General features: G+C 47.9%; 5 non-coding genes across 5 annotated transcripts; all 5 read left to right on the forward strand.

Moving 5' to 3' along the window:
- The first annotated feature begins 51790 nt into the window (after positions 1–51790).
- Positions 51791–51863, forward strand: Trnar-ucg (transfer RNA arginine (anticodon UCG)). Its single transcript has one exon. It is a non-coding gene; the product is annotated as a tRNA-Arg (tRNA).
- A 1451-nt stretch (positions 51864–53314) lies between these two features.
- Positions 53315–53387, forward strand: Trnar-ucg (transfer RNA arginine (anticodon UCG)). Its single transcript has one exon. It is a non-coding gene; the product is annotated as a tRNA-Arg (tRNA).
- Positions 53388–56365: 2978 nt separating this feature from the next.
- Positions 56366–56438, forward strand: Trnar-ucg (transfer RNA arginine (anticodon UCG)). Its single transcript has one exon. It is a non-coding gene; the product is annotated as a tRNA-Arg (tRNA).
- Positions 56439–66440: 10002 nt separating this feature from the next.
- Positions 66441–66513, forward strand: Trnar-ucg (transfer RNA arginine (anticodon UCG)). The gene has a single exon. It is a non-coding gene; the product is annotated as a tRNA-Arg (tRNA).
- Positions 66514–69493: 2980 nt separating this feature from the next.
- Positions 69494–69566, forward strand: Trnar-ucg (transfer RNA arginine (anticodon UCG)). The gene has a single exon. It is a non-coding gene; the product is annotated as a tRNA-Arg (tRNA).
- The last annotated feature ends 2181 nt before the right edge of the window (positions 69567–71747 follow it).

A 71747-nucleotide genomic window follows, 5' to 3' on the forward strand; every position in this document is an offset into this window, starting at 1 on the left:
TTGGAGAGCACATCGGTTACGTGTCAGATGTGTAGCCAAACAGTAATGGGTCGTCATAGCTGCAAATATTAGCTGGTAATATGAAGTGTTGTCAGCTGAAGTCGGATGATGCAGACGACCGTAAGGACGAAGTACTCAAGAGTACCGCTAGGCCGTGCCTCTTTAGCTCAGCGGTAGAGCAGTGTTCTAATACACCAGGAGTCGTAAGTTCCATCCTAACAGGAGAAAGATGAATTTTGGAAATCAGTTGCGCGTCGTGGCCGTATAGCAAACAGTATCTGTGATGACGAACAATTAGCGACAGGCGTTTTTTTAAGAATTACTTTCAGATGCGATTAAGGCGAATGGCGCAGATAAAGCATTTGCCAAAGCGGTACAGCATAAGGTGGGACGAGGCAGTCTGAATTACATTTTATAGATGTATTTCTCACATATCTCAGAGCCTCTCGCGATATTCGTCGTCGTCGTCGTCGTCGTCGTCGTCGCCGCCGCCGCCGCTTCTGCAGAAGTAGCAAATGGCAATCGTAGCAAATGCGGCGAGGGACGCCCTGCCTTCGATTCCGAATGCACAAAGTGTGTGGTCTTGTTTCTCAGTCTATATTTGGTCGGTCACGTCAGAGGTTGAATGTAACGAATGGGTGGGAAAGAGCAAGGGGCAGCGGCTGTGTAGAACGAAAACACAAATCCTCAGGGGTGTGAGCGTTTCGAGATGAGTCGTATACATGTAAATGTTGGTCGTCAGTGACCGTGTGGCCTAATGGATAAGGCGTCGGACTTCGGATCTGAAGATTACAGGTTCGAATGCTGTCACGCTTGTGGTTTTCCAGTTCTGAAAAATAAACATAACGTTTTAATGTAGCAATTGAGCAGTACGAAACCGTCTGAATGTTGCTGTTGACCATTTTTTGCTTGGAGATGCTCTTGAGCTTGAAACACACACAACAAGACCGGTGTTAACTAGCGAAATGGTCGGCAGAGTGCCGACACAGCGAGTTTTGACTATCACTTGCACATCTAAAACAACGTCGGAAAGTAACTCGTTCGGCTTTTGAGTCACATAAAGTATGTGCGTTAATTTTGACGCCACTAGCTCTGCATGTTGTCATGCAATTTCTTTACCTCTCAGAAATGATTATGACATAAAAGTGAAGTACGTGACGAGTGTGACGTTAGGAAAACATTAGGCATCATGGAGAGATTCTGTATGGGACCACCCAACCCAAACGAGTACTGTGTGACGTGCTACCCGGCAGGTATTCACCGAGGTAGCCGGCTAGCTCAGTCGGTAGAGCGTCAGACTCTTAATCCCAGTGTCGTGGGTTCGAGCCAGACGCTGGGCGGAACGGAATTTTGTTCCGCTGCAAGTGTAAATTACCGTTTTTCTGATTAACGAGATTTAATGGAAATAGCAACTTTAAACTTTGCCTACGTCTCTGTCAGTCGCAAGGAAGCTGTATTTGAAGGTGAAGGTGATTTTGTAGACATGTGTGAAAGACATGTTCTGAAATGCAAGTGTTGTTGTTTGGAGAGCACATCGGTTACGTGTCAGATGTGTAGCCAAGCAGTAATGGGTCGTCATAGCTGCAAATATTAGCTGGTAAAATGAAGTGTTGTCAGCTGAAGTCGGATGATGCAGACGACCGTAAGGACGAAGTACCCAAGAGTACCGCTAGGCCGCGCCTCTTTAGCTCAGCGGTAGAGCAGTGTTCTAATAAACCAGGAGTCGTAAGTTCCATCCTAACAGGAGAAAGATTAATTTTGGAAATCAGTTGCGCGTCGTGGCCGTATAGCAAACAGTACCTGTGATGACGAACAATTAGCGACAGGCGTTTTTTTAAGAATTACTTTCAGATGCGATTAAGGCGAATGGCGAAGATAAAGCATTTGCCAAAGCGGTACAGCATAAGGTGGGACGAGGCAGTCTGAATTACATTTTATAGATGTATTTCTCACATATCTCAGAGCCTCTCGCGATATTCGTCGTCGTCGTCGTCGTCGCCGTCGTCGCCGCCGCCGCCGCTTCTGCAGAAGTAGCAAATGGCAATCGTAGCAAATGCGGCGAGGGACGCCCTGCCTTCGATTCCGAATGCACAAAGTGTGTGGTCTTGTTTCTCAGTCTATATTTGGTCGGTCTCGTCAGAGGTTGAATGTAACGAATGGGTGAGAAAGAGCAAGGGGCAGCGGCTGTGTAGAACGAAAACACAAATCCTCAGGGGTGTGAGCGTTTCGAGATGAGTCGTATACATGTAAATGTTGGTCGTCAGTGACCGTGTGGCCTAATGGATAAGGCGTCGGACTTCGGATCTGAAGATTACAGGTTCGAATGCTGTCACGCTTGTGTTTTTCCAGTTCTGAAAAAGAAACATAACGTTTTAATGTAGCAATTGAGCAGTACGAAACCGTCTGAATGTTGCTGTTGACCATTTTTTGCTTGGAGATGCTCTTGAGCTTGAAACACACACAACAAGACCGGTGTTAACTAGCGAAATGGTCGGCAGAGTGCCGACACAGCGAGTTTTGACTATCACTTGCACATCTAAAACAACGTCGGAAAGTAACTCGTTCGGCTTTTGAGTCACATAAAGTATGTGCGTTAATTTTGACGCCACTAGCTCTGCATGTTGTCATGCAATTTCTTTACCTCTCAGAAATGATTATGACATAAAAGTGAAGTACGTGACGAGTGTGACGTTAGGAAAACATTAGGCATCATGGAGAGATTCTGTATGGGACCACCCAACCCAAACGAGTACTGTGTGACGTGCTACCCGGCAGGTATTCACCGAGGTAGCCGGCTAGCTCAGTCGGTAGAGCGTCAGACTCTTAATCCCAGCGTCGTGGGTTCGAGCCAGACGCTGGGCGGCACGTAATTTTGTTCCGCTGCAAGTGTAAATTACCGTTTTTCTGATTAACGAGATTTAATGGAAACAGCAACTTTAAACTTTGCCTACGTCTCTGTCAGTCGCAAGAAAGCTGTATTTGAAGGTGAAGGTGATTTTGTAGACATGTGTGAAAGACATGTTCTGAAATGCAAGTGTTGTTGTTTGGAGAGCACATCGGTTACGTGTCAGATGTGTAGCCAGGCAGTAATTTGTCGCCATAGCTGCAAATATTAGCCGGTAATATGAAGTGTTGTCAGCTAAAGTCTGATGATGCAGACGACCGTAAGGCCTAAGTACCCAAGAGTACCGCTAGGCCGCGCGTCTTTAGCTCAGTGGTAGAGCACTGGTCTAATAAACCAGGGGTTGTAAGTTCCATCCTCACAGGAGAAAGATGAATTTTTTGAAATCAGTTGGGCGTCGTGGCCGTATAGCAAACAGTACCTGTGATGACGAACAATTAGCGACAGGCGTTTTTTTAAGAATCACTCTCAGATGCGATTAAGGCGAATGGCGCAGATAAAGCATTTGCCAAAGCGGTACAGCATAAGGTGGGACGAGGCAGTCTGAATTACATTTTATAGATGTATTTCTCACATATCTCAGAGCCTCTCGCGATATTCGTCGTCGTCGTCGTCGTCGTCCTCGTCGTCGCCGCCGCCGCCGCTTCTGCAGAAGTAGCAAATGGCAATCGTAGCAAATGCGGCGAGGGACGCCCTGCCTTCGATTCCGAATGCACAAAGTGTGTGGTCTTGTTTCTCAGTCTATATTTGGTCGGTCTCGTCAGAGGTTGAATGTAACGAATGGGTGGGAAAGAGCAAGGGGCAGCGGCTGTGTAGAACGAAAACACAAATCCTCAGGGGTGTGAGCGTTTCGAGATGAGTCGTATACATGTAAATGTTGGTCGTCAGTGACCGTGTGGCCTAATGGATAAGGCGTCGGACTTCGGATCTGAAGATTACAGGTTCGAATGCTGTCACGCTTGTGTTTTTCCAGTTCTGAAAAAAAACATAACGTTTTAATGTAGCAATTGAGCAGTACGAAACCGTCTGAATGTTGCTGTTGACCATTTTTTGCTTGGAGATGCTCTTGAGCTTGAAACACACACAACAAGACCGGTGTTAACTAGCGAAATGGTCGGCAGAGTGCCGACACAGCGAGTTTTGACTATCACTTGCACATCTAAAACAACGTCGGAAAGTAACTCGTTCGGCTTTTGAGTCACATAAAGTATGTGCGTTAATTTTGACGCCACTAGCTCTGCATGTTGTCATGCAATTTCTTTACCTCTCAGAAATGATTATGACATAAAAGTGAAGTACGTGACGAGTGTGACGTTAGGAAAACATTAGGCATCATGGAGAGATTCTGTATGGGACCACCCAACCCAAACGAGTACTGTGTGACGTGCTACCCGGCAGGTATTCACCGAGGTAGCCGGCTAGCTCAGTCGGTAGAGCGTCAGACTCTTAATCCCAGTGTCGTGGGTTCGAGCCAGACGCTGGGCGGAACGGAATTTTGTTCCGCTGCAGGTGTAAATTACCGTTTTTCTGATTAACGAGATTTAATGGAAATAGCAACTTTAAACTTTGCCTACGTCTCTGTCAGTCGCAAGGAAACTGTATTTGAAGGTGAAGGTGATTTTGTAGACATGTGTGAAAGACATGTTCTGAAATGCAAGTGTTGTTGTTTGGAGAGCACATCGGTTACGTGTCAGATGTGTAGCCAAGCAGTAATGGGTCGTCATAGCTGCAAATATTAGCTGGTAATATGAAGTGTTGTCAGCTGAAGTCGGATGATGCAGACGACCGTAAGGACGAAGTACCCAAGAGCACCTCTAGGCCGCGCCTCTTTAGCTCAGTGGTAGAGCACTGGTCTAATAAACCAGGAGTCGTAAGTTCCATCCTAACAGGAGAATGATTAATTTTGGAAATCAGTTGCGCGTCGTGGCCGTATAGAAAACAGTACCTGTGATGACGAACAATTAGCGACAGGCGTTTTTTTAAGAATTACTTTCAGATGCGATTAAGGCGAATGGCGCAGATAAAGCATTTGCCAAAGCGGTACAGCATAAGGTGGGACGAGGCAGTCTGAATTACATTTTATAGATGTATTTCTCACATATCTCAGAGCCTCTCGCGATATTCGTCGTCGTCGTCGTCGCCGTCGTCGCCGCCGCCGCCGCTTCTGCAGAAGTAGCAAATGGCAATCGTAGCAATGCGGCGAGGGACGCCCTGCCTTCGATTCCGAATGCACAAAGTGTGTGGTCTTGTTTCTCAGTCTATATTTGGTCGGTCTCGTCAGAGGTTGAATGTAACGAATGGGTGAGAAAGAGCAAGGGGCAGCGGCTGTGTAGAACGTAAACACAAATCCTCAGGGGTGTGAGCGTTTCGAGATGAGTCGTATACATGTAAATGTTGGTCGTCAGTGACCGTGTGGCCTAATGGATAAGGCGTCGGACTTCGGATCTGAAGATTACAGGTTCGAATGCTGTCACGCTTGTGTTTTTCCAGTTCTGAAAAAGAAACATAACGTTTTAATGTAGCAATTGAGCAGTACGAAACCGTCTGAATGTTGCTGTTGACCATTTTGTGCTTGGAGATGCTCTTGAGCTTGAAACACACACAACAAGACCGGTGTTAACTAGCGAAATGGTCGGCAGAGTGCCGACACAGCGAGTTTTGACTATCACTTGCACATCTAAAACAACGTCGGAAAGTAACTCGTTCGGCTTTTGAGTCACATAAAGTATGTGCGTTAATTTTGACGCCACTAGCTCTGCATGTTGTCATGCAATTTCTTTACCTCTCAGAAATGATTATGACATAAAAGTGAAGTACGTGACGAGTGTGACGTTAGGAAAACATTAGGCATCATGGAGAGATTCTGTATGGGACCACCCAACCCAAACGAGTACTGTGTGACGTGCTACCCGGCAGGTATTCACCGAGGTAGCCGGCTAGCTCAGTCGGTAGAGCGTCAGACTCTTAATCCCAGTGTCGTGGGTTCGAGCCAGACGCTGGGCGGAACGGAATTTTGTTCCGCTGCAAGTGTAAATTACCGTTTTTCTGATTAACGAGATTTAATGGAAATAGCAACTTTAAACTTTGCCTACGTCTCTGTCAGTCGCAAGGAAGCTGTATTTGAAGGTGAAGGTGATTTTGTAGACATGTGTGAAAGACATGTTCTGAAATGCAAGTGTTGTTGTTTGGAGAGCACATCGGTTACGTGTCAGATGTGTAGCCAAGCAGTAATTTGTCGCCATAGCTGCAAACATTAGCCGGTAATATGAAGTGTTGTCAGCTAAAGTCTGATGATGCAGACGACCGTAAGGACGAAGTACCCAAGAGTACCGCTAGGCCGCGCCTCTTTAGCTCAGCGGTAGAGCAGTGTTCTAATAAACCAGGAGTCGTAAGTTCCATCCTAACAGGAGAAAGATTAATTTTGGAAATCAGTTGCGCGTCGTGGCCGTATAGCAAACAGTACCTGTGATGACGAACAATTAGCGACAGGCGTTTTTTTAAGAATTACTTTCAGATGCGATTAAGGCGAATGGCGCAGATAAAGCATTTGCCAAAGAGGTACAGCATAAGGTGGGACGAGGCAGTCTGAATTACATTTTATAGATGTATTTCTCACATATCTCAGAGCCTTTCGCGATATTCGTCGTCGTCGTCGTCGTCGTCCTCGTCGTCGCCGCCGCCGCCGCTTCTGCAGAAGTAGCAAATGGCAATCGTAGCAAATGCGGCGAGGGACGCCCTGCCTTCGATTCCGAATGCACAAAGTGTGTGGTCTTGTTTCTCAGTCTATATTTGGTCGGTCTCGTCAGAGGTTGAATGTAACGAATGGGTGGGAAAGAGCAAGGGGCAGCGGCTGTGTAGAACGAAAACACAAATCCTCAGGGGTGTGAGCGTTTCGAGATGAGTCGTATACATGTAAATGTTGGTCGTCAGTGACCGTGTGGCCTAATGGATAAGGCGTCGGACTTCGGATCTGAAGATTACAGGTTCGAATGCTGTCACGCTTGTGTTTTTCCAGTTCTGAAAAAAAACATAACGTTTTAATGTAGCAATTGAGCAGTACGAAACCGTCTGAATGTTGCTGTTGACCATTTTTTGCTTGGAGATGCTCTTGAGCTTGAAACACACACAACAAGACCGGTGTTAACTAGCGAAATGGTCGGCAGAGTGCCGACACAGCGAGTTTTGACTATCACTTGCACATCTAAAACAACGTCGGAAAGTAACTCGTTCGGCTTTTGAGTCACATAAAGTATGTGCGTTAATTTTGACGCCACTAGCTCTGCATGTTGTCATGCAATTTCTTTACCTCTCAGAAATGATTATGACATAAAAGTGAAGTACGTGACGAGTGTGACGTTAGGAAAACATTAGGCATCATGGAGAGATTCTGTATGGGACCACCCAACCCAAACGAGTACTGTGTGACGTGCTACCCGGCAGGTATTCAGCGAGGTAGCCGGCTAGCTCAGTCGGTAGAGCGTCAGACTCTTAATCCCAGTGTCGTGGGTTCGAGCCAGACGCTGGGCGGAACGGAATTTTGTTCCGCTGCAGGTGTAAATTACCGTTTTTCTGATTAACGAGATTTAATGGAAATAGCAACTTTAAACTTTGCCTACGTCTCTGTCAGTCGCAAGGAAACTGTATTTGAAGGTGAAGGTGATTTTGTAGACATGTGTGAAAGACATGTTCTGAAATGCAAGTGTTGTTGTTTGGAGAGCACATCGGTTACGTGTCAGATGTGTAGCCAAGCAGTAATGGGTCGTCATAGCTGCAAATATTAGCTGGTAATATGAAGTGTTGTCAGCTGAAGTCGGATGATGCAGACGACCGTAAGGACGAAGTACCCAAGAGCACCTCTAGGCCGCGCCTCTTTAGCTCAGTGGTAGAGCACTGGTCTAATAAACCAGGAGTCGTAAGTTCCATCCTAACAGGAGAATGCTTAATTTTGGAAATCAGTTGCGCGTCGTGGCCGTATAGAAAACAGTACCTGTGATGACGAACAATTAGCGACAGGCGTTTTTTTAAGAATTACTTTCAGATGCGATTAAGGCGAATGGCGCAGATAAAGCATTTGCCAAAGCGGTACAGCATAAGGTGGGACGAGGCAGTCTGAATTACATTTTATAGATGTATTTCTCACATATCTCAGAGCCTCTCGCGATATTCGTCGTCGTCGTCGTCGCCGTCGTCGCCGCCGCCGCCGCTTCTGCAGAAGTAGCAAATGGCAATCGTAGCAAATGCGGCGAGGGACGCCCTGCCTTCGATTCCGAATGCACAAAGTGTGTGGTCTTGTTTCTCAGTCTATATTTGGTCGGTCTCGTCAGAGGTTGAATGTAACGAATGGGTGAGAAAGAGCAAGGGGCAGCGGCTGTGTAGAACGTAAACACAAATCCTCAGGGGTGTGAGCGTTTCGAGATGAGTCGTATACATGTAAATGTTGGTCGTCAGTGACCGTGAGGCCTAATGGATAAGGCGTCGGACTTCGGATCTGAAGATTACAGGTTCGAATGCTGTCACGCTTGTGTTTTTCCAGTTCTGAAAAAGAAACATAACGTTTTAATGTAGCAATTGAGCAGTACGAAACCGTCTGAATGTTGCTGTTGACCATTTTGTGCTTGGAGATGCTCTTGAGCTTGAAACACACACAACAAGACCGGTGTTAACTAGCGAAATGGTCGGCAGAGTGCCGACACAGCGAGTTTTGACTATCACTTGCACATCTAAAACAACGTCGGAAAGTAACTCGTTCGGCTTTTGAGTCACATAAAGTATGTGCGTTAATTTTGACGCCACTAGCTCTGCATGTTGTCATGCAATTTCTTTACCTCTCAGAAATGATTATGACATAAAAGTGAAGTACGTGACGAGTGTGACGTTAGGAAAACATTAGGCATCATGGAGAGATTCTGTATGGGACCACCCAACCCAAACGAGTACTGTGTGACGTGCTACCCGGCAGGTATTCACCGAGGTAGCCGGCTAGCTCAATCGGTAGAGCGTCAGACTCTTAATCCCTGTGTCGTGGGTTCGAGCCAGACGCTGGGCGGAACGGAATTTTGTTCCGCTGCAAGTGTAAATTACCGTTTTTCTGATTAACGAGATTTAATGGAAATAGCAACTTTAAACTTTGCCTACGTCTCTGTCAGTCGCAAGGAAGCTGTATTTGAAGGTGAAGGTGATTTTGTAGACATGTGTGAAAGACATGTTCTGAAATGCAAGTGTTGTTGTTTGGAGAGCACATCGGTTACGTGTCAGATGTGTAGCCAAGCAGTAATTTGTCGCCATAGCTGCAAACATTAGCCGGTAATATGAAGTGTTGTCAGCTAAAGTCTGATGATGCAGACGACCGTAAGGACGAAGTACCCAAGAGTATCGCTAGGCCGCGCATCTTTAGCTCAGCGGTAGAGCAGTGTTCTAATAAACCAGGAGTCGTAAGTTCCATCCTAACAGGAGAAAGATTAATTTTGGAAATCAGTTGCGCGTCGTGGCCGTATAGCAAACAGTACCTGTGATGACGAACAATTAGCGACAGGCGTTTTTTTAAGAATTACTTTCAGATGCGATTAAGGCGAATGGCGCAGATAAAGCATTTGCCAAAGAGGTACAGCATAAGGTGGGACGAGGCAGTCTGAATTACATTTTATAGATGTATTTCTCACATATCTCAGAGCCTCTCGCGATATTCGTCGTCGTCGTCGTCGTCGCCGTCTTCGCCGCCGCCGCCGCTTCTGCAGAAGTAGCAAATGGCAATCGTAGCAAATGCGGCGAGGGACGCCCTGCCTTCGATTCCGAATGCACAAAGTGTGTGGTCTTGTTTCTCAGTCTATATTTGGTCGGTCTCGTCAGAGGTTGAATGTAACGAATGGGTGGGAAAGAGCAAGGGGCAGCGGCTGTGTAGAACGAAAACACAAATCCTCAGGGGTGTGAGCGTTTCGAGATGAGTCGTATACATGTAAATGTTGGTCGTCACTGATCGTGTGGCCTAATGGATAAGGCGTCGGACTTCGGATCTGAAGATTACAGGTTCGAATGCTGTCACGCTTGTGTTTTTCGAGTTCTGAAAAAGAAACATTACGTTTTAATGTAGCAATTGAGCAGTACGAAACCGTCTGAATGTTGCTGTTGACCATTTTTTGCTTGGAGATGCTCTTGAGCTTGAAACACACACAACAAGACCGGTGTTAACTAGCGAAATGGTCGGCAGAGTGCCGACACAGCGAGTTTTGACTATCACTTGCACATCTAAAACAACGTCGGAAAGTAACTCGTTCGGCTTTTGAGTCACATAAAGTATGTGTGTTAATTTTGACGCCACTAGCTCTGCATGTTGTCATGCAATTTCTGTACCTCTCAGAAATGATTATGACATAAAAGTGAAGTACGTGACGAGTGTGACGTTAGGAAAACATTAGGCATCATGGAGAGTTTCTGTATGGGACCACCCAACGCAAACGAGTACTGTGTTACGTGCTACCCGGCAGGTATTCACCGAGGTAGCCGGCTAGCTCAGTCGGTACAGCGTCAAACTCTTAATCCCAGGGTCGTGGGTTCGAGCCAGACGCTGGGCTTAACGGAATTTTGTTCCGCTGCAGGTGTAAATTACCGTTTTTCTGATTAACGAGATTTAATGGAAATAGCAACTTTAAACTTTGTCTACGTCTCTGTCAGTCGCAAGGAAACTGTATTTGAAGGTGAAGGTGATTTTGTAGACATGTGTGAAAGACATGTTCTGAAATGCAAGTGTTGTTGTTTGGACAGCACATCGGTTACGTGTCAGATGTGTAGCCAAGCAGTAATTTGTCGCCATAGCTGCAAATATTAGCCGGTAATATGAAGTGTTGTCAGCTAAAGTCTGATGATGCAGACGACCGTAAGGACGAAGTACCCAAGAGTACCGCTTGGCCGCGCCTCTTTAGCTCAGTGGTAGAGCAGTGGTCTAATAAACCAGGGGTCGTAAGTTCCATTCTCACAGGAGAAAGATTAATTTTGGAAATTAGTTGCGCGTCGTGGCCGTATAGCAAACAGTACCTGTGATGACGAACAATTAGCGACAGGCGTTTTTTTAAGAATTACTCTCAGATGCGATTAAGGCAAATGGCGCAGATAAAGCATTTGCCAAAGCGGTACAGCATAAGGTGGGACGAGGCAGTCTGAATTACATTTTATAGATGTATTTCTCGTATATCTCAGAACCTCTCGCGATATTCGTCGTCGTCGTCGTCGCCGTCGTCGCCGCCGCCGCCGCTTCTGCAGAAGTAGCAAATGGCAATCGTAGCAAATGCGGCGAGGGACGCCCTGCCTTCGATTCCGAATGCACAAAGTGTGTGGTCTTGTTTCTCAGTCTATATTTGGTCGGTCTCGTCAGAGGTTGAATGTAACGAATGGGTGGGAAAGGACAAGGGGCAGCGGCTGTGTAGAACGAAAACACAAATCCTCAGGGGTGTGAGCGTTTCGAGATGAGTCGTATACATGTAAATGTTGGTCGTCAGTGACCGTGTGGCCTAATGGATAAGGCGTCGGACTTCGGATCTGAAGATTACAGGTTCGAATGCTGTCACGCTTGTGTTTTTCCAGTTCTGAAAAAAAACATAACGTTTTAATGTAGCAATTGAGCAGTACGAAACCGTCTGAATGTTGCTGTTGACCATTTTTTGCTTGGAGATGCTCTTGAGCTTGAAACACACACAACAAGACCGGTGTTAACTAGCGAAATGGTCGGCAGAGTGCCGACACAGCGAGTTTTGACTATCACTTGCACATCTAAAACAACGTCGGAAAGTAACTCGTTCGGCTTTTGAGTCACATAAAGTATGTGCGTTAATTTTGACGCCACTAGCTCTGCATGTTGTCATGCAATTTCTTTACCTCTCAGAAATGATTATGACATAAAAGTGAAGTACGTGACGAGTGTGACGTTAGGAAAACATTAGGCATCATGGAGAGATTCTGTATGGGACCACCCAACCCAAACGAGTACTGTGTGACGTGCTACCCGGCAGGTATTCAGCGAGGTAGCCGGCTAGCTCAGTCGGTAGAGCGTCAGACTCTTAATCCCAGTGTCGTGGGTTCGAGCCAGACGCTGGGCGGAACGGAATTTTGTTCCGCTGCAGGTGTAAATTACCGTTTTTCTGATTAACGAGATTTAATGGAAATAGCAACTTTAAACTTTGCCTACGTCTCTGTCAGTCGCAAGGAAACTGTATTTGAAGGTGAAGGTGATTTTGTAGACATGTGTGAAAGACATGTTCTGAAATGCAAGTGTTGTTGTTTGGAGAGCACATCGGTTACGTGTCAGATGTGTAGCCAAGCAGTAATGGGTCGTCATAGCTGCAAATATTAGCTGGTAATATGAAGTGTTGTCAGCTGAAGTCGGATGATGCAGACGACCGTAAGGACGAAGTACCCAAGAGCACCTCTAGGCCGCGCCTCTTTAGCTCAGTGGTAGAGCACTGGTCTAATAAACCAGGAGTCGTAAGTTCCATCCTAACAGGAGAATGCTTAATTTTGGAAATCAGTTGCGCGTCGTGGCCGTATAGAAAACAGTACCTGTGATGACGAACAATTAGCGACAGGCGTTTTTTTAAGAATTACTTTCAGATGCGATTAAGGCGAATGGCGCAGATAAAGCATTTGCCAAAGCGGTACAGCATAAGGTGGGACGAGGCAGTCTGAATTACATTTTATAGATGTATTTCTCACATATCTCAGAGCCTCTCGCGATATTCGTCGTCGTCGTCGTCGCCGTCGTCGCCGCCGCCGCCGCTTCTGCAGAAGTAGCAAATGGCAATCGTAGCAAATGCGGCGAGGGACGCCCTGCCTTCGATTCCGAATGCACAAAGTGTGTGGTCTTGTTTCTCAGTCTATATTTGGTCGGTCTCGTCAGAGGTTGAATGTAACGAATGGGTGAGAAAGAGCAAGGGGCAGCGGCTGTGTAGAACGTAAACACAAATCCTCAGGGGTGTGAGCGTTTCGAGATGAGTCGTATACATGTAAATGTTGGTCGTCAGTGACCGTGTGGCCTAATGGATAAGGCGTCGGACTTCGGATCTGAAGATTACAGGTTCGAATGCTGTCACGCTTGTGTTTTTCCAGTTCTGAAAAAGAAACATAACGTTTTAATGTAGCAATTGAGCAGTACGAAACCGTCTGAATGTTGCTGTTGACCATTTTGTGCTTGGAGATGCTCTTGAGCTTGAAACACACACAACAAGACCGGTGTTAACTAGCGAAATGGTCGGCAGAGTGCCGACACAGCGAGTTTTGACTATCACTTGCACATCTAAAACAACGTCGGAAAGTAACTCGTTCGGCTTTTGAGTCACATAAAGTATGTGCGTTAATTTTGACGCCACTAGCTCTGCATGTTGTCATGCAATTTCTTTACCTCTCAGAAATGATTATGACATAAAAGTGAAGTACGTGACGAGTGTGACGTTAGGAAAACATTAGGCATCATGGAGAGATTCTGTATGGGACCACCCAACCCAAACGAGTACTGTGTGACGTGCTACCCGGCAGGTATTCACCGAGGTAGCCGGCTAGCTCAATCGGTAGAGCGTCAGACTCTTAATCCCTGTGTCGTGGGTTCGAGCCAGACGCTGGGCGGAACGGAATTTTGTTCCGCTGCAAGTGTAAATTACCGTTTTTCTGATTAACGAGATTTAATGGAAATAGCAACTTTAAACTTTGCCTACGTCTCTGTCAGTCGCAAGGAAGCTGTATTTGAAGGTGAAGGTGATTTTGTAGACATGTGTGAAAGACATGTTCTGAAATGCAAGTGTTGTTGTTTGGAGAGCACATCGGTTACGTGTCAGATGTGTAGCCAAGCAGTAATTTGTCGCCATAGCTGCAAACATTAGCCGGTAATATGAAGTGTTGTCAGCTAAAGTCTGATGATGCAGACGACCGTAAGGACGAAGTACCCAAGAGTATCGCTAGGCCGCGCATCTTTAGCTCAGCGGTAGAGCAGTGTTCTAATAAACCAGGAGTCGTAAGTTCCATCCTAACAGGAGAAAGATTAATTTTGGAAATCAGTTGCGCGTCGTGGCCGTATAGCAAACAGTACCTGTGATGACGAACAATTAGCGACAGGCGTTTTTTTAAGAATTACTTTCAGATGCGATTAAGGCGAATGGCGCAGATAAAGCATTTGCCAAAGCGGTACAGCATAAGGTGGGACGAGGCAGTCTGAATTACATTTTATAGATGTATTTCTCACATATCTCAGAGCCTCTCGCGATATTCGTCGTCGTCGTCGTCGTCGTCGCCGTCGTCGCCGCCGCCGCCGCTTCTGCAGAAGTAGCAAATGGCAATCGTAGCAAATGCGGCGAGGGACGCCCTGCCTTCGATTCCGAATGCACAAAGTGTGTGGTCTTGTTTCTCAGTCTATATTTGGTCGGTCTCGTCAGAGGTTGAATGTAACGAATGGGTGAGAAAGAGCAAGGGGCAGCGGCTGTGTAGAACGAAAACACAAATCCTCAGGGGTGTGAGCGTTTCGAGATGAGTCGTATACATGTAAATGTTGGTCGTCAGTGACCGTGTGGCCTAATGGATAAGGCGTCGGACTTCGGATCTGACTATTACAGTTTCGAATGCTGTCACGCTTGTGTTTTTCCAGTTCTGAAAAAGAAACATAACGTTTTAATGCAGCAATTGAGCAGTACGAAACCGTCTGAATGTTGCTGTTGACCATTTTTTGCTTGGAGATGCTCTTGAGCTTGAAACACACACAACAAGACCGGTGTTAACTAGCGAAATGGTCGGCAGAGTGCCGACACAGCGGGTTTTGACTATCACTTGCACGTCTAAAACAACGTCGGAAAGTAACTCGTTCGGCTTTTGAGTCACATAAAGTATGTGCGTTAATTTTGACGCCACTAGCTCTGCATGTTGTCATGCAATTTCTTTACCTCTCAGAAATGATTATGACATAAAAGTGAAGTACGTGACGAGTGTGACGTTAGGAAAACATTAGGCATCATGGAGAGATTCTGTATGGGACCACCCAACCCAAACGAGTACTGTGTGACGTGCTACCCGGCAGGTATTCACCGAGGTAGCCGGCTAGCTCAGTCGGTAGAGCGTCAGACTCTTAGTCCCAGTGTCGTGGGTTCGAGCCAGACGCTGGGCGGAACGGAATTTTGTTCCGCTGCAAGTGTAAATTACCGTTTTTCTGATTAACGAGATTTAATGGAAATAGCAACTTTAAACTTTGCCTACGTCTCTGTCAGTCGCAAGGAAGCTGTATTTGAAGGTGAAGGTGATTTTGTAGACATGTGTGAAAGACATGTTCTGAAATGCAAGTGTTGTTGTTTGGAGAGCACATCGGTTACGTGTCAGATGTGTAGCCAAGCAGTAATGGGTCGTCATAGCTGCAAATATTAGCTGGTAATATGAAGTGTTGTCAGCTGAAGTCGGATGATGCAGACGACCGTAAGGACGAAGTAACCAAGAGTACCGCTAGGCCGCGCCTCTTTAGCTCAGCGGTAGAGCAGTGTTCTAATAAACCAGGAGTCGTAAGTTCCATCCTAACAGGAGAAAGATTAATTTTGGAAATCAGTTGCGCGTCGTGGCCGTATAGCAAACAGTACCTGTGATGACGAACAATTAGCGACAGGCGTTTTTTTAAGAATTACTTTCAGATGCGATTAAGGCGAATGGCGCAGATAAAGCATTTGCCAAAGCGGTACAGCATAAGGTGGGACGAGGCAGTCTGAATTACATTTTATAGATGTATTTCTCACATATCTCAGAGCCTCTCGCGATATTCGTCGTCGTCGTCGTCGCCGTCGTCGCCGCCGCCGCCGCTTCTGCAGAAGTAGAAAATGGCAATCGTAGCAAATGCGGCGAGGGACGCCCTGCCGTCGATTCCGAATGCATAAAGTGTGTGGTCTTGTTTCTCAGTCTATATTTGGTCGGTCTCGTCAGAGGTTGAATGTAACGAATGGGTGGGAAAGAGCAAGGGGCAGCGGCTGTGTAGAACGAAAACACAAATCCTCAGGGGTGTGAGCTTTTCGAGATGAGTCGTATACATGTAAATTTTGGTCGTCAGCGATCGTGTGGCCTAATGGATAAGGCGTCGGACTTCGGATCTGAAGATTACAGGTTCGAATGCTGTCACACTTGTGTTTTTCCAGTTCTGAAAAAGAAACATAACGTTTTAATGTAGCAATTGAGCAGTACGAAACCGTCTGAATGTTGCTGTTGACCATTTTTTGCTTGGAGATGCTCTTGAGCTTGAAACACACACAACAAGACCGGTGTTAACTAGCGAAATGGTCGGCAGAGTGCCGACACAGCGAGTTTTGACTATCACTTGCACATCTAAACCAACGTCGGAAAGTAACTCGTTCGGCTTTTGAGTCACATAAAGTATGTGTGTTAATTTTGACGCCACTAGCTCTGCATGTTGTCATGCAATTTCCGTACCTCTCAGAAATGATTATGACATAAAAGTGAAGTACGTGACGAGTGTGACGTTAGGAAAACATTAGGCATCATGGAGAGTTTCTGTATGGGACCACCCAACGCAAACGAGTACTGTGTTACGTGCTACCCGGCAGGTATTCACCGAGGTAGCCGGCTAGCTCAGTCGGTACAGCGTCAGACTCTTAATCCCAGGGTAGTGGGTTCGAGCCAGACGCTGGGCTTAACGGAATTTTGTTCCGCTGCAAGTGTAAATTACCGTTTTTCTGATTAACGAGATTTAATGGAAATAGCAACTTTAAACTTTGCCTACGTCTCTGTCAGTCGCAAGGAAACTGTATTTGAAGGTGAAGGTGATTTTGTAGACATGTGTGAAAGACATGTTCTGAAATGCAAGTGTTGTTGTTTGGAGAGCACATCGGTTACGTGTCAGATGTGTAGCCAAGTAGTAATGGGTCGTCATAGCTGCAAATATTAGCTGCTAATATGAAGTGTTCTCAGCTGAAGTCGGATGATGCAGACGACCGTAAGGACGAAGTACGCAAGAGTACCGCTAGGCCGCGCCTCTTTAGCTCAGCGGTAGAGCAGTGTTCTAATAAACCAGGAGTCGTAAGTTCCATCCTAACAGGAGAAAGATTAATTTTGGAAATCAGTTGCGCGTCGTGGCCGTATAGCAAACAGTACCTGTGATGACGAACAATTAGCGACAGGCGTTTTTTTAAGAATTACTTTCAGATGCGATTAAGGCGAATGGCGCAGATAAAGCATTTGCCAAAGCGGTACAGCATAAGGTGGGACGAGGCAGTCTGAATTACATTTTATAGATGTATTTCTCACATATCTCAGAGCCTCTCGCGATATTCGTCGTCGTCGTCGTCGCCGTCGTCGCCGCCGCCGCCGCTTCTGCAGAAGTAGCAAATGGCAATCGTAGCAAATGCGGCGAGGGACGCCCTGCCTTCGATTCCGAATGCACAAAGTGTGTGGTCTTGTTTCTCAGTCTATATTTGGTCGGTCTCGTCAGAGGTTGAATGTAACGAATGGGTGAGAAAGAGCAAGGGGCAGCGGCAGTGTAGAACGAAAACACAAATCCTCAGGGGTGTGAGCGTTTCGAGATGAGTCGTATACATGTAAATGTTGGTCGTCAGTGACCGTGTGGCCTAATGGATAAGGCGTCGGACTTCGGATCTGAAGATTACAGCTTCGAATGCTGTCACGCTTGTGTTTTTCCAGTTCTGAAAAAGAAACATAACGTTGTAATGTAGCAATTGAGCAGTACGAAACCGTCTGAATGTTGCTGTTGACCATTTTTTGCGTGGAGATGCTCTTGAGCTTGAAACACACACAACAAGACCGGTGTTAACTAGCGAAATGGTCGGCAGAGTGCCGACACAGCGAGTTTTGACTATCACTTGCACATCTAAAACAACGTCGGAAAGTAACTCGTTCGGCTTTTGAGTCACATAAAGTATGTGCGTTAATTTTGACGCCACTAGCTCTGCATGTTGTCATGCAATTTCTTTACCTCTCAGAAATGATTATGACATAAAAGTGAAGTACGTGACGAGTGTGACGTTAGGAAAACATTAGGCATCATGGAGAGATTCTGTATGGGACCACCCAACCCAAACGAGTACTGTGTGACGTGCTACCCGGCAGGTATTCACCGAGGTAGCCGGCTAGCTCAGTCGGTAGAGCGTCAGACTCTTAATCCCAGTGTCGTGGGTTCGAGCCATATGCTGGGCGGAACGGAATTTTGTTCCGCTGCAAGTGTAAATTACCGTTTTTCTGATTAACGAGATTTAATGGAAATAGCAACTTTAAACTTTGCCTACGTCTCTGTCAGTCGCAAGGAAGCTGTATTTGAAGGTGAAGGTGATTTTGTAGACATGTGTGAAAGACATGTTCTGAAATGCAAGTGTTGTTGTTTGGAGAGCACATCGGTTACGTGTCAGATGTGTAGCCAAGCAGTAATTGGTCGTCATAGCTGCAAATATTAGCTGGTAATATGAAGTGTTGTCAGCTGAAGTCGGATGATGCAGACGACCGTAAGGACGAAGTACCCAAGAGTACCGCTAGGCCGCGCCTCTTTAGCTCAGCGGTAGAGCAGTGTTCTAATAAACCAGAGGTCGTAAGTTCCATCCTAACAGGAGAAAGATTAATTTTGGAAATCAGTTGCGCGTCGTGGCCGTATAGCAAACAGTACCTGTGATGACGAACAATTAGCGACAGGCGTTTTTTTAAGAATTACTTTCAGATGCGATTAAGGCGAATGGCGCAGATAAAGCATTTGCCAAAGCGGTACAGCATAAGGTGGGACGAGGCAGTCTGAATTACATTTTATAGATGTATTTCTCACATATCTCAGAGCCTCTCGCGATATTCGTCGTCGTCGTCGTCGCCGTCGTCGCCGCCGCCGCCGCTTCTGCAGAAGTAGCAAATGGTAATCGTAGCAAATGCGGCGAGGGACGCCCTGCCTTCGATTCCGAATGCACAAAGTGTGTGGTCTTGTTTCTCAGTCTATATATGGTCGGTCTCGTCAGAGGTTGAATGTAACGAATGGGTGGGAAAGAGCAAGGGGCAGCGGCTGTGTAGAACGAAAACACAAATCCTCAGGGGTGTGAGCGTTTCGAGATGAGTCGTATACATGTAAATGTTGGTCGTCAGTGATCGTGTGGCCTAATGGATAAGGCGTCGGACTTCGGATCTGAAGATTACAGGTTCGAATGCTGTCACGCTTGTGTTTTTCCAGTTCTGAAAAAGAAACATAACGTTTTAATGTAGCAATTGAGCAGTACGAAACCGTCTGAATGTTGCTGTTGACCATTTTTTGCTTGGAGATGCTCTTGAGCTTGAAACACACACAACAAGACCGGTGTTAACTAGCGAAATGGTCGGCAGAGTGCCGACACAGCGAGTTTTGACTATCACTTGCACATCTAAAACAACGTCGGAAAGTAACTCGTTCGGCTTTTGAGTCACATAAAGTATGTGTGTTAATTTTGACGCCACTAGCTCTGCATGTTGTCATGCAATTTCTGTACCTCTCAGAAATGATTATGACATAAAAGTGAAGTACGTGACGAGTGTGACGTTAGGAAAACATTAGGCATCATGGAGAGTTTCTGTATGGGACCACCCAACGCAAACGAGTATTGTGTTACGTGCTACCCGGCAGGTATTCACCGAGGTAGCCGGCTAGCTCAGTCGGTACAGCGTCAGACTCTTAATCCCAGGGTCGTGGGTTCGAGCCAGACGCTGGGCTTAACGGAATTTTGTTCCGCTGCAGGTGTAAATTACCGTTTTTCTGATTAACGAGATTTAATGGAAATAGCAACTTTAAACTTTGCCTACGTCTCTGTCAGTCGCAAGGAAACTGTATTTGAAGGTGAAGGTGATTTTGTAGACATGTGTGAAAGACATGTTCTGAAATGCAAGTGTTGTTGTTTGGACAGCACATCGGTTACGTGTCAGATGTGTAGCCAAGCAGTAATTTGTCGCCATAGCTGCAAATATTAGCCGGTAATATGAAGTGTTGTCAGCTAAAGTCTGATGATGCAGACGACCGTAAGGACGAAGTACCCAAGAGTACCGCTAGGCCGCGCCTCTTTAGCTCAGTGGTAGAGCAGTGGTCTAATAAACCAGGGGTCGTAAGTTCCATTCTCACAGGAGAAAGATTAATTTTGGAAATTAGTTGCGCGTCGTGGCCGTATAGCAAACAGTACCTGTGATGACGAACAATTAGCGACAGGCGTTTTTTTAAGAATTACTCTCAGATGCGATTAAGGCAAATGGCGCAGATAAAGCATTTGCCAAAGCGGTACAGCATAAGGTGGGACGAGGCAGTCTGAATTACATTTTATAGATGTATTTCTCACATATCTCAGAGCCTCTCGCGATATTCGTCGTCGTCGTCGTCGCCGTCGTCGCCGCCGCCGCCGCTTCTGCAGAAGTAGCAAATGGCAATCGTAGCAAATGCGGGGAGGGACGCCCTGCCTTCGATTCCGAATGCACAAAGTGTGTGGTCTTGTTTCTCAGTCTATATTTGGTCGGTCACGTCAGAGGTTGAATGTAACGAATGGGTGGGAAAGAGCAAGGGGCAGCGGCTGTGTAGAACGAAAACACAAATCCTCAGGGGTGTGAGCGTTTCGAGATGAGTCGTATACATGTAAATGTTGGTCGTCAGTGACCGTGTGGCCTAATGGATAAGGCGTCGGACTTCGGATCTGAAGATTACAGGTTCGAATGCTGTCACGCTTGTGTTTTTCCAGTTCTGAAAAAGAAACATAACGTTTTAATGTAGCAATTGAGCAGTACGAAACCGTCTGAATGTTCCTGTTGACCATTTTTTGCTTGGAGATGCTCTTGAGCTTGAAACACACACAACGAGACCGGTGTTAACTAGCGAAATGGTCGGCAGAGTGCCGACACAGCGAGTTTTGACTATCACTTGCACATCTAAAACAACGTCGGAAAGTAACTCGTTCGGCTTTTGAGTCACATAAAGTATGTGTGTTAATTTTGACGCCACTAGCTCTGCATGTTGTCATGCAATTTCTGTACCTCACAGAAATGATTATGACATAAAAGTGAAGTACGTGACGAGTGTGACGATAGGAAAACATTAGGCATCATGGAGAGTTTCTGTATGGGACCACCCAACGCAAACGAGTACTGTGTGACGTGCTACCCGGCAGGTATTCACCGAGGTAGCCGGCTAGCTCAGTCGGTACAGCGTCAGACTCTTAATTCCAGTGTCGTGGGTTCGAGCCAGACGCTGGGCGGAACGGAATTTTGTTCCGCTGCAGGTGTAAATTACCGTTTTTCTGATTAACGAGATTTAATGGAAATAGCGACTTTAAACTTTGCCTACGTCTCTGTCAGTCGCAAGGAAACTGTATTTGAAGGTGAAGGTGATTTTGTAGACATGTGTGAAAGACATGTTCTGAAATGCAAGTGTTGTTGTTTGGAGAGCACATCGGTTACGTGTCAGATGTGTAGCCAAGCAGTAATGGGTCGTCATAGCTGCAAATATTAGCTGGTAATATGAAGTGTTGTCAGCTGAAGTCGGATGATGCAGACGACCGTAAGGACGAAGTACCCAAGAGTACCGCTAGGCCGCGCCTCTTTAGCTCAGCGGTAGAGCAGTGTTCTAATAAACCAGGGGTCGTAAGTTCCATCCTAACAGGAGAAAGATTAATTTTGGAAATCAGTTGCGCGTCGTGGCCGTATAGCAAACAGTACCTGTGATGACGAACAATTAGCGACAGGCGTTTTTTTAAGAATTACTTTCAGATGCGATTAAGGCGAATGGCGCAGATAAAGCATTTGCCAAAGCGGTACAGCATAAGGTGGGACGAGGCAGTCTGAATTACATTTTATAGATGTATTTCTCACATATCTCAGAGCCTCTCGCGATATTCGTCGTCGTCGTCGTCGCCGTCGTCGCCGCCGCCGCCGCTTCTGCAGAAGTAGCAAATGGTAATCGTAGCAAATGCGGCGAGGGACGCCCTGCCTTCGATTCCGAATGCACAAAGTGTGTGGTCTTGTTTCTCAGTCTATATATGGTCGGTCTCGTCAGAGGTTGAATGTAACGAATGGGTGGGAAAGAGCAAGGGGCAGCGGCTGTGTAGAACGAAAACACAAATCCTCAGGGGTGTGAGCGTTCCGAGATGAGTCGTATACATGTAAATGTTGGTCGTCAGTGATCGTGTGGCCTAATGGATAAGGCGTCGGACTTCGGATCTGAAGATTACAGGTTCGAATGCTGTCACGCTTGTGTTTTTCCAGTTCTGAAAAAGAAACATAACGTTTTAATGTAGCAATTGAGCAGTACGAAACCGTCTGAATGTTGCTGTTGACCATTTTTTGCTTGGAGATGCTCTTGAGCTTGAAACACACACAACAAGACCGGTGTTAACTAGCGAAATGGTCGGCAGAGTGCCGACACAGCGAGTTTTGACTATCACTTGCACATCTAAAACAACGTCGGAAAGTAACTCGTTCGGCTTTTGAGTCACATAAAGTATGTGTGTTAATTTTGACGCCACTAGCTCTGCATGTTGTCATGCAATTTCTGTACCTCTCAGAAATGATTATGACATAAAAGTGAAGTACGTGACGAGTGTGACGTTAGGAAAACATTAGGCATCATGGAGAGTTTCTGTATGGGACCACCCAACGCAAACGAGTATTGTGTTACGTGCTACCCGGCAGGTATTCACCGAGGTAGCCGGCTAGCTCAGTCGGTACAGCGTCAGACTCTTAATCCCAGGGTCGTGGGTTCGAGCCAGACGCTGGGCTTAACGGAATTTTGTTCCGCTGCAGGTGTAAATTACCGTTTTTCTGATTAACGAGATTTAATGGAAATAGCAACTTTAAACTTTGCCTACGTCTCTGTCAGTCGCAAGGAAACTGTATTTGAAGGTGAAGGTGATTTTGTAGACATGTGTGAAAGACATGTTCTGAAATGCAAGTGTTGTTGTTTGGACAGCACATCGGTTACGTGTCAGATGTGTAGCCAAGCAGTAATTTGTCGCCATAGCTGCAAATATTAGCCGGTAATATGAAGTGTTGTCAGCTAAAGTCTGATGATGCAGACGACCGTAAGGACGAAGTACCCAAGAGTACCGCTAGGCCGCGCCTCTTTAGCTCAGTGGTAGAGCAGTGGTCTAATAAACCAGGGGTCGTAAGTTCCATTCTCACAGGAGAAAGATTAATTTTGGAAATTAGTTGCGCGTCGTGGCCGTATAGCAAACAGTACCTGTGATGACGAACAATTAGCGACAGGCGTTTTTTTAAGAATTACTCTCAGATGCGATTAAGGCAAATGGCGCAGATAAAGCATTTGCCAAAGCGGTACAGCATAAGGTGGGACGAGGCAGTCTGAATTACATTTTATAGATGTATTTCTCACATATCTCAGAGCCTCTCGCGATATTCGTCGTCGTCGTCGTCGCCGTCGTCGCCGCCGCCGCCGCTTCTGCAGAAGTAGCAAATGGCAATCGTAGCAAATGCGGGGAGGGACGCCCTGCCTTCGATTCCGAATGCACAAAGTGTGTGGTCTTGTTTCTCAGTCTATATTTGGTCGGTCACGTCAGAGGTTGAATGTAACGAATGGGTGGGAAAGAACAAGGGGCAGCGGCTGTGTAGAACGAAAACACAAATCCTCAGGGGTGTGGGCGTTTCGAGATGAGTCGTATACATGTAAATGTTAGTCGTCAGTGACCGTGTGGCCTAATGGATAAGGCGTCGGACTTCGGATCTGAAGATTACAGGTTCGAATGCTGTCACGCTTGTGTTTTTCCAGTTCTGAAAAAGAAACATAACGTTTTAATGTAGCAATTGAGCAGTACGAAACCGTCTGAATGTTGCTGTTGACCATTTTTTGCTTGGAGATGCTCTTGAGCTTGAAACACACACAACAAGACCGGTGTTAACTAGCGAAATGGTCGGCAGAGTGCCGACACCGCGAGTTTTGACTGGCACTTGCACATCTAAAACAACGTCGGAAAGTAACTCGTTCGGCTTTTGAGTCACATAAAGTATGTGTGTTAATTTTGACGCCACTAGCTCTGCATGTTGTCATGCAATTTCTTTACCTCTCAGAAATGATTATGACATAAAAGTGAAGTACGTGACGAGTGTGACGTTAGGAAAACATTAGGCATCATGGAGAGATTCTGTATGGGACCACCCACCCCAAACGAGTACTGTGTGACGTGCTACCCGGCAGGTATTCACCGATGTAGCCGGCTAGCTCAGTCGGTAGAGCGTCAGACTCTTAATCCCAGGGTCGTGGGTTCGAGCCAGACGCTGGGCGGAACGGAATTTTGTTCCGCTGCAGGTTAAAATTACCGTTTTTCTGATTAACGAGATTTAATGGAAATAGCAACTTTAAACTTTGCCTACGTCTCTGTCAGTCGTAAGGAAACTGTATTTGAAGGTGAAGGTGATTTTGTAGACATGTGTGAAAGACATGTTCTGAAATGCAAGTGTTGTTGTTTGGACAGCACATCGGTTACGTGTCAGATGTGTAGCCAAGCAGTAATTTGTCGCCATAGCTGCAAATATTAGCCGGTAATATGAAGTGTTGTCAGCTAAAGTCTGATGATGCAGACGACCGTAAGGACGAAGTACCCAAGAGTACCGCTAGGCCGCGCCTCTTTAGCTCAGTGGTAGAGCAGTGGTCTAATTAACCAGGGGTCGTAAGTTCCATTCTCACAGGAGAAAGATTAATTTTGGAAATTAGTTGCGCGTCGTGGCCGTATAGCAAACAGTACCTGTGATGACGAACAATTAGCGACAGGCGTTTTTTTAAGAATTACTCTCAGATGCGATTAAGGCAAATGGCGCAGATAAAGCATTTGCCAAAGCGGTACAGCATAAGGTGGGACGAGGCAGTCTGAATTACATTTTATAGATGTATTTCTCACATATCTCAGAGCCTCTCGCGATATTCGTCGTCGTCGTCGTCGCCGTCGTCGCCGCCGCCGCCGCTTCTGCAGAAGTAGCAAATGGCAATCGTAGCAAATGCGGGGAGGGACGCCCTGCCTTCGATTCCGAATGCACAAAGTGTGTGGTCTTGTTTCTCAGTCTATATTTGGTCGGTCACGTCAGAGGTTGAATGTAACGAATGGGTGGGAAAGAACAAGGGGCAGCGGCTGTGTAGAACGAAAACACAAATCCTCAGGGGTGTGGGCGTTTCGAGATGAGTCGTATACATGTAAATGTTAGTCGTCAGTGACCGTGTGGCCTAATGGATAAGGCGTCGGACTTCGGATCTGAAGATTACAGGTTCGAATGCTGTCACGCTTGTGTTTTTCCAGTTCTGAAAAAGAAACATAACGTTTTAATGTAGCAATTGAGCAGTACGAAACCGTCTGAATGTTGCTGTTGACCATTTTTTGCTTGGAGATGCTCTTGAGCTTGAAACACACACAACAAGACCGGTGTTAACTAGCGAAATGGTCGGCAGAGTGCCGACACCGCGAGTTTTGACTGGCACTTGCACATCTAAAACAACGTCGGAAAGTAACTCGTTCGGCTTTTGAGTCACATAAAGTATGTGTGTTAATTTTGACGCCACTAGCTCTGCATGTTGTCATGCAATTTCTTTACCTCTCAGAAATGATTATGACATAAAAGTGAAGTACGTGACGAGTGTGACGTTAGGAAAACATTAGGCATCATGGAGAGATTCTGTATGGGACCACCCACCCCAAACGAGTACTGTGTGACGTGCTACCCGGCAGGTATTCACCGATGTAGCCGGCTAGCTCAGTCGGTAGAGCGTCAGACTCTTAATCCCAGGGTCGTGGGTTCGAGCCAGACGCTGGGCGGAACGGAATTTTGTTCCGCTGCAGGTTAAAATTACCGTTTTTCTGATTAACGAGATTTAATGGAAATAGCAACTTTAAACTTTGCCTACGTCTCTGTCAGTCGTAAGGAAACTGTATTTGAAGGTGAAGGTGATTTTGTAGACATGTGTGAAAGACATGTTCTGAAATGCAAGTGTTGTTGTTTGGACAGCACATCGGTTACGTGTCAGATGTGTAGCCAAGCAGTAATTTGTCGCCATAGCTGCAAATATTAGCCGGTAATATGAAGTGTTGTCAGCTAAAGTCTGATGATGCAGACGACCGTAAGGACGAAGTACCCAAGAGTACCGCTAGGCCGCGCCTCTTTAGCTCAGTGGTAGAGCAGTGGTCTAATTAACCAGGGGTCGTAAGTTCCATTCTCACAGGAGAAAGATTAATTTTGGAAATTAGTTGCGCGTCGTGGCCGTATAGCAAACAGTACCTGTGATGACGAACAATTAGCGACAGGCGTTTTTTTAAGAATTACTCTCAGATGCGATTAAGGCAAATGGCGCAGATAAAGCATTTGCCAAAGCGGTACAGCATAAGGTGGGACGAGGCAGTCTGAATTACATTTTATAGATGTATTTCTCACATATCTCAGAGCCTCTCGCGATATTCGTCGTCGTCGTCGTCGTCGCCGTCGTCGCCGCCGCCGCCGCTTTTGCAGAAGTAGCAAATGGCAATCGTAGCAAATGCGGCGAGGGACGCCCTGCCTTCGATTCCGAATGCACAAAGTGTGTGGTCTTGTTTCTCAGTCTATATTTGGTCGGTCACGTCAGAGGTTGAATGTAACGAATGGGTGGGAAAGAGCAAGGGGTAGCGGCTGTGTAGAACGAAAACACAAATCCTCAGGGGTGTGAGCGTTTCCAGATGAGTCGTATACATGTAAATGTTGGTCGTCAGTGACCGTGTGGCCTAATGGATAAGGCGTCGGACTTCGGATCTGAAGATTACAGGTTCGAATGCTGTCACGCTTGTGTTTTTCCAGTTATGAAAAAGAAACATAACGTTTTAATGTAGCAATTGAGCAGTACGAAACCGTCTGAATGTTGCTGTTGACCATTTTTTGCTTGGAGATGCTCTTGAGCTTGAAACACACACAACAAGACCGGTGTTAACTAGCGAAATGGTCGGCAGAGTGCCGACACAGCGAGTTTTGACTGGCACTAGCACATCTAAAACAACGTCGGAAAGTAACTCGTTCGGCTTTTGAGTCACATAAAGTATGTGTGTTAATTTTGACGCCACTAGCTCTGCATGTTGTCATGCAATTTCTGTACCTCTCAGAAATGATTATGACATAAAAGTGAAGTACGTGACGAGTGTGACGTTAGGAAAACATTAGGCATCATGGAGAGTTTCTGTATGGGACCACCCAACGCAAACGAGTATTGTGTTACGTGCTACCCGGCAGGTATTCACCGAGGTAGCCGGCTAGCTCAGTCGGTACAGCGTCAGACTCTTAATCCCAGGGTCGTGGGTTCGAGCCAGACGCTGGGCTTAACGGAATTTTGTTCCGCTGCAGGTGTAAATTACCGTTTTTCTGATTAACGAGATTTAATGGAAATAGCAACTTTAAACTTTGCCTACGTCTCTGTCAGTCGCAAGGAAACTGTATTTGAAGGTGAAGGTGATTTTGTAGACATGTGTGAAAGACATGTTCTGAAATGCAAGTGTTGTTGTTTGGACAGCACATCGGTTACGTGTCAGATGTGTAGCCAAGCAGTAATTTGTCGCCATAGCTGCAAATATTAGCCGGTAATATGAAGTGTTGTCAGCTAAAGTCTGATGATGCAGACGACCGTAAGGACGAAGTACCCAAGAGTACCGCTAGGCCGCGCCTCTTTAGCTCAGTGGTAGAGCAGTGGTCTAATAAACCAGGGGTCGTAAGTTCCATTCTCACAGGAGAAAGATTAATTTTGGAAATTAGTTGCGCGTCGTGGCCGTATAGCAAACAGTACCTGTGATGACGAACAATTAGCGACAGGCGTTTTTTTAAGAATTACTCTCAGATGCGATTAAGGCAAATGGCGCAGATAAAGCATTTGCCAAAGCGGTACAGCATAAGGTGGGACGAGGCAGTCTGAATTACATTTTATAGATGTATTTCTCACATATCTCAGAGCCTCTCGCGATATTCGTCGTCGTCGTCGTCGCCGTCGTCGCCGCCGCCGCCGCTTCTGCAGAAGTAGCAAATGGCAATCGTAGCAAATGCGGGGAGGGACGCCCTGCCTTCGATTCCGAATGCACAAAGTGTGTGGTCTTGTTTCTCAGTCTATATTTGGTCGGTCACGTCAGAGGTTGAATGTAACGAATGGGTGGGAAAGAACAAGGGGCAGCGGCTGTGTAGAACGAAAACACAAATCCTCAGGGGTGTGGGCGTTTCGAGATGAGTCGTATACATGTAAATGTTAGTCGTCAGTGACCGTGTGGCCTAATGGATAAGGCGTCGGACTTCGGATCTGAAGATTACAGGTTCGAATGCTGTCACGCTTGTGTTTTTCCAGTTCTGAAAAAGAAACATAACGTTTTAATGTAGCAATTGAGCAGTACGAAACCGTCTGAATGTTGCTGTTGACCATTTTTTGCTTGGAGATGCTCTTGAGCTTGAAACACACACAACAAGACCGGTGTTAACTAGCGAAATGGTCGGCAGAGTGCCGACACCGCGAGTTTTGACTGGCACTTGCACATCTAAAACAACGTCGGAAAGTAACTCGTTCGGCTTTTGAGTCACATAAAGTATGTGTGTTAATTTTGACGCCACTAGCTCTGCATGTTGTCATGCAATTTCTTTACCTCTCAGAAATGATTATGACATAAAAGTGAAGTACGTGACGAGTGTGACGTTAGGAAAACATTAGGCATCATGGAGAGATTCTGTATGGGACCACCCACCCCAAACGAGTACTGTGTGACGTGCTACCCGGCAGGTATTCACCGATGTAGCCGGCTAGCTCAGTCGGTAGAGCGTCAGACTCTTAATCCCAGGGTCGTGGGTTCGAGCCAGACGCTGGGCGGAACGGAATTTTGTTCCGCTGCAGGTTAAAATTACCGTTTTTCTGATTAACGAGATTTAATGGAAATAGCAACTTTAAACTTTGCCTACGTCTCTGTCAGTCGTAAGGAAACTGTATTTGAAGGTGAAGGTGATTTTGTAGACATGTGTGAAAGACATGTTCTGAAATGCAAGTGTTGTTGTTTGGACAGCACATCGGTTACGTGTCAGATGTGTAGCCAAGCAGTAATTTGTCGCCATAGCTGCAAATATTAGCCGGTAATATGAAGTGTTGTCAGCTAAAGTCTGATGATGCAGACGACCGTAAGGACGAAGTACCCAAGAGTACCGCTAGGCCGCGCCTCTTTAGCTCAGTGGTAGAGCAGTGGTCTAATTAACCAGGGGTCGTAAGTTCCATTCTCACAGGAGAAAGATTAATTTTGGAAATTAGTTGCGCGTCGTGGCCGTATAGCAAACAGTACCTGTGATGACGAACAATTAGCGACAGGCGTTTTTTTAAGAATTACTCTCAGATGCGATTAAGGCAAATGGCGCAGATAAAGCATTTGCCAAAGCGGTACAGCATAAGGTGGGACGAGGCAGTCTGAATTACATTTTATAGATGTATTTCTCACATATCTCAGAGCCTCTCGCGATATTCGTCGTCGTCGTCGTCGCCGTCGTCGCCGCCGCCGCCGCTTCTGCAGAAGTAGCAAATGGCAATCGTAGCAAATGCGGGGAGGGACGCCCTGCCTTCGATTCCGAATGCACAAAGTGTGTGGTCTTGTTTCTCAGTCTATATTTGGTCGGTCACGTCAGAGGTTGAATGTAACGAATGGGTGGGAAAGAACAAGGGGCAGCGGCTGTGTAGAACGAAAACACAAATCCTCAGGGGTGTGGGCGTTTCGAGATGAGTCGTATACATGTAAATGTTAGTCGTCAGTGACCGTGTGGCCTAATGGATAAGGCGTCGGACTTCGGATCTGAAGATTACAGGTTCGAATGCTGTCACGCTTGTGTTTTTCCAGTTCTGAAAAAGAAACATAACGTTTTAATGTAGCAATTGAGCAGTACGAAACCGTCTGAATGTTGCTGTTGACCATTTTTTGCTTGGAGATGCTCTTGAGCTTGAAACACACACAACAAGACCGGTGTTAACTAGCGAAATGGTCGGCAGAGTGCCGACACCGCGAGTTTTGACTGGCACTTGCACATCTAAAACAACGTCGGAAAGTAACTCGTTCGGCTTTTGAGTCACATAAAGTATGTGTGTTAATTTTGACGCCACTAGCTCTGCATGTTGTCATGCAATTTCTTTACCTCTCAGAAATGATTATGACATAAAAGTGAAGTACGTGACGAGTGTGACGTTAGGAAAACATTAGGCATCATGGAGAGATTCTGTATGGGACCACCCACCCCAAACGAGTACTGTGTGACGTGCTACCCGGCAGGTATTCACCGATGTAGCCGGCTAGCTCAGTCGGTAGAGCGTCAGACTCTTAATCCCAGGGTCGTGGGTTCGAGCCAGACGCTGGGCGGAACGGAATTTTGTTCCGCTGCAGGTTAAAATTACCGTTTTTCTGATTAACGAGATTTAATGGAAATAGCAACTTTAAACTTTGCCTACGTCTCTGTCAGTCGTAAGGAAACTGTATTTGAAGGTGAAGGTGATTTTGTAGACATGTGTGAAAGACATGTTCTGAAATGCAAGTGTTGTTGTTTGGACAGCACATCGGTTACGTGTCAGATGTGTAGCCAAGCAGTAATTTGTCGCCATAGCTGCAAATATTAGCCGGTAATATGAAGTGTTGTCAGCTAAAGTCTGATGATGCAGACGACCGTAAGGACGAAGTACCCAAGAGTACCGCTAGGCCGCGCCTCTTTAGCTCAGTGGTAGAGCAGTGGTCTAATTAACCAGGGGTCGTAAGTTCCATTCTCACAGGAGAAAGATTAATTTTGGAAATTAGTTGCGCGTCGTGGCCGTATAGCAAACAGTACCTGTGATGACGAACAATTAGCGACAGGCGTTTTTTTAAGAATTACTCTCAGATGCGATTAAGGCAAATGGCGCAGATAAAGCATTTGCCAAAGCGGTACAGCATAAGGTGGGACGAGGCAGTCTGAATTACATTTTATAGATGTATTTCTCACATATCTCAGAGCCTCTCGCGATATTCGTCGTCGTCGTCGTCGTCGCCGTCGTCGCCGCCGCCGCCGCTTTTGCAGAAGTAGCAAATGGCAATCGTAGCAAATGCGGCGAGGGACGCCCTGCCTTCGATTCCGAATGCACAAAGTGTGTGGTCTTGTTTCTCAGTCTATATTTGGTCGGTCACGTCAGAGGTTGAATGTAACGAATGGGTGGGAAAGAGCAAGGGGTAGCGGCTGTGTAGAACGAAAACACAAATCCTCAGGGGTGTGAGCGTTTCCAGATGAGTCGTATACATGTAAATGTTGGTCGTCAGTGACCGTGTGGCCTAATGGATAAGGCGTCGGACTTCGGATCTGAAGATTACAGGTTCGAATGCTGTCACGCTTGTGTTTTTCCAGTTATGAAAAAGAAACATAACGTTTTAATGTAGCAATTGAGCAGTACGAAACCGTCTGAATGTTGCTGTTGACCATTTTTTGCTTGGAGATGCTCTTGAGCTTGAAACACACACAACAAGACCGGTGTTAACTAGCGAAATGGTCGGCAGAGTGCCGACACAGCGAGTTTTGACTGGCACTAGCACATCTAAAACAACGTCGGAAAGTAACTCGTTCGGCTTTTGAGTCACATAAAGTATGTGTGTTAATTTTGACGCCACTAGCTCTGCATGTTGTCATGCAATTTCTTTACCTCTCAGAAATGATTATGACATAAAAGTGAAGTACGTGACGAGTGTGACGTTAGGAAAACATTAGGCATCATGGAGAGATTCTGTATGGGACCACCCACCCCAAACGAGTACTGTGTGACGTGCTACCCGGCAGGTATTCACCGAGGTAGCCGGCTAGCTCCATTCTGGCTCTAGCTGCCGACGCGTACGGACGTGTCACCGTTGCTGCGTGTAGTCAGTGTTTCGCCAGTTTTTACCTTTGCGTTTCGGTGTTTTTGAGTTTTGTGATTTTCTTCGTGTGTAACTCGTGTTTTTTCTGCCTCCTTTGTTCTGTTTTTGTGTTTTCTACCGACGATTATTTGTTGTTTGTGGGGTTTTCGGTAATTACCGGAATCTCCCCTTGATTACTGCATTCCATGGCTACAACTGTGAGGAAGAATACGCTGGTTTTTGCCTTCGCTAAGGAAACACGACGTGTTCAGCCGACTGCTCTGGAAATTCATGTTGGCTTGATCAGGTACTTGGCATAAATTCTGATATGGTGCATACCACTCAGCTAGATACTGACAACTACTGTGTTTTCGTAAAGTTTTTGGATCCCGTTTCGGTCGATAAAATTATTGGAAAATTCGGGTATCATGTCGAATTTTTGCATAGAGACGGCTCTACAAGTAAAGTGGCTATCAGGAGAGCTGATGCTCTTTATAGATCTGTGCGGGTGTTAAATTTACCTATCGAGATAGATAATGAGAAAATCAAGGTTGCCCTGTCTCAATATGGTGAGGTAAAGGATATAGTTAACGAACGTTGGTCGAAGCAATTTAAAATTCAGAGCTTCAATGGTATTCGTTCGGTAGAGATGGAAGGAAAGACGAATATCCCATCTCATATAACTGTTGACGGGCATAAAGCACACGTGATTTATACTGGTCAAACCCCTACGTGCCATATATGCAATGAATCGGGTCATTTAAGGCAGGACTGTCCCCGTCGTGTCTTTGTACTAAAAACAAATTTAGTCCAACGCCGCAAGATGACCTTGAGCGAAGTTTTGGCAACCGATAACACGGCCAAACAGGGTGAGGGTTCGGATCCTGTACTTAGTACTGGAACTATTGCTGTTGAAGGCAGTGATTTTCCACCCCTGGTAACACGCTTCAATTGTGATTCCTCTGCCCGTGAGTTAGACGTACTAACCAAGAAACGACCACTTGAACATACAGATGATCATTCTGATAATGACACCTCCCGACAATCTCCTGCTGTACGTAAACAGAAAGCTGGCGATGAAAATCTGCATGTGCCCCAAGACGAAATGCAAGTAGATTTAATTGCAGTTTCTGATACATCTCGCTCACTGTCAGAAAATGCAACGGCAGCTGCCGACAGCGAGAAAGTAGAAGTCCCCCAAGCAGTGACAACTTGCCCAGCTGTAAACAGCGATAATCAGCTGTTTACCGACGGGAAGTTCGCGGAAGCGGTAGAACAACAACACCGCGACACCGCAACAGCACAGCAACCGGCACCAGAGTGTAAACAAGTGAAAGTGTTTACTCCTGAACCGGAAAATAAGCAAACACCGTCGCAAGCGTCACATCAACCGAAGGTAGCATGTAAACAGCAGGCAGTGTTTACAAACCAGGTCTCTCTAGACACTGCTGCTGAAGCGGCCGCGTCGAGTGTTGCCACAACAAAATCAGGTCAGGGTTTTCAGGGCGTCCACCGCCGTACGCTAAAACCACAACCGAATCTTACTGTTTCTCGCACCCAAGCCAAACAAAAAGCGGACAAGTCGGACGTAAAATCACAGAAAAATATTCGATATGAAATTGTCAGAGAAGGTGCTCCAGATGAGCCTCCTGACACACTCAATGTAGAACAGCCCCTCAGTACTAAGGCGCGGGATGACAATGGCAGACAAACTAACGTTTAGCGACCGTGTTACTAGGACTGCTACCAAGTTCTGAATGACTGTAGTTCTAAACCGGATTTCAGCATACCAAAAGTAGAACAGTTTTTTTTTTTTTTTTTTTTTTTTTTTTTTTTTTTTTTTTTACCAACTTTGTCCGTGGCCAATAGCAAGTTAGGGATGCAAGCATACTCTATCACAACGATCAATATAAATAAAATTCGAACCTCATTAAAGCTAGCTGCTCTCAAGGAATTTTTGTATGACTCTGGAACCGATATCGCTTTGCTACAGGAGGTTGTAACGACGGAATTTGTAATACCAGGATACACCGCAATTGTTAACGTATCTTGTGACACATATACAGGAACAGCGGTTCTGCTCAGGGAAGGGATTCCCGTATCTCAAGTGGAGCGGTTGGAATCTGGAAGGGCAATTAGTATTAACGTTTTAGGTACCACATTGATTAACTTATACGCGCCCTCAGGAAATAGTAATAGACAGGACAGGGCAGCATTTTATAAAGAGGAACTTATATATTTATTACGTCGAAACCCAAACAGTTTTATAATGGGCGGTGATTTTAACTGCGTGTTAAATCGTAAGGATCAACAACCACATTTTAACGGTTCTTTAGAACTTAAACGCCTAGTAATCGACCTAAAACTAAAGGACGCATGGGAACTAAAATATCCAACGAAGGTTGAATATACGTATATAACACAGACTTCGCGCAGTAGAATAGACAGAATCTATGTTTCCCAAAACTTGGAAAGATGTCTACTAAATTCAGAAATCGTACCTGTATATTTTAGTGACCACTGCAGTATGAAGGCGTGCATTAATTTAGCTCCACAGCCGATTCAGATTTTTAGGAACCAGTGGCAGCTAAATGTCTCTCTCTTAAAAGAGCAAGATTTGGCAGACGCGGTATCGGATGCGTGGACCTTATGTCTGCGATCGATCGAGAGGCACCCCACAGTATTAGACTGGTGGCTTAAGGTTGCAAAGCCGAGACTGAGAAAAGTGTGTATCAGATACAGCAGAGAAAGAGCGTGGGAGTTAAAAAACAGTATGGAATTTTATTACAGTTTGTTGCGAGACCTCTATGAACAGGCAAACGTGTCAACCATTAGATTACAAGACATCAGACACACCAAAGCGAAATTACTCGCCATTAAACGACAACAGATGGAAGGTTTAAAACTGAAGTCAAAGGCGAAGTCGGTGGTAGATGATGAAACAACATCCTTATATCATCTGCTTCGGCATGCAAAGAATAGGCGACGCACTGTTATTAGTGAACTTAAAACCCCCAATGGGACAACACTGACGTCTCAGAAGGAGATTCTAAATGCAGTATACCAGTACTACTATGCATTATATTCCTCCAGCCCACCTCACGAGGGGTCTCTGCAAGAGTTTCTCAGTGTTTTATCCCCACAGTTGACAAGTTCTGAAAACGACGAAATCCTTTCTGAAGTCAGTAACGAAGAGGTTCGTGAGACAATAACCAAGTCCCCGATGAATAAATCTGCTGGACCCGACGGACTCCCTGTAGAATTTTACAGAAAGTTCTGGTTTTTAATTGGTGACACGTTTACATGCATTGTCAATGAGATTTTTAACGAGCAGACGATACCTGCAGATTTTAAAGACAGCAAAATTGTACTTCTACCGAAAAACAAAGGGACGAAAAGTTTAAACAATTACCGCCCTATTTCACTTTTAAACTCTGACTACAAAATAGTATGCAGGATTTTAAAAAAGAGACTTTCCCCTCTGACCGACAAATTAATTAGTCAACATCAGTCATGTGCAGCAAATAGAAGTATTTTTAATACGATTTCTGAATATAGAGACATCATCGCCTTAGCATCGGTTTCTAATATCAAATGTGCTTTACTTTTTATAGATTTTACTAAGGCTTTCGACTCGGTGAATCACCGCTTCCTATTTGAGGTACTGACAAAAATGGGACTCGTCCACAAAACAGTTAATGTTATAAAAAACGTTGCTACTGGTCTGAACGCTAAATTAGCTGTCAACTGTCAGCTGACGCGGCAAATTCAAATAAACCGTGGCATCCCACAGGGAAGTCCATTATCTATGTTTTTGTTTGTTGTGTCGTTAGAGCCCTTTTTAAGAAGTGTTCATGAAAGGTTAAAGGGCATAACTATAACTGGCAGGAAAACTGTAGTGAGAGCCTATGCTGACGATGTTGGTGTCGTCATAAGAGGGCAAGATGATGTAATTCGACTAGGGGCCATTCTTCAAAACTACTGCCACACATCGGGTGCGACAACAAACGAAAATAAAAGTACAATCCTGGGAATGCGGGGTGTTGAACGGATACAAATCGATTGGGCGAAGTCAGTTACCACACATAAAATCCTGGGGACAATCCTGACGGCATGTCCAATGAGGATGACAGCCCTCAATTGGAAAGAGGTTTTAACAAAGATTCAAGGGGGACTTATTGAGAACTCACAACGACTTATGAACCAGGTTCAGAGGGTCAGGTTCATTAACTTATGCATTCTCTCAAAGGCATTCTATATGGCACAAGTTTTTCCCTTGCCGAAGTTGATAGCTCAGAAAATAATGTCGAGGGTTGCAAATTTCTTATGGAAGGGGGAAATCTTCAGGGTTAACCTAAGAACTGCGACTTTACATCCTAGAAATGGAGGCCTCGGACTGGTGGACATACGCAATAAAGCTTCTGCGCTTTTCATAAAAAGGTCTTTAAACATATTTCACGCCAACCCCGGCAGTATTACTACACAATTGTTTAAATGTGTCCAACCAGAAAGCCTTCAACCACCGGCAGACGTACAAAAAATTAACCCCCGACTGCGATACGTTAGGATCTTATACACAGAATTGAGCTATGTTAACGAGAAATTCAGAACTTCACTGCACATTACAGCCAGAGATATCATGAGACAATGACAACAATATGAAGGACAAAATAAAATTGCCACGAAATATATGAGTCACAACTGGGATGCAATTTGGGAGAATATTAGTTTTAACGGGCTCAATTCAGATGTGATAACGGCATGGTACAAAGCCGTCAATAATATTGTCAGCACCAACGAGCGGCTTTATAAAATTGGGAAAGCTGAAACCCCCTTATGTCCGAAATGTAACCTAGTTGACACTGTGATTCATAGATTTACGTGTGCTGGAAATCTCTACAATTGGCATTGGCTCAGGAAAAGTCTTGCACTACTGCAACGAACGTCACCCAATTCCATTACTCCTATGGTGCTTTTCAGACCTGAAACTAAATATTACCCGAAAACCAAAAATAATGCAATACACTGGTTAATGGGACAGTTTGTCCATTACATTATCAATAAAATAGGTGGTGACGACGAAACGGAAATCAAGCTTTTTATGCAAATGGAGTACAGCAACATTCAGCAATATGCAGACCACAGGAAAATGTATGGAAACATGTTGATCATTTTATTCGAACGAATAGGTGTTGGTTAAAGCGCACAGTCTAACACTAAATGTACTATTTTAGGGGTAATGAAGAAGTGAAGTATAAATCTACGTTCAAGATGAAGGAAATGCCTCTTCTTTTATCCATTCATGTTACGTCTGCCCCCCAATAAGTGTCTCATAAATGCTCGCTGTATATTGCAGTATAATCACATGTTTCTTACTCGAATGTCTGTTGACTGAAAACTCGAATGATGGCTTTGCAATGGGATCTCACCCCCAGATGTCGTACAATCAGTGCTCCTTACCACAATAAAGAGAGCAGGCGAAAAATATACACGACTATACCCGCTTTTCTATAACAATTAAAATGCACTGAAGGAGCAATTCGGTGGGAGTGATGGTGGGGGCATCGTGGCCAGGCCTCGAGTTCTTTGACCCCTGCCCTCTTTGTCCCCGTCATGCGCCTCCTGATATGCATCCTTATAAAAAACAATAAAAAGCGGTCCAAGGCGCCAGACTAAAGGAAAAGTGGCTAGGATACCTGGCTTTAAAAAAATGAGAAACAAAAGTGGTTAAAAAAAAAAGTTCCATGGTGTAACGGTTAGCACTCTGGACACTGAATCAAAAAAAAAAAAAAAAAAATTAGCTCAGTGGCAGAGCACTGGTCTAGTGAACCAGGGGTCGTGAGTTCGATCCTCACAGGAGGCAGACGGATTTTGGATAGCAGTTGCGCGTCGTGGCCTTATAGCAAACAGTATCTGGAAAAAAAAAAAAAAAAAAAAGCTAGCTCAGTCGGTAGAGCGTCAGACTCTTAATCCCAGGGTCGTGGGTTCGAGCCAGACGCTGGGCGGAACGGAATTTTGTTCCGCTGCAGGTGTAAATTACCGTTTTTCTGATTAACGAGATTTAATGGAAATAGCAACATTAAACTTTGCCTACGTCTCTGTCAGTCGCAAGGAAGCTGTATTTGAAGGTGAAGGTGATTTTGTAGACATGTGTGAAAGACATGTTCTGAAATGCAAGTGTTGTTGTTTGGACAGCACATCAGTTACGTGTCAGATGTGTAGCCAAGCAGTAATTTGTCGCCATAGCTGCAAATATTAGCCGGTAATATGAAGTGTTGTCAGCTGAAGTCGGATGATGCAGACGACCGTAAGGACGAAGTACCCAACAGTACCGCTAGGCCGCGCCTCTTTAGCTCAGCGGTAGAGCACTGTTCTAATAAACCAGGAATTGTAAGTTCCATCCTAACAGGAGAAAGATGAATTTTGGGAATCAGTTGTGCGTCGTGGCCGTATAGCAAACAGTATCTGTGATGACGAACAATTAGCGACAGGCGTTTTTTTAAGAATTACTCTCAGATGTGATTAAGGCGAATGGCGCAGATAAAGCATTTACCAAAGCGGTACAGCATACGATGGGACGAGGCAGTCTGAATTACTTTTTATAGATGTATTTCTCACATATCTCAGAGCCTCTCGCGGTCGTCGTCGTCGTCGTCGTCGTCGTCGTCGTCGTCGGCGCTTCTGCAGAAGTAGCAAATGGCCATCGTAGCAAATGCGGCGAGGGACGCCCTGCCTTCGATTCCGAATGCACAAAGTGTGTGGTCTTGTTTCTCAGTCTATACTTGGTCGGTCACGTCAGAGGTTGAATGTAACGAATGGGTGGGAAAGAGCAAGGGGCAGCGGCTGTGTAGAACGAAAACACAAATCCTCAGGGGTGTGAGCGTTTCGAGATGAGTCGTATACATGTAAATGTTGGTCGTCAGTGACCGTGTGGCCTAATGGATAAGGCGTCGGACTTCGGATCTGAAGATTACAGGTTCGAATGCTGTCACGCTTGTGTTTTTCCAGTTCTGAAAAAGAAACATAACGTTTTAATGTAGCAATTGAGCAGTACGAAACCGTCTGAATGTTGCTGTTGACCATTTTTTGCTTGGAGATGCTCTTGAGCTTGAAACACACACAACAAGACCGGTGTTAACTAGTGAAATGGTCGGCAGAGTGCCGACACCGCGAGTTTTGACTGGCACTTACACATCTGAAACAACGTCGGAAAGTAACTCGTTCGGCTTTTGAGTCACATAAAGTATGTGTGTTAATTTTGACGCCACTAGCTCTGCATGTTGTCATGCAATTTCTGTACCTCTCAGAAATGATTATGACATAAAAGTGAAGAACGTGACGAGTGTGATGTTAGGAAAACATTAGGCATCATGGAGAGTTTCTGTATGGGACCACCCAACGCAAACGAGTACTGTGTTACGTGCTACCCGGCAGGTATTCACCGAGGTAGCCGGCTAGCTCAGTCGGTACAGCGTCAGACTCTTAATCCCAGGGTCGTGGGTTAGAGCCAGACGCTGGGCTTAACGGAATTTTGTTCCGCTGCAGGTGTAAATTACCGTTTTTCTGATTAACGAGATTTAATGGAAATAGCAACTTTAAACTTTGCCTACGTCTCTGTCAGTCGCAAGGAAACTGTATTTGAAGGTGAAGGTGATTTTGTAGACATGTGTGAAAGACATGTTCTGAAATGCAAGTGTTGTTGTTTGGACAGCACATCGGTTACGTGTCAGATGTGTAGCCAAGCAGTAATGGGTCGCCATAGCTGCAAATATTAGCCGGTAATATGAAGTGTTGTCAGCTGAAGTCGGATGATGCAGACGACCGTAAGGACGAAGTACCCAAGAGTACCGCTAGGCCGCGCCTCTTTAGCTCAGCAGTAGAGCAGTGTTCTAATAAACCAGGAGTCGTAAGTTCCATTATAACAGGAGAAAGATGAATTTTAAAATCAGTTGCGCGTCGTGGCCGTATAGCAAACAGTATCTGTGATGACGAACAATTAGCGACAGGCGTTTTTTTAAGAATTACTCTCAGATGTGATTAAGGCGAATGGCGCAGATAAAGCATTTACCAAAGCGGTACAGCATACGTGGTTCTTCGGCGTAACTCGAGAGGGTTGCGCCCTTCGATATTATTGTCGTTAATTTCGAAGTGCTAGGTGTTTCAGTGATCGCTGCAGCTGCCGTTGTCCCGAGCCTTTGCCGCCGTTGGTCCCAGCCGCCGCTGCCGCCGCCGCCGGTTCCCACCACCGCCGCCGCCGCCGCCGCCGCCGCCGCCTCCGGTCTCCCGCCGACGCCGGTTGCCGCCATCGTATCCGGTTCCTGCCGCTGCTGCTGTTGCCAACCGCCGCCGCCGCCGCCGCCGGTTCCCGCCGCCGCCGCCGCCGCCGCCGCCGCCGCCGCCGCCGGTCTCCCGCCGACGTCGCCGCCGGTTGCCGCCACCGTATCCGGTTCCTGCCGCTGCTGCTGTTGCCGACCGCCGCTGCCGCCGCCGCCGCCGCCGCCGCCGCCGCCGCCGCCGCTCCCTGCCCGTCTTTCTTTCTGTCGTCTCTGCTTACGTCTTACCCTTCCTCTTCGTCAGTCTCTTGTCCTTGTCCTTTGACTGTCCCCTGTTATTTTTCCTCTTTTCCCCTCTCCCACTTATCCTCTCACCATGACAACCCCCACAACTACCGCCACTACCACTGCAATCGTGTACACGTCCCCCTCACTTGCTGCCACCACCATCACGTGGTGTGCTCCTTCACCGCCTCCCCCATATATTCCCCCCCTCCTCACTCTTCCCACCCCCGCTCCTTTTGTTGCTCCCTCCCCTGTTCCTACCCCCCATGCCTCACGTGACCCATTCCCTCCCCTCCCACATGTGACTCATGCCACCCCCGCCAGGGTTGTTGCCCGTCGGGCCACCACCCACGCCACACCATCATCATCGTCATCACCATCACCATCACCATCACCATCGCCCTCGCCATCGCCAGTGCCAACCACTGCCACTGCATCTTCTGTGGCGCCAGCTCCAGCCCCAGCGCCAGCACCAGCACCACCACCAGTGCCTGCACCGCCGGTGGGACCTGCCGTCTCCCGCCATCTCCCGGTCGTCCCCATCCCCCACACCTCTTCCCGTCCCTCTCCCGCTGTGAAACGTCCCAGCGGCACCCCAGCCTCTTCTGCTCCCAAGAAGTCGCAGACTCTCCCCCCTCCAACCCCCCAGGATGCCATGGATACCACCTCACCTTCCCTATCTACTCCCTCCTCTACCTCCCCCTCCTACAGGTACCTCCTTTCTCACCCTGATCCCTCTCTCCTGGAGGCCCGCAATCTTACCCTTCTCCTCCGCCAGCACTTCCCCGGAGCCCCGATCTCCCTTCTCACCCCCCGTCGGGACTCCGTCCTGATCACATCCCCCAGCCCCACCCTCCACTCCGACATCCTCTCCCGCATTCCCCTCAAACGGTTTGGTCCCCATGCCTCCCTTGCCCCTGCTCCCCCCCCCCTCCTCATCCCGACAACCCCAGCCGCCCCGTCGCCCACCGACCCTCACTGCCGTGATCACTCGGCTTAGCCCGATGATCACGGAGGAGGAGGTGTTGGCGGAGCTGAAGGCCCATCCCTATCTAGAGGTTCGAGCTGTCCGCCGGATTCACAATCCAGCCGGCCCCACCCGCCTCATGCGGGTGTTCTCCGAGCATGCTCCCTCCATAGACCTCCTCCTCAAGGAGGGTGCCCTCCTTTTCAACCGCCGTTATAAGGTCGACCCCTCCCGCTCCCCTCCACAGTCCATCCGCTGCCAGAGGTGCTTGCGCTATAATGCACATCCTACATCTGAGTGCCGCGAGGCCCCCGTCTGCCCGCACTGCAAAGAAGCGCACTTCCTCCGGCAGTGCCCCAACCTTCAGTCCCCCCCTCCTGTAACACCTGTAACCTCCAACACCCAACCTACTCCCAAAAGTGCAAGGCCCGACCCCCTCCCTCCGCTCCTGAACTCACTGTCCCTGTCCGCCCCTTGGATGCCCCCACCCCTCCCGGCAATTCCCTCCGTCCCCCCCCCACAGCTGAGGACATCATCCGCTTTGTACCCGTTGTCCTTCAGAACATCCACCCCTTTCAGCGCCCCCACACCCTCCAGCAGGTATCCCTTGCCGCCCGTTCCGTCTTCCAGCTCAACACTTACGCCACCTACTCCCATAACCAGGCCCATTTTACCTTCTCCCGTCTCGACACCCTCGTCTAAATTCCCACTATGGCGCGACAGCAACGTATCCTGTTTAACAACATCCGTTCCCTTCCTGTCAACAAGAATCTCCTTATGCATACCCTCACCACCCACCGCGTGGATGCCTTCCTCCTAAACGAAACATTCCTCCAGCCCCACCATACTGTCCATACCTCGCCCTACCTCCTTCACCGCTCTGACAACCCCCTCCCGATAGCGCGTGGCGGAGTTGCCATTGGCCACCATCGCCAGATCCCTGTTCGGCTCCAACCCCTCCTTCCCAACCCCACGGAACACCTGATCCTTAGTCTATTCTTCCCCGGCCTCACCGTTACCTGCGCCACCATCTATGTCCGCCCCTCTGCCCCTATTCCTTTTGACTTCCTATCCCACATCGACCGTACCTTCTCCTCCTACGTGATTGCCGCAGATCTCAATATCCATAGTCGCTCCGCCACCCAGTTACGGCGGTGGCATCGGTTCCTCGCCACCATCCAAGGAGATGTCCTTCCTCTTCCCCAACACACCCGCCCTGAATCCAATACCACACCCGATGTCGTCCTAGCCTCCCCCAATCTCCTTGGCCGCATAGCGGTGGACGTCCTCGACCCTATTGGCAGTGACCATCTCCCTGTCCTTCTTACCATATCAGACGGTCGTCGCCCCCGTCCCGATCCTCGCCTTGACCCTCCCCCCAAGTATGTCCATGATTACTCCCGTGCCGACTGGAATGCATACCGGGATACCCTTACTACCTGGGTCGATAGCCACCCCCTCACCTACCACCGCCCACATGACATAACCCATGCCGCATCCTTTCTCCAGCAGACCTTGTCTGAGGCCGTGGAGGCCCACATCCCTACCGTCGCCATCCACCCGCACCGTCCCACTTTACCCCCACAGGCCGTCCTCCTCCTTCGAGAATCCCGTCGTCTCTACCGTGCCTTCCTCCACACGCGTGACCGGGACATACTACAACGCCACCGGCAACTCCAGAGACACATCCGGAACTTGCTCGCGGCTAAGAAACGCCGGGACTGGCGACAGACATGCACCCGTCTTAATGCTACCCTACCTATTAACTCGTCCAAATACTGGTCAGCCTTCCGCCGCCTTACTGGATCAAAACCCCCCCCCTTACTATCCTCTCCTTCATAATGACAATCCCTTTCCTGACAACCTTAGTAAGGCCAACCATTTTGCCTCCTACCTCACCGATGTCTTTACCATCCCTGACGATCCCCAGTTCGATTATTCCCTCTTCCCCGATGTCCGCGATCGAACTGACACCTCTATCCCTCCACTAGCTCCTGGCTTCCAGTACTTGGACAACATTACACACACTGAACTCAATACCCCTATAACTACTCAAGACATCATCGATATACTCCGCACCAAACGCAACACTGCTCCTGGTCACGACCGTGTTACTTACCGTCACCTCCGTGAAGCTCCCGCCCCCTTCCTCTCCACCCTGGCCAGGCTGTACAATGTGGTCTTGTCCACCGGCTTCTACCCCGACCTGTGGAAAACCTCCCGGATCCTGATGTTCCTCAAACCCGATAAACCACCTTCCGCTGTCTCCTCCTACCGTCCTATAAGCCTTACCTCGGTCTTCAGCAAGGTCCTGGAATCCATTCTAACCCGCCGCATCCACCAGCATCTCCACCGGCACCGCTTCCTTCCCTCCACCCAATGTGGCTTTCGACCATCCTTCTCTGCCGATGACCTTCTCCTTCACCTCACTCACCTCCTCTCCGAACAACTCAACTCCCGTCGCTCCGCCATATTCCTCTCCCTTGACCTTGAACGCGCCTATGACCGAGTGTGGCATTCTGGTCTCCTCTTCAAGCTCCAAACCTTTGCTCTTCCTATTAACTACGTCCGTCTGATCGCCTCCTTCATTTCCCACCGCCCTTCCTATGTCACTATCCACAACACTGATTCCTACACCTTCTACCCCTCTGCCGGTGTGCCCCAAGGTTCCGTCCTTTCCCCTCTTCTTTACCTTCTTTATACGGCGGACATGCCTCCACCTGCACCCCCCCTTCACCTTCTCCAGTACGCCGATGACACCGCCTTCCTTGCCCTTGCCCCCACCCTGCAACGCTCCCAACACCTTCTCCAATCCCATCTTGACCGGTTCACCTCTTGGTGTAACCAGTGGTTGCTCAAGGTCAATCCTTCCAAGACCCAGGCAATCATCGTAGGCAAAACCACCCCTTCCTTCCGTCTCCTTGATTTCTATCTTACCATTTATGGCCGTCCTATTAACCTCACACCCACCCTCAAGTACCTTGGCGTCACCCTTGACCGTCGCCTCTCCTGGACCCCTCATCTCCGGACAATCCAAGCCAAGGCACGCTCCCGACTCCACCTCCTGAAGCTCCTTTCTGGCCGCACATGGGGTCTGGACCCCTCCACCGTCCTCCACACCTATAAATCTCTCATCCGCCCTATCCTCTGTTATGCCCATCCCGCCTGGATCTCTGCCCCGCCTACCTTTTACAAATCCCTTCAAATCCTGGAACGGCATGCACTCCGCCTCGCCTATCGCATCCGCCTCCCTTCCCCCACGCGGCTCCTCTATGACCTCATCCCCTTCCCACACCTCCTTCTCTTCCTCCAACGGATACGGATCCTCTACACCTCCCGCAAGCTTGATCCTCCCCACCCGCTTGTCTCTTCCATCCTCTCCCACCCCAACCCACTGCCGCGCCTGTACTCCTGTATCCCACCTGCTCTCCATCTTCACACTCTCCACACCCTCTCCCAAGGTGGCTTCCGCCGACTCCCCCTCCCGGATGATGCCCTCCTCCCCTCCATCTACCCCTCCTACCAACTTTGAGCCTTGCCTTCCCCTCTCCTCTCATTTTCCTGTGGGCACCCTCTCTCCCTTCTCTCCCTCCCTCTCTCCCTCCTTTCATCCTTATCTCCCCTCCCCCTCTCCCTGGGCTTCCACCCCCCTTTTTTCGTTTTCTCCCCTCCTCCTCCCTGGCATCCTATCTCCCCCTCCCTCCTTCCCTCCCCCTGTTTTTTCCCTTGGCAGGCCCCCAGCTTTTCGGTGTGGACAGTGCCCCTGCAAGCGCCGAAGCCCATCTCCGCAGTGTCCGTGTCTTTCGTCCCGTCTGTGCCTCGAGTGTTTCTTCATTTTCTGCTCCACCGTTCACCTGTGCTAGTGTTCTCTGCTCCGTGCTGTGCTGCCCGTCTTTTTAAAACTGAAACAGTGCTGCGTCGGTGAACGACTTCATTTCTTTTTATTCTCTGTTGTCTTCTGATTTTTGTCCTCCATGTCTGTGTTTTGAGATTATGTCTTCCTGTTTTTCTCTCTTGTATGTTTCTTGTGGCCGAAGAGCGGCATATTAGGCCGCTGCCGGCCTACCTTTGTAGGTATAAAATGACAATAAAGGAAAAAAAAAAAAAAAAAAAAAAAAAAAAAAACAGGTACAGCATACAGTGGGACGAGGCAGTCTGAATTACATTTTATAGATGTATTCCTCACATATCTCAGAGCCTCTCGCGGTCGTCGTCGTAGTCGGCGCCGCCGCCGCCGCTTCTGCAGAAGTAGCAAATGGCCAGCGTAGCAAATCCGGCGAGGGACGCCCTGCCTTCGATTCCGAATGCACAAAGTGTGTGGTCTTGTTTCTCAGTCTATATTTGGTCGGTCTCGTAAGAGGTTGAATGTACCGAGTGGGTGGGAAAGAGCAAGCGGCAGCGGCTGTGTAGAACGAAAACACAAATCCTCAGGGGTGTGAGCGTTTCGAGATGAGTCGTATACATGTTATAGTTGATCGTCATTGACCGTGTGGCCTAATGGATAAGGCGTCGGACTTCGGATCTGAAGATTACAGGTACGAATGCTGTCATGCTCGTGTTTTTCCAGTTCTGAAAAAGAAACATACCGTTTTAATGTAGCAATTGAGCACTACGAAACCGTCTGAATGTTGCTGTTGACCATTTTTTGCTTGGAGATGCTCTTGAGCTTGAAACACACACAACAAGACTGGTGTTAACTAGTGGAATGGTCGGCAGAGTGCCGACACCGCGAGTTTTGACTGGCACTTACACATCTGAAACAACATCGGAAAGTAACTCGTTCGGCTTTTGAGTCACATAAAGTATGTGTGTTAATTTTGACGCAACTAGCTCTGCATGTTGTCATGCAATTGCCTTACCTCTCAGAAATGATTATGACATAAAAGTGAAGTACGTGACGAGTGTGACGTTAGGAAAACATTAGGCAGCATGGAGAGATTCTGTATGGGACCACCCAACCCAAACGAGTACTATGTGACGTGCTACCCGGCAGGTATTCGCCGAGGTAGCCGGCTAGCTCAGTCGGTAGAGCGTCAGACTCTTAATCCCAGGGTCGTGGGTTCGAGCCACACGCTGGGAGGAACGGAATTTTGTTCCGCTGCAGATTTAAATTACCGTTTTTCTGATTACCGAGATGTAATGGAAAAAGCAACTTTAAACTTTGCCTATGTCTCTGTCAGTCACATGAAAACTGTATTTGAAGGTGAAGGTGATTTTGTAGACATGTGTGAAAGACATGTTCTGAAATGCAAGTGTTGTTGTTTGGAGAGAACATTGGTTACGTGTCAGATGTGTAGCTAAGCAGTAATGGGTCGTCATAGCTGCAAATATTAGCCGGTAATATGAAGTGTTGTCAGCTGAAGTCGGATGATGCAGACGACCGTAAGGACGAAGTACCCAAGAGTACCGCTAGGCCGCGCCACTTTAGCTCAGCGGTAGTGCAGTGTTCTAATAAACCAGAAATCGTAAGTTCCATCCTAACAGGAGAAAGATGAATTTTGGAAATCAGTTGTGCGTCGTGGCCGTATAGCAAACAGTATCTGTGATGACGAACAATTAGCGACAGGCGTTTTTTTAAGAATTACTCTCAGATGTGATTAAGGCGAATGGCGCAGATAAAGCATTTACCAAAGCGGTACAGCATACGATGGGACGAGGCAGTCTGAATTACTTTTTATAGATGTATTTCTCACATATCTCAGAGCCTCTCGCGGTCGCCGTCGTCGCCGTCGTCGTCGTCGTCGTCGTCGTCGTCGTCGGCGCCGCCGCCGCCGCTTCTGCAGAAGTAGCAAATGGCCAGCGTAGCAAATCCGGCGAGGGACGCCCTGCCTTCGATTCCGAATGCACAAAGTGTGTGGTCTTGTTTCTCAGTCTATATTTGGTCGGTCTCGTAAGAGGTTGAATGTACCGAGTGGGTGGGAAAGAGCAAGCGGCAGCGGCTGTGTAGAACGAAAACACAAATCCTCAGGGGTGTGAGCGTTTCGAGATGAGTCGTATACATGTTATAGTTGGTCGTCAGTGACCGTGTGGCCTAATGGATAAGGCGTCGGACTTCGGATCTGAAGATTACAGGTTCGAATGCTGTCATACTCGTGTTTTTCCAGTTCTGAAAAAGAAACATACCGTTTTAATGTAGCAATTGAGCACTACGAAACCGTCTGAATGTTGCTGTTGACCATTTTTTGCTTGGAGATGCTCTTGAGCTTGAAACACACACAACAAGACCGGTGTTAACTAGTGAAATGGTCGGCAGAGTGCCGACACCGCGAGTTTTGACTGGCACTTACACATCTGAAACAACGTCGGAAAGTAACTCGTTCGGCTTTTGAGTCACATAAAGTATGTGTGTTAATTTTGACGCAACTAGCTCTGCATGTTGTCATGCAATTTCCTTACCTCCCTGAAATGATTATGACATAAAAGTGAAGTACGTGACGAGTGTGACGTTAGGAAAACATTAGGCAGCATGGAGAGATTCTGTATGGGACCACCCAACCCAAACGAGTACTATGTGACGTGCTACCCGGCAGGTATTCGCCGAGGTAGCCGGCTAGCGCAGTCGGTAGGGCGTCAGACTCTTGATCCCAGGGTCGTGGGTTCGAGCCACACGCTGGGAGGTACGGAATTTTGTTCAGCTGCAGATGTAAATTACCGTTTTTCTGATTACCGAGATGTAATGGAAAAAGCAACTTTAAACTTTGCCTATGTCTCTGTCAGTCACATGAAAACTGTATTTGAAGGTGAAGGTGATTTTGTAGACATGTGTGAAAGACATGTTCTGAAATGCAAGTGTTGTTGTTTGGAGAGAACATTGGTTACGTGTCAGATGTGTAGCTAAGCAGTAATGGGTCGTCATAGCTGCAAATATTAGCCGGTAATATGAAGTGTTGTCAGCTGAAGTCGGATGATGCAGACGACCGTAAGGACGAAGTACCCAACAGTACCGCTAGGCCGCGCCTCCTTAGCTCAGCGGTAGAGCACTGTTCTAATAAACCAGGAATTGTAAGTTCCATCCTAACAGGAGAAAGATGAATTTTGGGAATCAGTTGTGCGTCGTGGCCGTATAGCAAACAGTATCTGTGATGACGAACAATTAGCGACAGGCGTTTTTTTGAGAATTACTCTCAGATGTGATTAAGGCGAATGGCGCAGATAAAGCATTTACCAAAGCGGTACAGCATACGATGGGACGAGGCAGTCTGAATTACTTTTTATAGATGTATTTCTCACATATCTCAGAGCCTCTCGCGGTCGTCGTCGTCGTCGTCGTCGTCGTCGGCGCCGCCGCTTCTGCAGAAGTAGCAAATGGCCAGCGTAGCAAATCCGGCGAGGGACGCCCTGCCTTCGATTCCGAATGCACAAAGTGTGTGGTCTTGTTTCTCAGTATATATTTGGTCTGTCTCGTAAGAGGTTGAATGTACCGAGTGGGTGGGAAAGAGCAAGCAGCAGCGGCTGTGTAGAACGAAAACACAAATCCTCAGGGGTGTGAGCGTTTCGAGATGAGTCGTATACATGTTATAGTTGATCGTCAGTGACCGTGTGGCCTAATGGATAAGGCGTCGGACTTCGGATCTGAAGATTACAGGTTCGAATGCTGTCATGCTCGTGTTTTTCCAGTTCTGAAAAAGAAACATACCGTTTTAATGTAGCAATTGAGCACTACGAAACCGTCTGAATGTTGCTGTTGACCATTTTTTGCTTGGAGATGCTCTTGAGCTTGAAACACACACAACAAGACCGGTGTTAACTAGTGAAATGGTCGGCAGAGTGCCGACACCGCGAGTTTTCACTGGCACTTACACATCTGAAACAACGTCGGAAAGTAACTCGTTCGGCTTTTGAGTCACATAAATTATGTGTGTTAATTTTGACGCCACTAGCTCTGCATGTTGTCATGCAATTTCTGTACCTCTCAGAAATGATTATGACATAAAAGTGAAGTACGTGACGAGTGTGACGTTAGGAAAACATTAGGCATCATGGAGAGTTTCTGTATGGGACCACCCAACGCAAACGAGTACTGTGTTACGTGCTACCCGGCAGGTATTCACCGAGGTAGCCGGCTAGCTCAGTCGGTACAGCGTCAGACTCTTAATCCCAGGGTCGTGGGTTCGAGCCAGACGCTGGGCTTAACGGAATTTTGTTCCGCTGCAGGTGTAAATTACCGTTTTTCTGATTAACGAGATTTAATGGAAATAGCAACTTTAAACTTTGCCTACGTCTCTGTCAGTCGCAAGGAAACTGTATTTGAAGGTGAAGGTGATTTTGTAGACATGTGTGAAAGACATGTTCTGAAATGCAAGTGTTGTTGTTTGGACAGCACATCGGTTACGTGTCAGATGTGTAGCCAAGCAGTAATGGGTCGCCATAGCTGCAAATATTAGCTGGTAATATGAAGTGTTGTCAGCTGAAGTCGGATGATGCAGACGACCGTAAGGACGAAGTACCCAAGAGTACCGCTAGGCCGCGCCTCTTTAGCTCAGCGGTAGAGCACTGTTCTAATAAACCAGGAATTGTAAGTTCCATCCTAACAGGAGAAAGATGAATTTTGGGAATCAGTTGTGCGTCGTGGCCGTATTGCAAACAGTATCTGTGATGACGAACAATTAGCGACAGGCGTTTTTTTAAGAATTACTCTCAGATGTGATTAAGGCGAATGGCGCAGATAAAGCATTTACCAAAGCGGTACAGCATACGATGGGACGAGGCAGTCTGAATTACTTTTTATAGATGTATTTCTCACATATCTCAGAGCCTCTCGCGGTCGTCGTCGTCGTCGTCGTCGGCGCCGCCGCTTCTGCAGAAGTAGCAAATGGCCAGCGTAGCAAATCCGGCGAGGGACGCCCTGCCTTCGATTCCGAATGCACAAAGTGTGTGGTCTTGTTTCTCAGTATATATTTGGTCGGTCTCGTAAGAGGTTGAATGTACCGAGTGGGTGGGAAAGAGCAAGCAGCAGCGGCTGTGTAGAACGAAAACACAAATCCTCAGGGGTGTGAGCGTTTCGAGATGAGTCGTATACATGTTATAGTTGATCGTCAGTGACCGTGTGGCCTAATGTATAAGGCGTCGGACTTCGGATCTGAAGATTACAGGTTCGAATGCTGTCATGCTCGTGTTTTTCCAGTTCTGAAAAAGAAACATACCGTTTTAATGTAGCAATTGAGCACTACGAAACCGTCTGAATGTTGCTGTTGACCATTTTTTGCTTGGAGATGCTCTTGAGCTTGAAACACACACAACAAGACCGGTGTTAACTAGTGAAATGGTCGGCAGAGTGCCGACACCGCGAGTTTTGACTGGCACTTACACATCTGAAACAACGTCGGAAAGTAACTCGTTCGGCTTTTGAGTCACATAAATTATGTGTGTTAATTTTGACGCCACTAGCTCTGCATGTTGTCATGCAATTTCTGTACCTCTCAGAAATGATTATGACATAAAAGTGAAGTACGTGACGAGTGTGACGTTAGGAAAACATTAGGCATCATGGAGAGTTTCTTTATGGGACCACCCAACGCAAACGAGTACTGTGTTACGTGCTACCCGGCAGGTATTCACCGAGGTAGCCGGCTAGCTCAGTCGGTACAGCGTCAGACTCTTAATCCCAGGGTCGTGGGTTCGAGCCAGACGCTGGGCTTAACGGAATTTTGTTCCGCTGCAGGTGTAAATTACCGTTTTTCTGATTAACGAGATTTAATGGAAATAGCAACTTTAAACTTTGCCTACGTCTCTGTCAGTCGCAAGGAAACTGTATTTGAAGGTGAAGGTGATTTTGTAGACATGTGTGAAAGACATGTTCTGAAATGCAAGTGTTGTTGTTTGGACAGCACATCGGTTACGTGTCAGATGTGTAGCCAAGCAGTAATGGGTCGCCATAGCTGCAAATATTAGCCGGTAATATGAAGTGTTGTCAGCTGAAGTCGGACGATGCAGACGACCGTAAGGACGAAGTACCCAAGAGTACCGCTAGGCCGCGCCTCTTTAGCTCAGCAGTAGAGCAGTGTTCTAATAAACCAGGAGTCGTATGTTCCATCCTAACAGGAGAAAGATGAATTTTAAAATCAGTTGCGCGTCGTGGCCGTATAGCAAACAGTATCTGTGATGACGAACAATTAGCGACAGGCGTTTTTTTAAGAATTACTCTCAGATGTGATTAAGGCGAATGGCGCAGATAAAGCATTTGCCAAAGCGGTACAGCATAAGGTGGGTCGAGGCAGTCTGAATTACATTTTATAGATGTATTCCTCACATATCTCAGAGCCTCTCGCGGTCGTCGTCGTCGTAGTCGGCGCCGCCGCCGCCGCTTCTGCAGAAGTAGCAAATGGCCAGCGTAGCAAATGCGGCGAGGGACGCCCTGCCTTCGATTCCGAATGCACAAAGTGTGTGGTCTTGTTTCTCAGTCTATATTTGGTCGGTCTCGTAAGAGGTTAAATGTACCGAGTGGGTGGGAAAGAGCAAGCGGCAGCGGCTGTGTAGAACGAAAACACAAATCCTCAGGGGTGTGAGCGTTTCGAGATGAGTCGTATATTTGTTGTAGTTGGTCGTCAGTGACCGTGTGGCCTAATGGATAAGGCGTCGGACTTCGGATCTGAAGATTACAGGTTCGAATGCTGTCACGGTCGTGTTTTTCCAGTTCTGAAAAAGAAACATACCGTTTTAATGTAGCAATTGAGCACTACGAAACCGTCTGAATGTTGCTGTTGACCATTTTTTGCTTGGAGATGCTCTTGAGCTTGAAACACACACAACAAGACCGATGATAACTAGCGAAATGGTCGGCAGAGTGCCGACACCGCGAGTTTTGACTGGCACTTACACATCTAAAACAACGTCGGAAAGTAACTCGTTCGGCTTTTGAGTCACATAAAGTATGTGTGTTAATTTTGACGCCACTAGCTCTGCATGTTGTCATGCAATTTCTTTACCTCTCAGAAATGATTATGACATAAAAGTGAAGTACGTGACGAGTGTGACGTTAGGAAAACATTAGGCAGCATGGAGAGATTCTGTATGGGACCACCCAACACAAACGAGTACTGTGTGACATGCTACCCGGCAGGTATTCGCCGAGGTAGCCGGCTAGCGCAGTCGGTAGAGCGTCAGACTCTTAATCCCAGGGTTGTGGGTTCGAGCCACATGCTGGGAGGAACGGAATTTTGTTCCGCTGCAGATGTAAATTACCGTTTTTCTGATTAACGAGATGTAATGGAAAAAGCAACTTTAAACTTTGCCTATGTCTCTGTCAGTCACAAGAAAACTGTATTTGAAGGTGAAGGTGATTTTGTAGACATGTGTGAAAGACATGTTCTGAAATGCAAGTGTTGTTGTTTGGAGAGAACATTGGTTACGTGTCAGATGTGTAGCTAAGCAGTAATGGGTCGTCATAGCTGCAAATATTAGCCGGTAATATGAAGTGTTGTCAGCTGAAGTCGGATGATGCAGACGACCGTAAGGACGAAGTACCCAAGAGTACCGCTAGGCCGCGCCTCTTTAGCTCAGCGGTAGAGCAGTGTTCTAATAAACCAGGAGTCGTAAGTTCCATCCTAATAGGAGAAAGATGAATTTTGGAAATCAGTTGCGCGTCGTGGCCGTATAGCAAACAGTATCTGTGATGACGAACAAGTAGCGACAGGCGTTTTTTTAAAAATTACTCTCAGATGTGATTAAGGCGAATGGCGCAGATAAAGCATTTACCAAAGCGGTACAGCATAAGGTGGGACGAGGCATTACATTTTATAGATGTATTTCTCACATATCTCAGATCCTCTCGCGGTCGTCGTCGTCGTCGTCGTCGTCGTCGTCGTCTTCGTCGGCGCCGCCGCCGCCGCTTCTGCAGAAGTAGCAAAAGGCCAGCGTAGCAAATCCGGCGAGGGACGCCCTGCCTTCGATTCCGAATGCACAAAGTGTGTGGTCTTGTTTCTCTGTCTATATTTGGTCGGTCTCGTAAGAGGTTGAATGTACCGAGTGGGTGGGAAAGAGCAAGCGGCAGCGGCTGTGTAGAACGAAAACAGAAATCCTCAGGGGTGTGAGCGTTTCGAGATGAGTCGTATACATGTTATAGTTGGTCGTCAGTGACCGTGTGGCCTAATGGATAAGGCGTCGGACTTCGGATCTGAAGATTACAGGTTCGAATGCTGTCACGGTCGTGTTGTTCCAGTTCTGAAAAAGAAACATACCGTTTTAATGTAGCAATTGAGCACTACGAAACCGTCTGAATGTTGCTGTTGACCATTTTTTGCTTGGAGATGCTCTTGAGCTTGAAACACACACAACAAGACCGATGATAACTAGCGAAATGGTCGGCAGAGTGCCGACACCGCGAGTTTTGACTGGCACTTACACATCTAAAACAACGTCGGAAAGTAACTCGTTCGGCTTTTGAGTCACATAAAGTATGTGTGTTAATTTTGACGCCACTAGCTCTGCATGTTGTCATGCCATTTCTTTACCTCTCAGAAATGATTATGACATAAAAGTGAAGTACGTGACGAGTGTGACGTTAGGAAAACATTAGGCAGCATGGAGAGATTCTGTATGGGACCACCCAACACAAACGAGTACTGTGTGACATGCTACCCGGCAGGTATTCGCCGAGGTAGCCGGCTAGCGCAGTCGGTAGAGCGTCAGACTCTTAATCCCAGGGTCGTGGGTTCGAGCCACATGGTGGGAGGAACGGAATTTTGTTCCGCTGCAGATGTAAATTACCGTTTTTCTGATTAACGAGATGTAATGGAAAAAGCAACTTTAAACTTTGCCTATGTCTCTGTCAGTCACAAGAAAACTGTATTTGAAGGTGAAGGTGATTTTGTAGACATGTGTGAAAGACATGTTCTGAAATGCAAGTGTTGTTGTTTGGAGAGAACATTGGTTACGTGTCAGATGTGTAGCTAAGCAGTAATGGGTCGTCATAGCTGCAAATATTAGCCGGTAATATGAAGTGTTGTCAGCTGAAGTCGGATGATGCAGACGACCGTAAGGACGAAGTACCCAAGAGTACCGCTAGGCCGCGCCTCTTTAGCTCAGCGGTAGAGCAGTGTTCTAATAAACCAGGAGTCGTAAGTTCCATCCTAATAGGAGAAAGATGAATTTTGGAAATCAGTTGCGCGTCGTGGCCGTATAGCAAACAGTATCTGTGATGACGAACAAGTAGCGACAGGCGTTTTTTTAAAAATTACTCTCAGATGTGATTAAGGCGAATGGCGCAGATAAAGCATTTACCAAAGCGGTACAGCATAAGGTGGGACGAGGCATTACATTTTATAGATGTATTTCTCACATATCTCAGATCCTCTCGCGGTCGTCGTCGTCGTCGTCGTCGTCGTCGTCGTCGTCTTCGTCGGCGCCGCCGCCGCCGCTTCTGCAGAAGTAGCAAAAGGCCAGCGTAGCAAATCCGGCGAGGGACGCCCTGCCTTCGATTCCGAATGCACAAAGTGTGTGGTCTTGTTTCTCTGTCTATATTTGGTCGGTCTCGTAAGAGGTTGAATGTACCGAGTGGGTGGGAAAGAGCAAGCGGCAGCGGCTGTGTAGAACGAAAACACAAATCCTCAGGGGTGTGAGCGTTTCGAGATGAGTCGTATACATGTTATAGTTGATCGTCATTGACCGTGTGGCCTAATGGATAAGGCGTCGGACTTCGGATCTGAAGATTACAGGTACGAATGCTGTCATGCTCGTGTTTTTCCAGTACTGAAAAAGAAACATACCGTTTTAATGTAGCAATTGAGCACTACGAAACCGTCTGAATGTTGCTGTTGACCATTTTTTGCTTGGAGATGCTCTTGAGCTTGAAACACACACAACAAGACCGGTGTTAACTAGTGAAATGGTCGGCAGAGTGCCGACACCGCGATTTTTGACTGGCACTTACACATCTGAAACAACGTCGGAAAGTAACTCGTTCGGCTTTTGAGTCACATAAAGTATGTGTGTTAATTTAGACGCAACTAGCTCTGCATGTTGTCATGCCATTTCTTTACCTCTCAGAAATGATTATGACATAAAAGTGAAGTACGTGACGAGTGTGACGTTAGGAAAACATTAGGCAGCATGGAGAGATTCTGTATGGGACCACCCAACCCAAACGAGTACTGTGTGACGTGCTACCCGGCAGGTATTCGCCGAGGTAGCCGGCTAGCGCAGTCGGTAGAGCGTCAGACTCTTAATCCCAGGGTTGTGGGTTCGAGCCACATGCTGGGAGGAACGGAATTTTGTTCCGCTGCAGATGTAAATTACCGTTTTTCTGATTAACGAGATGTAATGGAAAAAGCAACTTTAAACTTTGCCTATGTCTCTGTCAGTCACAAGAAAACTGTATTTGAAGGTGAAGGTGATTTTGTAGACATGTGTGAAAGACATGTTCTGAAATGCAAGTGTTGTTGTTTGGAGAGAACATTGGTTACGTGTCAGATGTGTAGCTAAGCAGTAATGGGTCGTCATAGCTGCAAATATTAGCCGGTAATATGAAGTGTTGTCAGCTGAAGTCGGATGATGCAGACGACCGTAAGGACGAAGTACCCAAGAGTACCGCTAGGCCGCGCCTCTTTAGCTCAGCGGTAGAGCAGTGTTCTAATAAACCAGGAGTCGTAAGTTCCATCCTAATAGGAGAAAGATGAATTTTGGAAATCAGTTGCGCGTCGTGGCCGTATAGCAAACAGTATCTGTGATGACGAACAAGTAGCGACAGGCGTTTTTTTAAAAATTACTCTCAGATGTGATTAAGGCGAATGGCGCAGATAAAGCATTTACCAAAGCGGTACAGCATAAGGTGGGACGAGGCATTACATTTTATAGATGTATTTCTCACATATCTCAGATCCTCTCGCGGTCGTCGTCGTCGTCGTCGTCGTCGTCGTCGTCTTCGTCGGCGCCGCCGCCGCCGCTTCTGCAGAAGTAGCAAAAGGCCAGCGTAGCAAATCCGGCGAGGGACGCCCTGCCTTCGATTCCGAATGCACAAAGTGTGTGGTCTTGTTTCTCTGTCTATATTTGGTCGGTCTCGTAAGAGGTTGAATGTACCGAGTGGGTGGGAAAGAGCAAGCGGCAGCGGCTGTGTAGAACGAAAACAGAAATCCTCAGGGGTGTGAGCGTTTCGAGATGAGTCGTATACATGTTATAGTTGGTCGTCAGTGACCGTGTGGCCTAATGGATAAGGCGTCGGACTTCGGATCTGAAGATTACAGGTTCGAATGCTGTCACGGTCGTGTTGTTCCAGTTCTGAAAAAGAAACATACCGTTTTAATGTAGCAATTGAGCACTACGAAACCGTCTGAATGTTGCTGTTGACCATTTTTTGCTTGGAGATGCTCTTGAGCTTGAAACACACACAACAAGACCGATGATAACTAGCGAAATGGTCGGCAGAGTGCCGACACCGCGAGTTTTGACTGGCACTTACACATCTAAAACAACGTCGGAAAGTAACTCGTTCGGCTTTTGAGTCACATAAAGTATGTGTGTTAATTTTGACGCCACTAGCTCTGCATGTTGTCATGCCATTTCTTTACCTCTCAGAAATGATTATGACATAAAAGTGAAGTACGTGACGAGTGTGACGTTAGGAAAACATTAGGCAGCATGGAGAGATTCTGTATGGGACCACCCAACACAAACGAGTACTGTGTGACATGCTACCCGGCAGGTATTCGCCGAGGTAGCCGGCTAGCGCAGTCGGTAGAGCGTCAGACTCTTAATCCCAGGGTCGTGGGTTCGAGCCACATGGTGGGAGGAACGGAATTTTGTTCCGCTGCAGATGTAAATTACCGTTTTTCTGATTAACGAGATGTAATGGAAAAAGCAACTTTAAACTTTGCCTATGTCTCTGTCAGTCACAAGAAAACTGTATTTGAAGGTGAAGGTGATTTTGTAGACATGTGTGAAAGACATGTTCTGAAATGCAAGTGTTGTTGTTTGGAGAGAACATTGGTTACGTGTCAGATGTGTAGCTAAGCAGTAATGGGTCGTCATAGCTGCAAATATTAGCCGGTAATATGAAGTGTTGTCAGCTGAAGTCGGATGATGCAGACGACCGTAAGGACGAAGTACCTAAGAGTACCGCTAGGCCGCGCCTCTTTAGCTCAGCGGTAGAGCAGTGTTCTAATAAACCAGGAGTCGTAAGTTCCATCCTAATAGGAGAAAGATGAATTTTGGAAATCAGTTGCGCGTCGTGGCCGTATAGCAAACAGTATCTGTGATGACGAACAAGTAGCGACAGGCGTTTTTTTAAAAATTACTCTCAGATGTGATTAAGGCGAATGGCGCAGATAAAGCATTTACCAAAGCGGTACAGCATAAGGTGGGACGAGGCATTACATTTTATAGATGTATTTCTCACATATCTCAGATCCTCTCGCGGTCGTCGTCGTCGTCGTCGTCGTCGTCGTCGTCGTCTTCGTCGGCGCCGCCGCCGCCGCTTCTGCAGAAGTAGCAAAAGGCCAGCGTAGCAAATCCGGCGAGGGACGCCCTGCCTTCGATTCCGAATGCACAAAGTGTGTGGTCTTGTTTCTCTGTCTATATTTGGTCGGTCTCGTAAGAGGTTGAATGTACCGAGTGGGTGGGAAAGAGCAAGCGGCAGCGGCTGTGTAGAACGAAAACACAAATCCTCAGGGGTGTGAGCGTTTCGAGATGAGTCGTATACATGTTATAGTTGATCGTCATTGACCGTGTGGCCTAATGGATAAGGCGTCGGACTTCGGATCTGAAGATTACAGGTACGAATGCTGTCATGCTCGTGTTTTTCCAGTACTGAAAAAGAAACATACCGTTTTAATGTAGCAATTGAGCACTACGAAACCGTCTGAATGTTGCTGTTGACCATTTTTTGCTTGGAGATGCTCTTGAGCTTGAAACACACACAACAAGACCGGTGTTAACTAGTGAAATGGTCGGCAGAGTGCCGACACCGCGATTTTTGACTGGCACTTACACATCTGAAACAACGTCGGAAAGTAACTCGTTCGGCTTTTGAGTCACATAAAGTATGTGTGTTAATTTAGACGCAACTAGCTCTGCATGTTGTCATGCCATTTCTTTACCTCTCAGAAATGATTATGACATAAAAGTGAAGTACGTGACGAGTGTGACGTTAGGAAAACATTAGGCAGCATGGAGAGATTCTGTATGGGACCACCCAACCCAAACGAGTACTGTGTGACGTGCTACCCGGCAGGTATTCGCCGAGGTAGCCGGCTAGCGCAGTCGGTAGAGCGTCAGACTCTTAATCCCAGGGTCGTGGGTTCGAGCCACACGCTGGGAGGAACGGAATTTTGTTCCGCTGCAGATGTAAATTACCGTTTTTCTGATTACCGAGATGTAATGGAAAAAGCAACTTTAAACTTTGCCTATGTCTCTGTCAGTCACAAGATAACTGTATTTGAAGGTGAAGGTGATTTTGTAGACATGTGTGAAAGACATGTTCTGAAATGCAAGTGTTGTTGTTTGGAGAGAACATTGGTTACGTGTCAGATGTGTAGCTAAGCAGTAATGGGTCGTCATAGCTGCAAATATTAGCCGGTAATATGAAGTGTTGTCAGCTGAAGTCGGATGATGCAGACGACCGTAAGGACGAAGTACCCAAGAGTACCGCTAGGCCGCGCCTCTTTAGCTCAGCTTTTTTTTTTTTTTTTTTTCCTTTATTGTCATTTTATACCTACAAAGGTAGGCCGGCAGCGGCCTAATATGCCGCTCTTTGGCCACAAGAAACATACAAGAGATAAAAACAGGAAGACATAATCTCAAAACACAGACATGGAGGACAAAAATCAGAAGACAACAGAGAATAAAAAGAAATGAAGTCGTTCACCGACGCAGCACTGTTTCAGTTTTAAAAAGACGGGCAGCACAGCACGGAACAGAGAACACTAGCACAGGTGAACGGTGGAGCAGAAAACGAAGAAACACTCGAGGCACAGACGGGACGAAAGACACGGACACTGCGGAGATGGGCTTCGGCGCTTGCAGGGGCACTGTCCACACCGAAAAGCTGGGGGCCTGCCAAGGGAAAAAACAGGGGGAGGGAAGGAGGGAGGGGGAGATAGGATGCCAGGGAGGAGGAGGGGAGAAAACGAAAAAAAGGGGGGGTGGAAGCCCAGGGGGAGGGGAGGTAAGGATGAAAGGAGGGAGAGAGGGAGGGAGAGAAGGGAGAGAGGGTGCCCACAGGAAAATGAGAGGAGAGGGGAAGGCAAGGCTCAAAGTTGGTAGGAGGGGTAGATGGAGGGGAGGAGGGCATCATCTGGGAGGGGGAGTCGGCGGAAGCCACCTTGGGAGAGGGTGTGGAGAGTGTGAAGATGGAGAGCAGGTGGGATACAGGAGTACAGGCGCGGCAGTGGGTTGGGGTGGGAGAGGATGGAAGAGACAAGCGGGTGGGGAGGATCAAGCTTGCGGGAGGTGTAGAGGATCCGTATCCGTTGGAGGAAGAGAAGGAGGTGTGGGAAGGGGATGAGGTCATAGAGGAGCCGCGTGGGGGAAGGGAGGCGGATGCGATAGGCGAGGCGGAGTGCATGCCGTTCAAGGATTTGAAGGGATTCGTAAAAGGTAGGCGGGGCAGAGATCCAGGCGGGATGGGCATAACAGAGGATAGGGCGGATGAGAGATTTATAGGTGTGGAGGACGGTGGAGGGGTCCAGACCCCATGTGCGGCCAGAAAGGAGCTTCAGGAGGTGGAGTCGGGAGCGTGCCTTGGCTTGGATTGTCCGGAGATGAGGGGTCCAGGAGAGGCGACGGTCAAGGGTGACGCCAAGGTACTTGAGGGTGGGTGTGAGGTTAATAGGACGGCCATAAATGGTAAGATAGAAATCAAGGAGACGGAAGGAAGGGGTGGTTTTGCCTACGATGATTGCCTGGGTCTTGGAAGGATTGACCTTGAGCAACCACTGGTTACACCAAGAGGTGAACCGGTCAAGATGGGATTGGAGAAGGTGTTGGGAGCGTTGCAGGGTGGGGGCAAGGGCAAGGAAGGCGGTGTCATCGGCGTACTGGAGAAGGTGAAGGGGGGGTGCAGGTGGAGGCATGTCCGCCGTATAAAGAAGGTAAAGAAGAGGGGAAAGGACGGAACCTTGGGGCACACCGGCAGAGGGGTAGAAGGTGTAGGAATCAGTGTTGTGGATAGTGACATAGGAAGGGCGGTGGGAAATGAAGGAGGCGATCAGACGGACGTAGTTAATAGGAAGAGCAAAGGTTTGGAGCTTGAAGAGGAGACCAGAATGCCACACTCGGTCATAGGCGCGTTCAAGGTCAAGGGAGAGGAATATGGCGGAGCGACGGGAGTTGAGTTGTTCGGAGAGGAGGTGAGTGAGGTGAAGGAGAAGGTCATCGGCAGAGAAGGATGGTCGAAAGCCACATTGGGTGGAGGGAAGGAAGCGGTGCCGGTGGAGATGCTGGTGGATGCGGCGGGTTAGAATGGATTCCAGGACCTTGCTGAAGACCGAGGTAAGGCTTATAGGACGGTAGGAGGAGACAGCGGAAGGTGGTTTATCGGGTTTGAGGAACATCAGGATCCGGGAGGTTTTCCACAGGTCGGGGTAGAAGCCGGTGGACAAGACCACATTGTACAGCCTGGCCAGGGTGGAGAGGAAGGGGGCGGGAGCTTCACGGAGGTGACGGTAAGTAACACGGTCGTGACCAGGAGCAGTGTTGCGTTTGGTGCGGAGTATATCGATGATGTCTTGAGTAGTTATAGGGGTATTGAGTTCAGTGTGTGTAATGTTGTCCAAGTACTGGAAGCCAGGAGCTAGTGGAGGGATAGAGGTGTCAGTTCGATCGCGGACATCGGGGAAGAGGGAATAATCGAACTGGGGATCGTCAGGGATGGTAAAGACATCGGTGAGGTAGGAGGCAAAATGGTTGGCCTTACTAAGGTTGTCAGGAAAGGGATTGTCATTATGAAGGAGAGGATAGTAAGGGGGGGGGTTTTGATCCAGTAAGGCGGCGGAAGGCTGACCAGTATTTGGACGAGTTAATAGGTAGGGTAGCATTAAGACGGGTGCATGTCTGTCGCCAGTCCCGGCGTTTCTTAGCCGCGAGCAAGTTCCGGATGTGTCTCTGGAGTTGCCGGTGGCGTTGTAGTATGTCCCGGTCACGCGTGTGGAGGAAGGCACGGTAGAGACGACGGGATTCTCGAAGGAGGAGGACGGCCTGTGGGGGTAAAGTGGGACGGTGCGGGTGGATGGCGACGGTAGGGATGTGGGCCTCCACGGCCTCAGACAAGGTCTGCTGGAGAAAGGATGCGGCATGGGTTATGTCATGTGGGCGGTGGTAGGTGAGGGGGTGGCTATCGACCCAGGTAGTAAGGGTATCCCGGTATGCATTCCAGTCGGCACGGGAGTAATCATGGACATACTTGGGGGGAGGGTCAAGGCGAGGATCGGGACGGGGGCGACGACCGTCTGATATGGTAAGAAGGACAGGGAGATGGTCACTGCCAATAGGGTCGAGGACGTCCACCGCTATGCGGCCAAGGAGATTGGGGGAGGCTAGGACGACATCGGGTGTGGTATTGGATTCAGGGCGGGTGTGTTGGGGAAGAGGAAGGACATCTCCTTGGATGGTGGCGAGGAACCGATGCCACCGCCGTAACTGGGTGGCGGAGCGACTATGGATATTGAGATCTGCGGCAATCACGTAGGAGGAGAAGGTACGGTCGATGTGGGAAAGGAAGTCAAAAGGAATAGGGGCAGAGGGGCGGACATAGATGGTGGCGCAGGTAACGGTGAGGCCGGGGAAGAATAGACTAAGGATCAGGTGTTCCGTGGGGTTGGGAAGGAGGGGTTGGAGCCGAACAGGGATCTGGCGATGGTGGCCAATGGCAACTCCGCCACGCGCTATCGGGAGGGGGTTGTCAGAGCGGTGAAGGAGGTAGGGCGAGGTATGGACAGTATGGTGGGGCTGGAGGAATGTTTCGTTTAGGAGGAAGGCATCCACGCGGTGGGTGGTGAGGGTATGCATAAGGAGATTCTTGTTGACAGGAAGGGAACGGATGTTGTTAAACAGGATACGTTGCTGTCGCGCCATAGTGGGAATTTAGACGAGGGTGTCGAGACGGGAGAAGGTAAAATGGGCCTGGTTATGGGAGTAGGTGGCGTAAGTGTTGAGCTGGAAGACGGAACGGGCGGCAAGGGATACCTGCTGGAGGGTGTGGGGGCGCTGAAAGGGGTGGATGTTCTGAAGGACAACGGTTACAAAGCGGATGATGTCCTCAGCTGTGGGGGGGGGACGGAGGGAATTGCCGGGAGGGGTGGGGGCATCCAAGGGGCGGACAGGGACAGTGAGTTCAGGAGCGGAGGGAGGGGGTCGGGCCTTGCACTTTTGGGAGTAGGTTGGGTGTTGGAGGTTACAGGTGTTACAGGAGGGGGGGACTGAAGGTTGGGGCACTGCCGGAGGAAGTGCGCTTCTTTGCAGTGCGGGCAGATGGGGGCCTCGCGGCACTCAGATGTAGGATGTGCATTATAGCGCAAGCACCACTGGCAGCGGATGGACTGTGGAGGGGAGCGGGAGGGGTCGACCTTATAACGGCGGTTGAAAAGGAGGGCACCCTCCTTGAGGAGGAGGTCTATGGAGGGAGCATGCTCGGAGAACACCCGCATGAGGCGGGTGGGGCCGGCTGGATTGTGAATCCGGCGGACAGCTCGAACCTCTAGATAGGGATGGGCCTTCAGCTCCGCCAACACCTCCTCCTCCGTGATCATCGGGCTAAGCCGAGTGATCACGGCAGTGAGGGTCGGTGGGCGACGGGGCGGCTGGGGTTGTCGGGATGAGGAGGGGGGGGAGCAGGGGCAAGGGATGCATGGGGACCAAACCGTTTGAGGGGAATGCGGGAGAGGATGTCGGAGTGGAGGGTGGGGCTGGGGGATGTGATCAGGACGGAGTCCCGACGGGGGGTGAGAAGGGAGATCGGGGCTCCGGGGAAGTGCTGGCGGAGGAGAAGGGTAAGATTGCGGGCCTCCAGGAGAGAGGGATCAGGGTGAGAAAGGAGGTACCTGTAGGAGGGGGAGGTAGAGGAGGGAGTAGATAGGGAAGGTGAGGTGGTATCCATGGCATCCTGGGGGGTTGGAGGGGGGAGAGTCTGCGACTTCTTGGGAGCAGAAGAGGCTGGGGTGCCGCTGGGACGTTTCACAGCGGGAGAGGGACGGGAAGAGGTGTGGGGGATGGGGACGACCGGGAGATGGCGGGAGACGGCAGGTCCCACCGGCGGTGCAGGCACTGGTGGTGGTGCTGGTGCTGGCGCTGGGGCTGGAGCTGGCGCCACAGAAGATGCAGTGGCAGTGGTTGGCACTGGCGATGGCGAGGGCGATGGTGATGGTGATGGTGATGGTGATGACGATGATGATGGTGTGGCGTGGGTGGTGGCCCGACGGGCAACAACCCTGGCGGGGGTGGCATGAGTCACATGTGGGAGGGGAGGGAATGGGTCACGTGAGGCATGGGGGGTAGGAACAGGGGAGGGAGCAACAAAAGGAGCGGGGGTGGGAAGAGTGAGGAGGGGGGGAATATATGGGGGAGGCGGTGAATGAGCACACCACGTGATGGTGGTGGCAGCAAGTGAGGGGGACGTGTACACGATTGCAGTGGTAGTGGCGGTAGTTGTGGGGGTTGTCATGGTGAGAGGATAAGTGGGAGAGGGGAAAAGAGGAAAAATAACAGGGGACAGTCAAAGGACAAGGACAAGAGACTGACGAAGAGGAAGGGTAAGACGTAAGCAGAGACGACAGAAAGAAAGACGGGCAGGGAGCGGCGGCGGCGGCGGCGGCGGCGGCGGCGGCAGCGGCGGTCGGCAACAGCAGCAGCGGCAGGAACCGGATACGGTGGCGGCAACCGGCGGCGGCGGCGGCGGCGGCGGCGGCGGCGGCGGCGGCGGTTGGCAACAGCAGCAGCGGCAGCAGCGGCAGGAACCGGATACGATGGCGGCAACCAGCGTCGGCGGGAGACCGGCGGCGGCGGCGGCGGCGGCGGCGGCGGCGGCGGCGGCGGCGGCGGCGGCGGCGGTGGGAACCGGCGGCGGCGGCAGCGGCGGCTGGGACCAACGGCGGCAAAGGCTCGGGACAACGGCAGCTGCAGCGATCACTGAAACTCCTAGCACTTCGAAATTAACGACAATAATATCGAAGGGCGCAACCCTCTCGAGTTACGCCGAAGAACTGCGTTAGCTCAGCGTTAGAGCAGTGCTCTAATAAACCAGGAGTCGTAAGTTCCATTCTAACAGGAGAAAGATGAATTTTGGAAATCAGTTGTGCGTCGTGGCCGTATAGCAAACAGTATCTGTGATGACGAACAATTACCGACAGGCGTTTTTTTAAGAATTACTCTCAGATGTGATTAAGGCGAATGGCGCAGATAAAGCATTTACCAAAGCGGTACAGCATACGGTGGGACGAGGCAGTCTGAATTACATTTTATAGATGTATTTCTCACATATCTCAGAGCCTCTCGCGATATTCGTCGTCGTCGTCGTCGTCGTCGTCGGCGCCGCTTCTGCAGAAGTAGCAAATTTCCAGCGTAGCAAATCCGGCGAGGGACGCCCTGCCTTCGATTCCGAATGCACAAAGTGTGTGGTCTTGTTTCTCAGTCTATATTTGGTCGGTCTCGTAAGAGGTTGAATGTACCGAGTGGGTGGGAAAGAGCAAGCGGCTGCGGCTGTGTAGAACGAAAACACAAATCCTCAGGGGTGTGAGCGTTTCGAGATGAGTCGTATACATGTTATAGTTGGTCGTCAGTGACCGTGTGGCCTAATGGATAAGGCGTCGGACTTTGGAACTGAAGATTACAGGTTCTAATGCTGTCATGCTCGTGTTTTTCCAGTTCTGAAAAAGAAACATACCGTTTTAATGTAGCAATTGAGCACTACGAAACCGTCTGAATGTTGCTGTTGACCATTTTTTGCTTGGAGATGCTCTTGAGCTTGAAACACACGCAACAAGACCGGTGTTAACTAGCGAAATGGTCGGCAGAGTGCCGACACCGCGAGTTTTGACTGGCACTTACACATCTGAAACAACGTCGGAAAGTAACTCGCTCGGCTTTTGAGTCACATAAAGTATGTGTGTTAATTTTGACGCAACTAGCTCTGCATGTTGTCATGCAATTTCCTTACCTCTCAGAAATGATTATGACATAAAAGTGAAGTACGTGACGAGTGTGACGTTAGGAAAACATTAGGCAGCATGGAGAGATTCTGTATGGGACCACCCAACCCAAACGAGTACTGTGTGACGTGCTACCCGGCAGGTTTCGCAGTCGGTAGAGCGTCAGACTCTTAATCCCAGGGTCGTGGGTTCGAGCCACACGCTGGGAGGAACGGAATTTTGTTCCGCTGCAGTTGTAAATTACCGTTTTTCTGATTACCGAGATGTAATCTAAAAAGCAACTTTAAACTTTGCCTATGTCTCTGTCAGTCACAAGAAAACTGTATTTGAAGGTGAAAGTGATTTTGTAGACATGTGTGAAAGACATGTTCTGAAATGCAAGTGTTGTTGTTTGGAGAGAACATTGGTTACGTGTCAGATGTGTAGCTAAGCAGTAATGGGTCGTCATAGCTGCAAATATTAGCCGGTAATATGAAGTGTTGTCAGCTGAAGTCGGATGATGCAGACGGCCGTAAGGACGAAGTACCCAAGAGTACCGCTAGGCCGCGCCTCTTTAGCTCAGCGGTAGAGCAGTGTTCTAATAAACCAGGAGTCGTAAGTTCCGTCCTAACAGGAGAAAGATGAATTTTGGAAATCAGTTGTGCGTCGTGGCCGTATAGCAAACAGTATCTGTGATGACGAACAATTAGCGACAGGCGTTTTTTTAAGAATTACTCTCAGATGTGATTAAGGCGAATGGCGCAGATAAAGCATTTACCAAAGCGGTACAGCATACGGTGGGACGAGGCAGTCTGAATTACATTTTATAGATGTATTTCTCACATATCTCAGAGCCTCTCGCGGTCGTCGTCGTCGTCGTCGTCGTCGTCGTCGTCGTCGCCGCCGCTTCTGCAGAAGTAGCAAATGGCCAGCGTAGCAAATCCGGCGAGGGACGCCCTGCCTTCGATTCCGAATGCACAAAGTGTGTGGTCTTGTTTCTCAGTCTATATTTGGTCGGTCTCGTAAGAGGTTGAATGTACCGAGTGGGTGGGAAAGAGCAAGCGGCAGCGGCTGTGTAGAACGAAAACACAAATCCTCAGGGGTGTGAGCGTTTCGAGATGAGTCGTATACATGTTATAGTTGGTCGTCAGTGACCGTGTGGCCTAATGGATAAGGCGTCGGACTTCGGATCTGAAGATTACAGGTTCGAATGCTGTCACGGTCGTGTTTTTCCAGTTCTGAAAAAGAAACATACCGTTTTAATGTAGCAATTGAGCACTACGAAACCGTCTGAATGTTGCTGTTGACCATTTTTTGCTTGGAGATGCTCTTGAGCTTGAAACACACACAACAAGACCGGTGTTAACTAGTGAAATGGTCGGCAGAGTGCCGACACCGCGAGTTTTGACTGGCACTTACACATCTGAAACAACGTCGGAAAGTAACTCGTTCGGCTTTTGAGTCACATAAAGTATGTGTGTTAATTTTGACGCAACTAGCTCTGCATGTTGTCATGCAATTTCTTTACCTCTCAGAAATGATTATGACATAAAAGTGAAGTACGTGACGAGTGTGACGTTAGGAAAACATTAGGCAGCATGGAGAGATTCTGTATGGGACCACCCAACCCAAACGAGTACTGTGTGACGTGCTACCCGGCAGGTTTCGCAGAGGTAGCCGGCTAGCGCAGTCGGTAGAGCGTCAGACTCTTAATCCCAGGGTCGTGGGATCGAGCCACACGCTGGGAGGAACGGAATTTTGTTCCGCTGCAGATGTAAATTACCGTTTTTCTGATTACCGAGATGTAATCTAAAAAGCAACTTTAAACTTTGCCTATGTCTCTGTCAGTCACAAGAAAACTGTATTTGAAGGTGAAAGTGATTTTGTAGACATGTGTGAAAGACATTTTCTGAAATGCAAGTGTTGTTGTTTGGAGAGAACATTGGTTACGTGTCAGATGTGTAGCTAAGCAGTAATGGGTCGTCATAGCTGCAAATATTAGCCGGTAATATGAAGTGTTGTCAGCTGAAGTCGGATGATGCAGACGGCCGTAAGGACGAAGTACCCAAGAGTACCGCTAGGCCGCGCCTCTTTAGCTCAGCGGTAGAGCAGTGTTCTAATAAACCAGGAGTCGTAAGTTCCATCCTAACAGGAGAAAGATGAATTTTGGAAATCAGTTGTGCGTCGTGGCCGTATAGCAAACAGTATCTGTGATGACGAACAATTAGCGACAGGCGTTTTTTTAAGAATTACTCTCAGATGTGATTAAGGCGAATGGCGCAGATAAAGCATTTACCAAAGCGGTACAGCATACGGTGGGACGAGGCAGTCTGAATTACATTTTATAGATGTACTTCTCACATATCTCAGAGCTTCTCGCGGTCGTCGTCGTCGTCGTCGTCGTCGTCGTCGGCGGCGCGGCCGCCGCCGCTTCTGCAGAAGTAGCAAATGGCCAGCGTAGCAAATCCGGCGAGGGACGCCCTGCCTTCGATTCCGAATGCACAAAGTGTGTGGTCTTGTTTCTCAGTCTATATTTGGTCGGTCTCGTAAGAGGTTGAATGTACCGAGTGGGTGGGAAAGAGCAAGCGGCAGCGGCTGTGTAGAACGAAAACACAAATCCTCAGAGGTGTGAGCGTTTCGAGATGAGTCGTATACATGTTATAGTTGGTCGTCAGTAACCGAGTGGCCTAATGGATAAGCCGTCAGACTTCGGATCTGAAGATTACAGGTTCGAATGCTGTCACGCTCACGTTTTTCCAGTTCTGATAAAGAAACATACCGTTTTAATGTAGCAATTGAGCACTACGAAACCGTCTGAATGTTGCTGTTGACCATTTTTTGCTTGGAGATGCTCTTGAGCTTGAAACACACACAACAAGACCGGTGTTAACTAGTGAAATGGTCGGCAGAGTGCCGACACGGCGAGTTTTGAGTGGCACTTACACATCTGAAACAACGTCGGAAAGTAACTCGTTCGGCTTTTGAGTCACATAAAGTATGTGTGTTAATTTTGACGCAACTAGCTCTGCATGTTGTCATGCAATTTCCTTACCTCTCAGAAATGATTATGACATAAAAGTGAAGTACGTGACGAGTGTGACGTTAGGAAAACATTAGGCAGCATGGAGAGATTCTGTATGGGACCACCCAACCCAAACGAGTACTGTGTGACGTGCTACCAGGCAGGTATTCGCCGAGGTAGCCGGCTAGCGCAGTCGGTAGAGCGTCAGACTCTTAATCCCAGGGTCGTGGGTTCGAGCCACACGCTGGGAGGAACGGAACTTTGTTCCGCTGCAGATGTAAATTACCGTTTTTCTGATTACCGAGATGTAATGGAAAAAGCAACTTTAAACTTTGCCTATGTCTCTGCAGTCACAAGAAAACTGTATTTGAAGGTGAAAGTGATTTTGTAGACATGTGTGAAAGACATGTTCTGAAATGCAAGTGTTGTTGTTTGGAGAGAACATTGGTTACGTGTCAGATGTGTAGCTAAGCAGTAATGGGTCGTCATAGCTGCAAATATTAGCCGGTAGTATGAAGTGTTGTCAGCTGAAGTCGGATGATGCCGACGGCCGTAAGGACGAAGTACCCAAGCGTACCACTAGGCCGCGCCTCTTTAGCTCAGCGGTAGAGCAGTGTTCTAATAAACCAGGGGTCGTAAGTTCCATCCTAACAGGAGAAAGATTAATTTTGGAAATCAGTTGTGCGTCGTGGCCGTATAGCAAACAGTATCTATGATGACGAACAATTAGCGACAGGCGTTTTTTTAAGAATTACTCTCAGATGTGATTAAGGCGAATGGCGCAGATAAAGCATTTACCAAAGCGGTACAGCATACGGTGGGACGAGGCAGTCTGAATTACATTTTATAGATTATTTCTCACATATCTCAGAGCCTCTCGCGGTCGTCGTCGTCGTCGTCGTCGACGGCGGCGGCGTCGTCGGCGCCGCCGCCGCCGCTTCTGCAGAAGTAGCAAATGGCCAGCGTAGCAAATCCGGCGAGGGACGCCCTGCCTTCGATTCCGAATGCACAAAGTGTGCGGTCTTGTTTCTCAGTCTATATTTGGTCGGTCTCGTAAGAGGTTGAATGTACCGAGTGGGTGGGAAAGAGCAAGCGGCAGCGGCTGTGTAGAACGAAAACACAAATCCTCAGGGGTGTGAGCGTTTCGAGATGAGTCGTATACATGTTATAGTTGGTCGTCAGTGACCGTGTGGCCTAATGGATAAGGCGTCGGACTTCGGATCTGAAGATTACAGGTTCGAATGCTGTCATGGTCGTGTTTTTCCAGTTCTGAAAAAGAAACATACCGTTTTAATGTAGCAATTGAGCACTACGAAACCGTCTGAATGTTGCTGTTGACCATTTTTTTGCTTGGAGATGCTCTTGAGCTTGAAACACACACAACAAGACCGGTGTTAACTAGCGAAATGGTCGGCAGAGTGCCGACACCGCGAGTTTTGATTGGCACTTACACATCTGAAACAACGTCGGAAAGTAACTCGTTCGGCTTTTGAGTCACATAAAGTATGTGTGTTAATTTTGACGCAACTAGCTCTGCATGTTGTCATGCAATTTCCTTACCTCTCAGAAATGATTATGACATAAAAGTGAAGTACGTGACGAGTGTGACGTTAGGAAAACATTAGGCAGCATGGAGAGATTCTGTATGGGACCACCCAACCCAAACGAGTACTGTGTGACGTGCTACCCGGCAGGTATTCGCCGAGGTAGCCGGCTAGCGCAGTCGTTAGAGCGTCAGACTCTTAATCCCAGGGTCGTGGGTTCGAGCCACACGCTGGGAGGAACGGAATTTTGTTCCGCTGCAGATGTAAATTACCGTTTTTCTGATTACCGAGATGTAATGGAAAAAGCAACTTTAAACTTTGCCTATGTCTCTGTCAGTCACAAGAAAACTGTATTTGAAGGTGAAGGTGATTTTGTAGACATGTGTGAAAGACATGTTCTGAAATGCAAGTGTTGTTGTTTGGAGAGAACATTGGTTACGTGTCAGATGTGTAGCTAAGCAGTAATGGGTCGTCATAGCTGCAAATATTAGCCGGTAATATGAAGTGTTGTCAGCTGAAGTCGGATGATGCAGACGACCGTAAGGACGAAGTACCCATGAGTACCGCTAGGCCGCGCCTCTTTAGCTCAGCGGTAGAGCAGTGTTCTAATAAACCAGGAGTCGTAAGTTCCATCCTAACAGGAGAAAGATGAATTTTGGAAATCAGTTGCGCGTCGTGGCCGTATAGCAAACAGTATCTGTGATGACGAACAATTAGCGACAGGCGTTTTTTTAAGAATTACTCTCAGATGTGATTAAGGCGAATGGCGCAGATAAAGCATTTACCAAAGCAGTACAGCATACGGTGGGACGAGGCAGTCTGAATTACATTTTACAGATCTATTTCTCACACATCTCAGAGCCTCTCGCGGTCGTCGTCGTCGTCGTCGTCGTCGTCGGCGCGGCCGCCGCCGCTTCTGCAGAAGTAGCAAATCCGGCGAGGGACGCCCTGCCTTCGATTCCGAATGCACAAAGTGTGTGGTCTTGTTTCTCAGTCTATATTTGGTCGTTCTCGTAAGAGGTTGAATGTACCGAGTGGGTGGGAAAGAGCAAGCGGCAGCGGCTGTGTAGAACGAAAACACAAATCCTCAGGGGTGTGAGCGTTTCGAGATGAGTCGTATACATGTTATAGTTGGTCGTCAGTGACCGTGTGGCCTAATGGATAAGGCGTCGGACTTCGGATCTGAAGATTACGGGTTCGAATGCTGTCACGCTCATGTTTTTCCAGTTCTGAAAAAGAAACATACCGTTTTAATGTAGCAATTGAGCACTACGAAACCGTCTGAATGTTGCTGTTGACCATTTTTTGCTTGGAGATGCTCTTGAGCTTGAAACACACACAACAAGACCGGTGTTAACTAGTGAAATGGTCGGCAGAGTGCCGACACCGCGATTTTTGACTGGCACTTACACATCTGAAACAACGTCGGAAAGTAACTCGTTCGGCTTTTGAGTCACATAAAGTATGTGTGTTAATTTAGACGCAACTAGCTCTGCATGTTGTCATGCAATTTCCTTACCTCTCAGAAATGATTATGACATAAAAGTGAAGTACGTGACGAGTGTGACGTTAGGAAAACATTAGGCAGCATGGAGAGATTCTGCATGGGACCACCCAACCCAAACGAGTACTGTGTGAAGTGCTACCCGGCAGGTATTCGCCGAGGTAGCCGGCTAGCGCAGTCGGTAGAGCGTCAGACTCTTAATCCCAGGGTCGTGGGTTCGAGCCACACGCTGGGAGGAACGGAATTTTGTTCCGCTGCAGATGTAAATTACCGTTTTTCTGATTAACGAGATGTAATGGAAAAAGCAACTTTAAACTTTGCCTATGTCTCTGTCAGTCACAAGAAAACTGTATTTGAAGGTGAAGGTGATTTTGTAGACATGTGTGAAA

The sequence above is a fragment of the Schistocerca gregaria genome, chromosome 7 (assembly GCF_023897955.1).
Source record: "Schistocerca gregaria isolate iqSchGreg1 chromosome 7, iqSchGreg1.2, whole genome shotgun sequence".
Taxonomy (NCBI): Eukaryota; Metazoa; Arthropoda; class Insecta; order Orthoptera; family Acrididae; genus Schistocerca; species Schistocerca gregaria.